The sequence below is a fragment of the Paramisgurnus dabryanus genome, chromosome 24 (assembly GCF_030506205.2).
Source record: "Paramisgurnus dabryanus chromosome 24, PD_genome_1.1, whole genome shotgun sequence".
Taxonomy (NCBI): Eukaryota; Metazoa; Chordata; class Actinopteri; order Cypriniformes; family Cobitidae; genus Paramisgurnus; species Paramisgurnus dabryanus.
Window position 1 is genome coordinate 17,203,466 of NC_133360.1, and position 72,089 is coordinate 17,275,554.

Sequence of the window (72,089 nt, forward strand, 5' to 3'; positions counted from 1 at the left end):
CCTCTTCCCGGTCTGGGCGGAAACATCCGGGCGGAACCAAACTTTCGGTTCCGCCCAAAAATATCGTCACCTTGTGACACACATTTGACAAAAATGTGTTTTAACTTAAATATTGAAATAAACTAGTAACCGTAAACTACACAGTACATAGTCATTATGAAGCTTTTAAAATAAAAATAAAACTATTTACATTGTGGACACCTCATGTTTTACAAACTAAAGCACTCACCAGTTGTTGTGAAGTGATAAAAGAAGCATTCATATGAATGGCGGTGACGTATCTCTATCGCGAGTAAATTGCGTAACCATTCATTCAGTGATGGGCGATAGAAAAGCACCCAGACAGCGATCTGTTACTAATAATAAGCTTTTGTCCTCACAATATACATTCAGAGTACTTGCATCATGTTAGGTACATCAACAATGTCTGCAAATAACGAATGTGCATCCGAATGACAAGCAGTCTAAGTTACTGCAGATAACAGGTGCACGAAAATAACACACAAAAACATCAGTAAAACACTAAACCTTTTAGCTGTATGTGAAATATTAATCATAATGTGTGTGTGGACTCATTTTAAACATAATACTCTGACTGACCTGATCGCGTATGCCTTTTCCATAGTAGAATCGCGCTGCGTGTGCAGTTGTTGAATAACAATATGGATTTAGGATTATTTGATGCAAAATCCCATGGAAACAACGAAGATATATCAATATTTCTCATATGTAATACGTTTGTGGACTAAAACTGCGAAAGGATGTTTTATTGTAAATGCTTAGCAATGAGATTTCAGCAGTGTGAATTAGTCTAAAGTTATGAGGAAGGCGCAGTTTCATAATAAGAGCGTGAAGTCATTTTATGAATGAACAAATTTAAATATGACCTCGTTGCATAAAATGTATTATTAATTTTGCTAGAGCATTTATTTCGTGGAACAGCACTTAAAATGAAATCTAAACCCTCCAACCTTTCTAATGATATATGGCATGAAAAGTTTAATAACCTTCTTCATCAGTATAATGTATTGTAAACTTAATAGTTTGTAAACAAAACGCGTCAGGACCACGCACGGGCCCGGTTCGCTTTAACAGGTTAAAATGGAGAGCAAAACCAGAGAGACGTGGAAGAAAATGGAAGACAACCATCAAAATGGATAGAAGAATAACCAGAATGGCAAAGGCTCAGCCAATGATCACCTCCAGGATGATCAAAGACAGTCTGGAGTTACCTGTAAGTACTGTGACAGTTAGAAGACGTCTGTGTGAAGCTAATCTATTTTCAAGAATCCCCGCAAAGTCCCTCTGTTAAAAAAAAGGCATGTGCAGAAGAGGTTACAATTTGCCAAAGAACACATCAAATGGCCTAAAGAGAAATGGAGGAACATTTTGTGGACTGATGTTCTTTTTGGGTCCAAGGGCCACAGGCAGTTTGTGAGACGACCCCCAAACTCTGAATTCAACCCACAGTACACAGTGAAGACAGTGAAGCATGGATGTGCAAGCATCATGATATGGGCATGTTTCTCCTACTATGGTGTTGGGCCTATTTATCGCATACCAGGGATCATGGATCAGTTTGCATATGTTAAAATACTTGAAGAGGTCATGTTGCCCTATGCTGAAGAGGACATGCCCTTGAAATGGTTGTTTCAACAAGACAATGACCCAAAACACACTAGTAAACGGGCAAAGTCTTGGTTCCAAACCAACAAAATTAATGTTATGGAGTGGCCAGCCCAATCTCCAGACCTTAATCCAATTGAGAACTTGTGGGGTTATATCAAAAATGCTGTTTCTGAAGCAAAACCAAGAAATGTGAATGAATTGTGGAATGTTGTTAAAGAATCATGGAGTGGAATAACAGCTGAGAGGTGCCACAAGTTGGTTGACTCCATGCCACACAGATGTCAAGCAGTTTTAAAAAAATGTGGTCATACAACTAAATATTAGTTTAGTGATTCACAGGATTGCTAAATCCCAGGAAAAAAAATGTTTGTACAAAATAGTTTTGAGTTTGTACAGTCAAAGGTAGACACTGCTATTTTTTTGAACACACCCCTTTCAACTAATTGCCCAATTGCACAGCCTTAAGAGCGTGCATATCATGAATGCTGGGTCTTGTTTGTTTTCTGAGAATCTACTGAACCTTCTGGTAACTTGTTTGCCACGTAGCAATAAAAAATATACTAAAAACCTTGATTATTCTGGTTAGTCACATTGTACTGCTGTTATTTTGAACAATACTGTATGTCTACATCTCTACCTGGTTAATTTCTCCAGAAGAAGAAAGGCTATTAACTGTTGGAACCTGGGTTGTAGACCATTTCAACAGAATACATTTTAAGCCAAAAATGAGAGGATTGTAAACAAAGGCCTAGTCTTAAAGAGCCACACAGATCCAAAATCGAAACTTACCTTTATTGCAGTGTGTCATGTAGCTGTCCATCAATCTAAACAACGTGTAAAGTAGTTAAACCAAAAAGTGCACGATTAATAAAGTTATTGGCTTCTAAAGTAGGGAGTCGACTCTGAATCGCTGAAACGAGTCGTTATAGGGAGTGAGTCTTCTTCCTGATATTATCCACGTCACACGAACTTATCCACGTCACATGAGATACTAATCTCCGCCTACAGCCTTGCCCGGGAGAAACGAAAACTATGACCCGCCCACAGCTAGTTTGTGTGTGAGTGTAAACATCAGCTCATGCTGTGTTTTCAGCTTCTGTTGTTTTCACTACCAAAGGAGACTTTTTCAAGGAGGAATATACTAAACGTGTCTGGCTGTGAAGAATCAGTGGTTTAAAGGGGACATATTATGAAAATCTGACTTTTTCCATGTTTAAGTGCTATAATTGTGTCCCCAGTGCTTCTATCAACCTAGAAAATGTTAAAAAGATCAACCCAATAACTTAGTTTTGGTAAACCATTTTCTGCAAGCATGTGAAAAATAGGTCATTGTAATTTGGCCCTTATTGTGATGTCAGAATAAGGTAATACCACCCCCTTTATCTGCACTATCCAACCAAAGCACAACCATTTAGTATGGAGAGAAAGAGAGAGATAAAATATTTCACAGCACAATTGAGTTTCAATTGCAACAAACCACCATCATTGTGATCACTGTTTGCACTTCATCCGCTCATTTGCATTTTAAATGACACACCCAAAACGGCACACTTTTGCTCAGACCTATTTTAGACTTAGTTTACATCTTAAAAAAAATCTCATAATATGTCCCCTTTAAATTAATTTTTATCGGAGGGATTTAGACGTTTGGCAATGAAAGATGGTTCAGTACCCACTTTATTTGGGACAACATGCGTCTCCTAACCACAAACTGTAAGTATGATTATAGCTACATACTTGCTTAAAAGAGTGTTAAATGTCTATATTCGTTTTTATTGCTTGGATTAATGATGAATGATATCGTTGTTTAAACTCTAACTTATATACTGTCAGAGTCACGATAGCAAGCGGTATTGCTATGACCCGGTTAGTTTACATAAATGCTTAAATGAGTGTAAAATTGTTAGTTTCAATCGTCGTTTGTATTGTTTGGATTAATGATGAATGATGTTGTGTGTTTAAACTGTTAATTTACTGTCAGAGAGTCACGTTAGCAAACGGCTAACGCATGCTCATTTACGGTTTTGTTATGACCCGGTTAGTTTACATAAATGCTTAAAAGAGTGTAAAATCTCTATATTCGTTTTTATTGCTTGGATTAATGATGAATGATAACGTTGTTTAAACTCTAACTTATATACTGTCAGAGTCACGATAGCAAGCGGTTTTGCTATGACCCGGTTAGTTTACATAAATGCTTAAATGAGTGTAAAATTGTTAGTTTCAATCGTCGTTTGTATTGTTTGAATTAATGATGAATGATGTTGTGTGTTTAAACTTCTAATTTACTGTCAGAGAGTCACGTTAGCAAACGGCTAACGCATGCTCATTTACGGTTTTGTTATGACCCGGTTAGTTTACATAAATGCTTAAATGAGTGTAAAATGTTAGTTTCAATCGTCGTTGTTATTGCTTGGATTAATAATGAATGATGTGTATTGATGTTGATAATGTCTTCTCAGTAAATCATGTTAGCACAAGGTCAATACATGTTGCACTGTTGTTGGTCTGTGAGACTGATCTGTGATCTGTGCAAAGACACTGTGTCAGTTGACCAATCAGAGCAGAGTAGGCTTACTGAAAGGTGGGGTTTAGGCAGACTGAGTCGTTGAACGGCTTCACAAGAATCGTTTGGGGATCTCTGAGAAATGGGGTAATTTTAAATTTATATTTTGAGAAAATTACAGTGTTTTTTGACCTTGCATGCATTTAAACCTGTTGTCCGGGACTTATAAATAGTGATAGGATGCTTAAAATTGTCTTCTTACTGGCTCTTTAATGTCCAATCTTTAGGAGTGACATTCAGCAAATAAAGTGAGGGAGATGAGATAATGTTTTCCTGTTATCTCCTGGATCACAGCATGAACCTCTCAGAATGGTTGAATGCAGACATCAAATTTTTTTTTAAGTTGAATTGAGAGATGCTGTTTCTACTACTCTACAGAAAAATGTAGTTAAGTGGCAAAAAAAAGTAGTTCAGTGGCACGTTATCATAGGGGAACCATTTTAAGTGCTGTATAGCAGCTGTACAGAATCTGTGTAGAACCATAAGTGGTGCTATAGTCTTGCTGTTTTGTTAAAGCGGAGTGTTATTTGCTTTAGGCCAAACTGAACAAGAATTTATTATTTTTTTATTAGACCAATGAAAAATGCACTTTAAATAAATGACACAGGCATTTGACTTGTGTGTATTTAGACTTGCAGAATGTTTACTATAGGTTGTGTAATGTTTGTTTGCACACACCCCTGAACAAAAAACGTTACAACATAATTTAAAGTTCAACTTTTTGCAGTAGCCAAAGAGATCTTTTCAGAGAGTCTGCATGAATACATTCCTTTGTAGAACTGGTAATTAACACTTTTTACCTATTTGTAATAAATAAAAAGAAATGCTAGTTTCTCTGTTTATATTCTCTATATATACAGTAAAACGATATTATGCTGAATATTTTAAATAAGCTGAATATTTTTATTTAGTATATAATTTGGATTAACTATGGATTACTATTACTGTAAAAAAACATAAGCTGGACCTTAGATTCTTTCTAAATAATTTTACAGCTTAGTTAAATGCTATAATAGTACACATTTAGCACCAACATTGTTTAAGGAGAGGCCAGAGGAAACCTGGTCCCTGGTTTAGTCTGCAGGTTTTCCAGGTCTTTATTCTCTAACTTTATAGCTCTTGAAGTTTTGTTTCTTTACAAAAGTCACTTATGTCTTGCTTGCATATGAACACAAATATTGTCTTACTATTATATGTAACGCTCCAGAATTCATGAACCAATTATGTTTTTAGTTTGGTCTGTAAAAGGTATATTGTTCATGTTATACATCAATCTTACATGTAAAAATTTCTGTAAAGTTGCTTTGTTACAATGTACATTGTGAAAGGTGCTATCCAAATAAAAATTTAACCCAAGGACTGTTACAATGTTCTTCTTACAGCTAAAAATGAAATCCTGCAAGGTATTTCTCTTTTTTCTTCTTTTGAAATTTAAGGACATCTCAACAAATGCTAAAGGTAAGACATTATTCAATGTTAAATAAGATGTGTTCAGCACCAAATAATATGTTAGTTTATAATAATTTTAATTCTCATTTTGAATAAACAATGTTTGTTTACAATGGCTGTATGATATGGTATTATCAAAGCCTATACAACCGTCTAATCTGTACCAGAAAAAATACATTTAAAAGATTTCTAAAGTTTTGACCTTAACATTTCAACTGGAACAGAATTACTGATTTTTTTCTTCTTTAATTTTTTTGTTCAAAGCAAGCTCGAGTTCAAAAATACTAGTTGTGGCAGCAACTGTGTTTAAACACAATGTAAAAAAAGTGCAACATGATATTAAAACAACTATGTTTTCCAAGTCAATTTAACCCAGGGGCGGATCTAGAAAATTATTTATGGGGTGGCAAGCGGGTGGCATGAGAACTAAAAGGGGTGGCAATGAATTAAGCATCCTTGCATGGTTGTCGTGGATACAAGAAATTACATACTATATATACTATATGCGGTGTATCCACTGGACCTCAAATTTTTATAACATAAAAAACACAACAACAAATGTTCCTATAGTTACCCAAGCAGCTACCTTTAGCATCTCTACTGTAGCACCCTTTGTCTTAATACTAAGTTAATACATACATCTTACCAATATATAAAAACACTGACTGTAACCATGATGGGCAAAGTTGAACATAATGGTATAAAGACTGTTATATAAATAAAATAGGTTTGCCTAGTTTATATTAATGTAAAACATATTTGAAGGGCACACATCTCTTTTTATCATAACCCTCTTCTTTAATCCTTTCACTCACTTCATGATAAATTTCTGTCTTTTCACTTCTTTTTAGCTATTTGCCATCCATTTCTATGTTTCTTTCTTTCATGACTTCATCTACTCCGCCTTCCACAACATATTTTTCTGTTTTATTTGTACCTTCCACTCACATAGTATTTAATTTTTCTATTCTTTTTGGCAGTGCTTTAAGTGGCCCCAAAGAGGTGCCGGTACTCTATTTTTTTTTTTTTTTTGTTTTTTTGCTGACTCGACTCCTATATTGAAGGGGTTTTATATTCAGCAGTCAACAGACGACCTTGTAAAAAATAATAAATCATTTTATAAATTTGTGGATTTGCTTGAGCTAGAAATAGCTACTGAACATAAATAAAATGTGCAAAAGGATTTTGAAAAAAATTAGAAAGAGCTACTGTAGAAAGAGCTTTTGAACATAAATAAAATGTGCAAAAGGTAGATATGTGAGTACAATTTTCAGCATGGTTAAATGCTAAAACTAGTTGTTCAGATAGAAAGAGCTTGAAAAAAAAACTTGAAAATGACACCAAGACCATGTCTATGGGGTAAGAATAACAAAATACTGGCCATTTGAAACTCTAAAGTCATTTATTTTGTCCCATTGTTTTCCATTTTGCGGGTGGTAAAACTACTGTGCACCTCGTTCAAATTCATTGAAATTTCGTTTACTTGTAGTTTAGCAATTAAACTAAATGTATATTACAATTTCAAGAATGTTTTCTGCACATCGCCTGAGGAAATCCGAAGTTGCTTCGAGGGGAACCAAACTGACAGCCCCGACAGCGGAGATTATCACGTAACTACAAGGCTTGCGTCTGACCTGCAGCTATCATTCTGGCTTGGTGGGATGTCAGCGAGTCCTCTGATTCTGACGGTGTTCTTTTACTACTCAGAGTCTTAAACAAGGAGGGAATATTACGTGTTCATTGTATTTTCATTTTAACCGAGCAGCTATGGTTGCGCGTTTCACACACAAACACACAACTCTCCAGAGCACGTTGACAGTGACTGACTGACGGACGCATGCGCTTTTAACTTGTAAACGCAAGGGTGTATGGGTAATGTAGTCTCTGCTCGCGGTGGGACGAATTAGGAAGCGTACATTAAGGGCGCTCTGAAAAGCGGCAGCGCAGCCAAATGATTAAATTGAACCTCTGATTTTTAAACAGATGTGCAAATGAGCGTTCCGGTACGCTAAAAGCACGTTCTGGGCGCACGGAGAGGTGGTGGTACGCTCAAGAGCTATTTTTAGAAGTGGCAGTACTGAGTACCGGGGCGTTCCGGCCCACTTAAAGCACTGCTTTTTGGTTAAAAAAATGGATATCAGCCTTTTTTTCATAGTATCATGGAAAATGCAGCATTAAGTTTTGTCTTTCAAGCTTTCTAAACATACACAACACTGAATAGTTTTGTCTCCTTAATGAAGACAAACAAAAACATTAGACTATATCATAACGAGCGATTTCATATGCACGTGTGGAATATTTTGATTGCTGCACACTAGCTAAAAAGACATGACGGGCTAACCCTAGAAAGAACTGCTTAAAAGATATTTACTGCTTACACAAACCTGCAGTTCAGTTGTTTTAACTACCAAGCAACTATCTCAGGCAATATTAAACAATCAACAGTTTAATTTTTGTATTTTTATCCTGATGCAACATTTATTTGTAAAATATGACCGTATTCAGTACTCTGATTTGCTGATGTGAAGCTCAACTTAATCACTTAAAGACACTAAAGAGAAAACACAATTTTTTTGCCAGCATGTGATGATGTGAGGTGCTTTATTAGATCAGAATTACTTGCTACAGACGTGAAGAGACTCTTTCTTCATGTGCATAAGTTGCACGTTCATAAACATTCTTGCCTTTCACCTCAACTATGGAAAAGTAATGTTAGTGCTTTTTATACTTTGTGCTTGCGTCCCCTATCTTTGTTTTGAGCTCGTTGTACTTTCCATCGCTCTGTTGTTGCGGGTTTGTGCGACTGCAGTGTGAGAACCGGGCTGCATGTGAGTACCTTTGGATGGGGCGATGCATGCTTTCACGGCAGTTTCCAAAAGTTTCCAACCACGCCAGAAAAGATCGCTATATTTGTCCTAGTCATTTTTTTTTAAAGTCGCTTAAAGGGGTCTAAAAAGTTTCTTAATATAGCGACAAAGTCACCAAGTTGACAAGACTGCGCAGACTTTTTTTTACACTGTAAAAGACTTTCTGAAAAGACTTTCTGCTCGGACTGACTGTGCGTGCTTGTCTTTGACCGGGTATGAACTTTGCTGCCTCTGGTTGGCTAACAATGGAAATTAAGCCAATCTATCAGATATGTGTCTCCCACCCCTAAACACATGCAGAGAAAAACTACATTGCCTTTCGGGTTAAAAGAGCCTACTCGGGTATACATTATATATATTAGGATACCAGCGCTGGGGTGGCATATGGGGTGGCAATGCTTTTATTTAGGGAGGCAACTGCCACCCCGTGCCACCCCGGTAGATCCACCCCTGATTTAACCTACTATTTTAGGTGTTTAGGTTGACATTTGAGAATCACTGCCTTATCAACCAGTCACCAACACTGCTCCCCTTTTGTTGCGGATGTACTGTATTGGTTACAGCATGTCATTTTAACCCTGTGAAATTGTAGTTTGCACCATAATAGTGCATTTATTTCCACCATCTACTAGCAGAGACTATAAACGCTACACCAACATGTTTATATAACCTATCCTGATAAATATCCTCATTTTTCAGCTACCTGCAGTATCTTCTGCCACATGGAAAAAGCTCTCACCTGGGGAGTCAGTTAGAACATTCAAAACAAACGTCTGAAAGGGTTACCTATCATACTTGGCTTCGAATCCTTTGTGGCAGAAAGAAGTTTAGCACAAAAGAGGTTATAACCGACACTCTGCTTTTGTTTTTGATTTTCTACAGAATTTTATTCTATATCCAGGCCTGGCGTCAAGGGGAGGCTTGGGTATGCTTCCCTGGCCTGCGATGATCTCAAGCTTCCCCATCCAGCCAAGCATTGGTTTCACTACGTCCGTCTTTAACCCCCCCAAATCATCTGCCCAGCCCCCCTAAAAATCTGTTCACGAAATTGTGATCATTTTGGTCCCCTTTAAATCTCATATGAAAACGGCATCAGGCTTCGGGTCCGCCCTTGTCTTTTAGTCTGCATTTTCAGCACATTTTTAAGTTCATGCTGATTCTGCAGCCATGGCACAGAGCAGAGCGAACGTGAAAGTACAATAAGTGTATATTCACTAATACTGTAGATTGAGCTTACATAATGTGATGCAGAAGCAATACAATACGCTTTACCATCCACTGCAAACAGTGTTCACCCCTTGATTATCTCCAGAGATCTTAACACCCATGAAGGCATACTTTAAAAACCATATAATATACATATAAAAATTTTTTTTTATTAAATTGGGGAAGTGATGAAAATGCAGTCAGTAAGTTAATGTAAAGGTTAAACACATATTTTTAATACAGTTGAATGCTGCATTAAATCTAAGGCCAAAACTATTAAAGAAATGTAGGGTTTTACAAAAATAAGGTTATTAAAGGAATAGCTCATAGAATAATGAAACCAACCCAATAATTTACTCACCCTCAAGCCATCCAAGATACATATAACCAACACAACTGAAATTATATTAGCAAATGTGCTTCTTCTTCCAAGCTTTATAATGGTTGTAAACAGGGCATGCAATTTTTAAGCCCCAAAAAAGTGCATCCATACTTTAATGTCCTTCACTATCATACTATACTGCTTTGGAGTGATTTGAAGGGGAATGAACATGGGGTATCTTCATTTTTATGGTGAATATCTCTTTAAGCTCTTATTTAGGGATACCAATGTTCCAAAGAGTAATTAAACATCTAGAATTATCTATTGTTTTATGTTTTCTGATAGGTTTTAATGATGCACTGTGATGTTGATGTGAATGATTCTACATCGATGCATAAAAATAACCAAATTAACTTTTTAAAACTATAAATAAAAGACTTATAATACATATTAATGCACAGTTTTATTGTTCTCTGTCTCCCCCGTGCGGCAAAGCCCCCCCCCCCATTCAAACGTTCTGTCACCGGGGCAGTCTATATCAGAGCCATATCACACTCCTACTCATATTGCTTTAATAGATATTCAGCAAGTCTGAGATCTTATTTAACATTTAAATTAGAAGCAAAATATTTAGATTTAGCTAACAAATCAGAATAATGAGGAATTAAAGATTGATTAAAAAGAATGCTGTTTCTTTTGTAGTTATTATGGATTAGTTATAAGTTATAGTAAGTTATATAGTATAGTAGTTATATAAGTTATTATTAGATTAACTTAATCCTCTCTGATTTGTCAGATTTCAGCAGGAAGGTTTGAATGTGAATGTTTATGAAATTGTCTTTCAATACAGGCGTGGATGAATGTGACGCTTTCCCCAGTATTCAACATGGACAGCTGAACAACCACACCGAACAATCTGCTGTAGTTAAATGTGATCCAGGGTTCAAACCATCACACACAGTGATCAGATGTGTCAACGGTACATGGCAGACATCCACTTGTGAATGTGAGCCTTTTTACTTTCATAACTGTTAGTAAAAAGGAATAGTGAAAAGTAACACATGTTAGCAGCTCAAAGGGTCATGGGTTTGATTCCTAGAAAACAATCATACTTGTATAGATTGTTGATAGAATGTATAGATTGAATGCACGTTGAATAAAAACACCTGCCAGACACATAAGTAAGGAAATAGGTACGAGAGGCTGTGCTGTATCGTGAATAAGTAATTGCTGAAGGGCGTTGTTAGGCACGACACGAATGGAGTGCCTGCAACCCCTTCAGCTGTTACTTATTCACGATATAGCACTTGCCTCAAGTACCTTATTGCTTTTATAAAACGGTTACCACACAATATTAAAATAAAAAAAATTAGTGCAACTTTCATGAAGTAAAATCAATAAAAAGCATTCACTAGAAAAAATTTGTCCCTGACCATGCAGAAAAATGTGTTCCAATGTGTAATATGCATGAAAGCTTAAATAAAAACAACAAACCCACATGTGTGGTTGCTAAGGGTGTTGCTTAGGGCGCAGTGATAAACAGAACCTTTGGGTGAAGTGGTCATAGCCGTGTTTTATCGTGAATAAAGCACACCTATTGACCAATCAGAATCAAGGATTGGAACTAACCGTTTTATAAATGTAAATATAATTCAGATGTTTACCCCTTCAACTATTTTGCTGTTGTTACTGGTTTTGCAGTTCCTACTGCTGTCATTCTAACATAAAATCGTTTTTCTTTCTATAACTGAATATTATGGGAGAAAAATATTGAATATAAATTGCACAAGTGTATAATGCAAAATGCTAAAGCATGTTGTTTAAGCTATTCATAAAAATGAATGTCTCTGTAGAGTTGTATAGATTAGCATAGTTAAGTAAGTCCCACTAAAGTTGATAATGCACTCATCATGTCTAAACCTCAGACATGTATTCATCTTTACAGTCAAAATGTAGCCTCTGCTTATATTATTTAATATAAGCAACGTTTGTATTCTTTAATTGTAGTTATTATAGATTCACCTAATTCTCTCTGATTTCCCCTATTTTTTAGTAGCTTTCTGTTCAAAGCCGCTTCAGGAAGTAAACAATGCTACACTGATTGATCAAATTCAAGGTGAGAGGAAATATTCACATGGAGACACAGCACACTATGAGTGTGATGAGGATTATGAATCTAATGGACAGACCATTGCTAAGTGTGATGGACCGGCCTGGATTTACTCAGAATGCATTAGTGAGTCAAATTCATTTTGTATAATATATAAATATATAAATGAATTAAAACAGTTATTGTTATTTTAAATCAAAATATTTCAATCTTGTTTAACACAGAATTGTGACCCTGTCTGTGAAGTCTTTTTTGTAATTTAATGTTTTCTAGATAAAAGCGTCTAATGTAAAGAACATTCTGTGAAATAGATCCTTGATATCTAATATTGTAGTCTATAATATCTAGTCTAATACTGAGGAAGGTCATGTCAAAAATTGAAATCAACGATTGAAATCAAACTTTAATCCTCACAATCTCATGATTTGATTATGAGACTTCAGCCTGGATTTCACAAACAGGTTCACATATTTATATTAAACAAATTCTACATTTTCATTACAGAGATAGCTCAGTGTACCAAACCGACAATGAACTTGCAGTTTGTGACCCTGTTAGATGAGAAAAAAACATTTAACAACTTTGAAGTTTTGAGATACACGTGTAATAAACCGTATGATAAAATACCTAACGGAGCTTTGATTTGTAAAGATGGAAAATGGAATGGCACATTTGACTGCACAAGTGAGTTCCCACAAAATGTTTAAAGTAATAATTATTTATATAGCACAATTAATTACAACGTCTGTTGACCAATGTGTTTCCGGAAAATCATCAAATAAACACAAGACAAACAGTACAAAGAAAAACAAACAAAAAAACGGAATAAAAAATATGACCTTAAAATCATGCAAATCTCAACACTCGTATGTTTTTGATTGTAAAGGCACAATCACTCCTACACTCTTAAAAAAAATGGTTCTATATAGTACCAAATAAGGGTTCTTCAGCTTTTAACAATAGCAGCACCCTTTTTTAGATGGTTCTATATAGAACCTTGCCTTAAAAAGTTCTACATAGAACCACAATGGTGCTATAAAGAACCCTTTCATTTATCAGCAGTCAGGGGGATTATGTTTGTTTATATATATATTTTTTATTTATTTATATCACATTATAAGGTTTAACAGTTTAAAAACAGAACTTCAAGACATCAGAAAAATGCTTTTATTTTCACTTTTTCATGACATGAGGTGTCGTACAATAATAAATATGTGTATTAAAATCACAATCAAAATAAATATATGAATTATTATGCAAATATAACATCACTACTCAAATGAGATATGGATGTTAAATAACTGCTTGAATATTAAATAAATTAACAATAAAATTGGGCAAAGACAATAACTCAAAATAGACAACAATTACATGAAATCATTAATATTATGACATATGCCACATCAAAACATGCAAATGATAATAAATACTGAATATTAACATATTATGACATTACATGCAGATGTAAACACTTTAGCACAAACAGATAGATGGCATAGAATACAAATGAATGAGATGTTAATAATACATTACTAACTGTAAAAATTAAATTCTATAGGATTGTGTCAATGTTTGTGGAAGCTAACAAAAAAGTCCATATTTTGTTTGCTGGATCATTGTACAGTACATACTCCATCCAATGTTCTTTGTTTCGTGGCAATGAAGTTGTACATTTAGTCAGATAAGAGTAAGATAAGAGATGGTCTGCTATTATCATGTTGATCTTGAGATGCAGGCTGTGATTACCACAGATTCCCATTACTTTGCAGTGGTCATCATTTGGTGGACTGTACAAGGTTGAGCATCAGGCCGAACAAGATTTGGGTCTGTCGGTCATGGGTGAAAGGATAAAACATGGAGACAAAAAGTTAAAATTAGCCTAGAGTATGCTTACATACTGTATGTAAAACATGATTTGACAGAAGTTTTAATATGATTCTGCTCAAGCTACCTGTTTTGTTAGTAAATACGTGAATGGTTGGTGAAAGATTTATTCATAAACCACTGTTATCAAGCCAATGGCCAACCTGCAGCTATCCAACTTTTAAGAGCTATAATTCACCTACAACATAATAAAAATAATAGTAAGTAATTCTGCTATTGTAAATGTGCCACAAGAACACACACACAATTTCCAAAATGTTTAAACAGTAAATAACTTTTATTTTAATGTCAGGATTGAAAGAAACATGCATACATCACCTTTAAAAACAGGATGTGTCTCTCATATCAAGCGGTCATACACACTGCCTTTACTCCCAGCATAAACAAGATTACCTCACATACGAAAACTCTGAAATATCAATAAAAAAATCTAAACACATGTTGTACCACATTCTTCTGATAATTAGTTTAATAAACTTAATGTACAATATACATGTATTAGCTTTTTAACACAGGGTTCCCCAAATCTTACCCTGGAGGGCCGGAGCACTGCAGAGTTTAGCTCCAACCCTGATCAAACACACTTGAGCAAGCTAATCAAGGTCTTCATGATCACTAGACAATCACAGGTGGATATAAGTTTGATTAGGGTTGGACCTAAACTCTGTAGTGCTCTGGCCCTCCAGGGTAAGATTTGGGGAACCCTGCTTTAACAAATCATTATCCTAAGTCATTGTTAAAGCGGAGTCCACTAAATATATCATTTAAAACAATATGATGCTTACCTGTTATAAAGGGAATGAAGCTTACAGTGTAAAGTAAAATATTTACCTGTTATATTTACATGTTTTTTATTGTAAATAACTATTATTTTAATGTCAGCATTGAAAGAAACAGGGCCGGCCCTGGCCAATTTGCTGCCCTAGGCAAGATTTCACCTGTTGCCCCAAGAATCCCAAACAATTGTGTTCCGATCATTTTGTTCATAAACTTACACAGAAACAAACTGCACAGCTTTGTCTTGTTTTTCTTTATTTTGAAAATATTTTGAAGACACACACACACACACACACACACACACACACACACACACACACACACACACACACACACACACACACACACACACACACACACACACACACACACACACACACACACACACACACACACACACACACACACACGCACACACAACACACCCTGTCAGGCATTTGATCTTGACATTGTTAGAATCGTGTCTTTTTTTACATGATTTAACACTGTACATCTAATTAAATTTTTTTTATTTTGTACAAGAAAACAGCTCTTATTAATGAATTATTGGAGCATATTGTAGTGTCTCAGGAGATCGTGCTCATTGTTAAATAGCTCTGTGGCTATACTGCACTGAAGCGGCAGTTTAAAATATAAACCCAGAATTCAGCGAACATCAAGAACAAGAAAACGGAAACAACAATCAGACAGAGACGCGGGATTTATATAACATTACACAGACCATGTTTAAATGTCGTTGTTTCTGGCCAGAAATACCAACTTGTTCACTTTGTTTGGTATTAATAAGCGGCCCATTGGAGTGTTGGCTGCTCGCCGCGGTGCTGAAGACCAAGACCCGCTCGGAAAAGATGGAAAGCATGGATGAGTCATTAGTTGGGTTAGTAAAATAACGAAATGGCTTTTAAATCGAAGAATAAAGTATTTATGTAAAGAGATATTTAAAAAAAAAAGTGTTTAAAAGTGCACAACTCTTCTCAAGTGGAAGAAAGCTATACTTTTTCCCCTTACATCAACCTATTTGAAAGCGCAGATAAAGTTGTGTTAGTAAAATAACGAAATTATAGCTTTATGTACAAAACAGTATTTATATAAAGAAATTAGATTTATATAGAGAGTTTTTTTATTAAAATAAAAGCGCAGAACTCTTCTTAAGTGGAAGTAATATAGAAAATAACTAATAATTATATAATAACGAATAATTAAAATACCCCGTTACGTTAAACAGTCGTATATATATTAGGGTTGGGCGCTTTCCAATAGGTTGCACGTAAATATCTGAGCATATGTGCCACCAGTACTCAGTCAGAGCGGGTCTTCAGCCCCGCGGCGAGCAGCAGCACTCCAATACGCAGCTTAATAATACCAAACAAAGTGAACAAGTTGGTATTTCTGTCCATAAACATTGAAATTTAAGCATGGTCTGTGTAACGTTATGTAAATCCCGCGTCTCTGTCTGATTGTTGTTTCCGTTTTCTTGTTCTTGACATTCGCTGAATTCTGGGTTTATATTTTAAACTGCCGCTTCAGTGCAGTAGCCACAGAGCTATTCAACAAATGAGCAAACTCTCCCGAGACATCACAATAAATGATTCATTAATAAGGGCTGTTTTCTTGTACAAAATTAAATATTTTAACTCTATCCCCGCCATTGACGAGATATCTCGTCAATTAAGCGAAAACGCTTCCCCGCCAATGACGAGATTTTCCGTCTTTCCGCAATACCGCTATTATCCACCAGGTCCTTCCGCAACTTTTTAAAACCGGAAGTATTGCTCTATGGCAAGTTGCTGCATGTCCGTGTCTGTTTTAAAGATCGCTCCGAATGGGATCTCTATGAAAAGTCCGTCATAAAAATGGAATTATCTCTGCTTTTTGCTCAAAATATGGTGTTTTTGCAAAAACCTACCCATATTCAAAAGCTGATTGCAAAAGAACCACTAAAGGTAGGATGAAACGGGTTTTTTTGTTTGAAAGCAGAGGGTCTGTTCTTTCATTTGGTATATTGTATGTTTATATATTTAAAGGACATTTTCTGGAAGGCATTAAACTTTGGTGAAAATCATGAAAAACGCTGGCGCTGGCTGGCAACTTTTTTTAAAAACGCTGGCGGTGAAAGAGTTAAGTTAAACGTATATATACATAAATAATAATAAAAATAATAATTTGGACGCACAGGGCCGGCCCTGGAAAGAAACATGCATGCCTCACCTTTAAAAACAGGATGTGTCTCTCATATCAAGCGGTCATACGCACTGCCTTCACTCCCAGCATATGAAAACTCTGAAATATCAATAAAAAAAAAAACTAAACACATGCTGTACCACATTCTTTTCATAATTAGTTTAATAAACTTAATGTACAATATACATCTATTAGCTTTTTAACAATTTAACAAATCATAATCCTAAGTCATTGTAAAAGCAGAGTCCTCTAAATATATCATTTAAAACAGTTTGAAGCTTACCTGTTATAAAGGGAATGAAGCTTACAGTATAAAGTAAAATATTTACCTGTTATAAAAGAAATAAAGTACAATAAGAACACACAAAACTTTAATTTTCTAAATATTTTTAACAGTAAATGCTGATTATTTTTCTCTCTTACCTGTTTGTGTTGTTAGTCTGTAGGCGGTTCAGCAGGACTGATGATGATTCAGGGCTTTTACAGGTGAAAATAATCTAGATGCAGCTTGAAAATAACTGACTAAATTTAAAATCAAAAGGCGGGAATTAAAGAAACCTTTTGCGAAGACAAAGAACCATTTCAGAAAAAAAGGTTCTTCAGTGAGCTATGGTTCTATATAGAACCTTTACCATTGTTTCAGAACCTTTGACAAACCATTTTTCTTAAGAGTGTACTGTGGGATTTTTATGTTGTTTTGTTGGTCGGTATGTCATGTTGTAGTTGATGTGTGCCGTTGTGCTTTCTGTGCTGAGATATGTGAGTAAATGTCTGTGTGTAAAGTTGAGAGGCTGTGGTTTCGGTTGGGGGAGAGACCAGCAAACGCTGATAACAAAGCCCTGAAGAGAAAACACGCAGAACAGATGGTTTCAATAAACAAGTTGTTTGCTTTATAACTATGTTATATTTAGAGAAAGTGAAAATTAGTATGTTTAACTAATGAATGCATTTAACCAATTCATGAACAATGGAGTACTGTTGTGTTGTTGAATAATTATGTTTTACATATTTACTGCCTACATTTCATGCTGATTGCTAAAAGTGTTAAAGTTACAAAGATGTCCAAATAAGGACTGTGGAAATTGATTTTGTTCCATGTTATATTTCTTTAATTAATCATTTTATTCTATAAACATTGTGTGTTTTATATATGCACTGAGCTATTATGTAGAAATGAGGTGTTTATGTTTGAGAGTGGAGAGTTACCAGTTTTTGTGTGTGTGCTGCAAGGAGGAATTTAGGAATTTACGACTGGTATCGATCAAGATAAGAGAGAGGCCTGAGGGGGAAAGCAAACAGGCGACTATGTCATTAACTAATGCCTTAATGTTCACAGGATGAAATATGCAATGTATTTCTTACTTAATCAGTATTAATCATTGAATAATTGATGTAGTAAATATAAGATGTTGTCTTTGATAAATGTGTATTAACCAATGAAATGAAGGTTGCATACAGAATAACTTAATGGGGGCAGGGCAGCTCAACCTTGAAGAACAGAATCTCCTGTGTGTCTGTGTTTTCTTTGCTAACAGATGGTTTTTAATAATGATTAAAGTGTTTCCTTAGAAGTAGTATTGCAGTAAAAGATTTAATATGTGTTTATCTATCTAAAGAAGTTAATGTGTGCCTTATTCATATAACCAATTTTACAAATAATGAAATGATGTCATGATATTGAAATATGTTTTACATAATAATCACTTTCATCTTACAGCTTATGTTTTTTATAAATGAATGTTTTATTAATGATTTGTTTTTAAGAAAGCATTATAACATGCTATTCAAAGTGGAGGAGTACTGGAGAGGAACTGCAGGGCTCCCAGGGATGAGAGGAGAACAGTTTGTTTTTCTTTGTCTATGTGTGTCCATCTTTGCCTACAGGCAAAAATTGGGTGTGGTGATGGAGTCAGATGGACGAGGGGAACGGCCTTTGTGGGTGGAGATTTTCTGAAGAAAGATCGACGTCACATATCTTATAAATATGCATGTTACTTCCTGAGCTGTTTGTTCGCTACTTGAGAGGACCCAGCGCTGTTAAACTTTTTCAATCTGATCAATAAATATTTGAACTTAGATATTCGTATCTTGTGCCTTTCCTCTAAATTATGAACATGCAAATGGACGCCATAAAGTCCAACAATTGGTGACCACCGACGTTTTGTGGAGGGAAAGGAGAGAGTGAGAGGAAGGAGGGTTTCACATTGAAGAAACCAGAGTAAGGGAGGGCTCCATTTCAACACAAAGAGCGCTCTAATAGACAAGGTAAGCAGAAACCTGTTGTATCGAATTCTGCTATTTGGATATATCAAATTAATTGTGTTGATAAGGAGCTCCGAACTGAAATTGATTATTTAAACAATAAGAATTGATCAGAGTGAAAAACTTTTTGAAATTTTTGAATTTTTTTTTTTTTTTGTTAAATATAAGGTTGAGGATTCCTTTAACGCATTAGGCGTTATAGAATACCGACTCGGTTGTAGCCGTAAGGAGTGAGAGGCTCTTGGATGAAAGGTCCATAAATACTGTTAATGGCGGTGTAAGTTAACAGAATTAAATATAAGGTTGAGGATTCCTTTAATACATTAGGTGTTATAAAATACCGACTCGGTTGTAGCCGTAGGGGGTGTACAGCAGCCCGTGAGGTGTAAGGCCTACGAATACTGGAAAAGAAAATTGACGTCTTACTGTTATTGTTGTGGTTTTGTCTGAGAAATTGTATTGTAATAGTATTTGTACCGTGTATTGTACGTTGATATATATTATGGCTGAATTTCAGAAAGAGTGTGATGAATATGTGTGTTCACCGGTGTATGTGCCATGGCAAAAAATATTTCAATTCATGATGGCCCAAACTGATCCTAAAGATGTTAAGAAAAGACAGAAAGAGGTTGCATTAGTTAGGGGAAGTTGACAGTGGTGCAGCTGCAAAGCCAAAGGAAGTTAAACAAGGAAACAGTCAGCCAGACTCAAGTATGACACCTACGGCTCCTCCTGCAGCTCCACCCCCAGTGAAATTGATCTACCCCTCCTTGCACACACCTAATCCTTATGAGAAAGCCAAAGCCCAAATGAAACAGCCTGTTTTTCAAATCAATAGTGGTGAATTAAATGTAGATGCAGATTTTATTTGTGTGAAAATGTAGTGTGTCTGTGATATAATGTCTGTTAAAACCATAAATGGGATTAAGCAAAACCTAGCAGAACGACAGAAGCGAAGCTTTGAAAGAAAAAACAACAGATTAGAGAAAAAGAGTAGAGACCAAGTTATTAAATGTGGAAATAAAGATGAACAATTGAAAAAGGACAGAAAATTGTTAAAAGGTGAATGATACAGATAAATTATACAAAAAAAGATTTAACAAAATGAAGAGGAGTCTTCATCTGATGGTGGAAGGTGGTCACAAGATAAATTTTATTTTAAATTGAAAGGCAATATTTTGCAATGGGTTAAGTTAAACCTTGAAAGGCTGAAAGCTCTCATCCTTTGACATTCAAGAAAGTGAATAAAAGCTGGCAAGAAACAGACAATGAAAAACTGTGTGTGACATCAAAGTGTTGGAGTTGCAAAGAGAGGAGTAACTCATAAACTGGACTGAGAGCACATTCTATTTGAATGGGACTATACTTGAACTCAAGCAGTGAAGGGGGCACTGCATATGGTCAGAGACATTTACAAGGATGAAACACCAAAAAGACTGAGTGGAATCCAGAAAGAGACTCACAAAGACAATATTGTTCTTGGAGGCAAGAGAAACTGGACAATATTTCACTGGACACTGAACTTTTTCATCTTCATACGGGCCTTTGAGTGAAAAAGGGGAAAGAGTAAACAGCCGTTCAATGTTTATTAAAGACCTTGTTACTATAGGGACACAGACAATCTTTATGAGAAAATCAGCTAGACACATTTAAAGGCTGATCAAGAACTTTGTTGTTAGGTGTGACTACCTGTTCTGAAATCAAATCAGACTCCTATTAATCTGACAGGAAGAAATGCATAATTGAATTTGGTATCTACAGAGGAAGTCAGAATTCCACTGATGGTACTGAGCAAAAAAGCAAATATAGATGGCATAGAACAGCTATGGCAGAAAGGAAATTAAAATGGATAAAAGAAATAAATTGAAAAAGAAAAAAGAACACCATAGAACACTATAAAAGGTAAACAAGAAAAGCTGTGAGTATAGAAAATAACTGATTATTGTGACCAACTTTGTATTTAAGGAAATCGCCAGCCCAGACATCATATATGTGCATGAAGGTGTTCACATGGCAGATCTAATCACTGAGGGTGAGCCGCAGGATTGTATACCATTGACTGATATACAAATTATTCTTATTGTAATTAATTATAGTTGTTATACCATTGACTGAAAAAGCAAATAAATTGAGAGATGGTTTGTTCGCGGTACCACTGACAACTACCCCACCGTTAATCACACTGTTTACAGATGGTTGTTGTTTCAGAGCAGCAGATGACACATTGAAGGCAGGCTTTGCTGTGGTTGAACAAGTTGAGGGTGATTTTGTAACACGACTGAGTGGTAGATTGAAAGGTAAACGGTCAGCACAGAGAGCTGAAATGACAGCTGTTATCAAAGCCTTGCACTACACTGGTGAAGAGAGGGTGATTGTTTATAGTGAATCTGCATATGTGATTGGTGCAGTATATATGGAACTGCCATATGGCAGATAGGTGGGTTTGAAACCAGGAAAGGCCGGCCTATAGTAAATGCTAGCAAAGCCTGACACATACTACAGGCTGTGAAGGTACCTAATGACGTGGCTGTTGTCAACTGCCTAATAAACCACTTATATCCCCAACCATGGTTTCCCAAGACAAAGTTAGATCTGACAAAATTGACAAACACGCACTGGAATTGACATATAGTTTCGGGGCTGCTTATCACCCCAATGTTAGAGCAAAGATGAAATAATGAACCTGACTTTGACATTAAAACTTGACTTGACAAACTATGTGCACAGACAAAAATAACACGGCTTGACGCATTACCAATTGAATTAATGTCTATTCGATATTCTGTTAACAGGATTTCTGGTTTCACAACCTTTGAATTGCTTACAGGTCGTCAGTTTCCAGGCCCACGGAACGCCTTGGTGCAGGATCCAATCCTGCCACTAACTAATGCTGTTTATTTCTAGAAACTAACTGCTATGATTGAACATTTTTCCTGCCAGGCTACCAAACAACGAAATTGTGAGAACGACCCAGATGTTAAAAATGATGATTGGGTTTCTAACAGACACAGGTGTGGACCTGAGGACTCAGGTCCAAGAGAGGGAGAGTGTTGAAAGTGAAAGTGAATCAGCTGGAATACAGAGAGAACAAACAGGAAGGGAAACATCAGTGGTAACACATCAGTGGTAACACTCACACAACACCAACAACAAAGTCAACAAACACTCTGTAAAATTGTGCATAAAAAAGGTGACATTTTTTCCAGCCCAGTAACAGAACCCCTAGCACACTATGTGAGCACAGATTGTGCCTACGGAGCAGGTATAGCCGTACAATTCAAAGCGAAGTACGGTACACAAAAGGTTGTAAGACAGAACAAACACACAGGTGAATGTGCAGTTACCAACGAGGATGACGGCAGATTGATTTTTCATTTAATAATAAAACAAAATTGTACTGATTTACCAACATATGAGAATTTTACCCACAGCCTCAGACGTATGAGAGAGTGGTGTGAGAAAGAAAACATAACAAGTGTATCCACTCCCCGGCTGGGGTGTGGCTTAGATAAATTGGATTTCCACAAAGTGCTGGAAATCCTGACAGAAGGGTTTAGAGACCTGAATATCACAATTACCATATATTCATTATAACCTACATACCATATTGACCTTTGAATTTTGATCTTTGAATTTCTTAAGTTTCTTATACAATTCTACAGTATTAATTTCATATTTAATTTTTCTTTTCCTTTCTGAATTTACGATTGTTATTTGAGTATTAGCCAATAGGCATAAGTGTATTTTTTCCACAGAGATGAAGCTATATGGAAATTGGAAGGTTCTGTGGCCCTAGGAGGTATAACTGCAATTATAGTCACCATAATATTTGGCATAAACAATGGAGATCACTGTGTAATAGACTGATAGTGTCTGCAATAGAGAAAAGAGAATAGTCCACCCCCATATAGCATGCCCCTATTAGGCCTACAGAACCTGGACGAGGAGGAAGAAGAAAATGTGTGACCTCTTTCAGAGGTCAAGAGAGGGAATTGTGGGATTTTTATGTTGTTTTGTTGGTCGGTATGTCATGTTGTAGTTGATGTGTGCCGTTGTGCTTTCTGTGCTGAGATATGTGAGTAAATGTCTGTGTGTAAAGTTGAGAGGCTGTGGTTTCGGTTGGGGGAGAGACCAGCAAACGCTGATAACAAAGCCCTGAAGAGAAAACACGCAGAACAGATGGTTTCAATAAACAAGTTGTTTGCTTTATAACTATGTTATATTTAGAGAAAGTGAAAATTAGTATGTTTAACTAATGAATGCATTTAACCAATTCATGAACAATGGAGTACTGTTGTGTTGTTGAATAATTATGTTTTACATATTTACTGCCTACATTTCATGCTGATTGCTAAAAGTGTTAAAGTTACAAAGATGTCCAAATAAGGACTGTGGAAATTGATTTTGTTCCATGTTATATTTCTTTAATTAATCATTTTATTCTATAAACATTGTGTGTTTTATATATGCACTGAGCTATTATGTAGAAATGAGGTGTTTATGTTTGAGAGTGGAGAGTTACCAGTTTTTGTGTGTGTGCTGCAAGGAGGAATTTAGGAATTTACGACTGGCATCGATCAAGATAAGAGAGAGGCCTGAGGGGGAAAGCAAACAGGCGACTATGTCATTAACTAATGCCTTAATGTTCACAGGATGAAATATGCAATGTATTTCTTACTTAATCAGTATTAATCATTGAATAATTGATGTAGTAAATATAAGATGTTGTCTTTGATAAATGTGTATTAACCAATGAAATGAAGGTTGCATACAGAATAACTTAATGGGGGCAGGGCAGCTCAACCTTGAAGAACAGAATCTCCTGTGTGTCTGTGTTTTCTTTGCTAACAGATGGTTTTTAATAATGATTAAAGTGTTTCCTTAGAAGTAGTATTGCAGTAAAAGATTTAATATGTGTTTATCTATCTAAAGAAGTTAATGTGTGCCTTATTCATATAACCAATTTTACAAATAATGAAATGATGTCATGATATTGAAATATGTTTTACATAATAATCACTTTCATCTTACAGCTTATGTTTTTTATAAATGAATGTTTTATTAATGATTTGTTTTTAAGAAAGCATTATAACATGCTATTCAAAGTGGAGGAGTACTGGAGAGGAACTGCAGGGCTCCCAGGGATGAGAGGAGAACAGTTTGTTTTTCTTTGTCTATGTGTGTCCATCTTTGCCTACAGGCAAAAATTGGGTGTGGTGATGGAGTCAGATGGACGAGGGGAACGGCCTTTGTGGGTGGAGATTTTCTGAAGAAAGATCGACGTCACATATCTTATAAATATGCATGTTACTTCCTGAGCTGTTTGTTCGCTACTTGAGAGGACCCAGCGCTGTTAAACTTTTTCAATCTGATCAATAAATATTTGAACTTAGATATTCGTATCTTGTGCCTTTCCTCTAAATTATGAACATGCAAATGGACGCCATAAAGTCCAACAGTACATGCAATAGGGCCTAGTTGCAAATCTGGATCTGATGGGTTGATACACAGTCAGAAATTCAGAGACATAAGTTGGGTTGATTTATAGTCAGTAATTCAGAGAAATAAGTTGAGGCTAAAGATTTGTAGACAAGTAACATCATTTTAAAATCCACCCTAAAGCGCATCAGCAACCAATCAATGTAGTGAGCATAGAATAGGAGCAGTGGGGAACCTTCAGGGCCTTCTACGCCTTCAGAGAAGGCCTAAAAAAATTAATAAAAAGATTTTTTATTATAATAATACAAATAAATAATAATCAATAAAAATATGTTTTTACATTTTTTAATTTCTATTTAATTCAATTTAATACAATACATGTAATATATTTTCTCTCATCTATGTTCAAACGTTAAGCTTACTGTCAGGTTCATGTCATGAAAACATCTAATCCATCAGAATCGTCCGTCTCTATTAAGGCCCGGTTAGCTGGCTCATTCATTGGTTAGGACTTCATGAATCCCAGGGAAGGCCAAGCTATGTGTTTTGGTGTGGAGAGTGACGGGCAAATTGACCAATCACGTTTTGATTTCAAGTGGGCGGGCAAAAACAAAACATTGTAAGCCTTCATGAAGTCCTAAATCATGCAACAAACTGGATGCGAGCTGCCGTAAAACACCAAAGACGAAGATCATAGACCGTTAATATTAATACAGTCTAATGGCCCGAATCTCTGCGGTGAGAGTGGTTGAGGTAAATGGCGGAAAACGTGATTGACGTTGTGGCTAGCTTGATAGGGCTGAGGTAAAAACGAAATTACTTATGCGCGTACTCGTGAAGAGCACAGCTGTGAGAAGTGCGTGCAGAGGAGCCTGTGCATATGACGTGAACACGAGAAAACTAATAGGTTTAATTATACTTTTACTTCCTGACAGTTTCACTTGTCACGTGAGGATAGTAATGACTGACAGACGACGCCGAATTACATACAATATAATTTCCTAACTAAATCTGAGAGAATGCGAAAACATTCAAATATTTTTTACCTCGCTATACCCGATGGGCAGGGCGGAGACACATTTTGGTAGCCCGACAAGAATTCGCAATAGCCCCGGGACCTGGGGGCTCGGGCTAGCGATTTTGCGAGCCCTGGATATATTATAACAATAGTTATAAGCCACAAGGAGGTGCACTGAGAACATATAAATTAAAGAACATAATTTAAGCTTGTTAAATGCAAATTTACAGAGCCCCTGTCATTACAGAGCAGCAGAATCTGTATTTGTGTTTATCAGTTAGATTAAAGTAATTTTAAACTTTAAAACTGCATTTAAAGGCAGACAATGCCCATTCTGTAATTTAACTTTGCGTGCTCAGAATTTTTACACGTTCACTGTATGATTTAACGAAAATACGAATAGCCTAGTATTATGGATGGAGAGGCATTTGCACTTCATTGCATATTTTGAAGGCCCAGCTGAAGTACCCACGGTTCGCCACTGAATAGGAGTTATATGCTCCGTCTTTTAAAAATAACATTTACATATGATATATGCTGTATATATGATACACAATGATTCTGAGATCTTATTTAACATTTATATTAAAAGTAAAGCATTTTAAAAGTATATATTATTTCATAAAATGTGTTTGTGTTTAGGCAGCATTTGTCCTCCACCACCTATGATTGAAAATGGAGACTTTAACGTTGAACGTACGAAAGATGAAGTTATCATATCGGTATCGTACTCTTGCCAGTCTAATTTTGTGCCGAACAAACAACAGAGTTATCACAGGTGTCTTAATGGGGTATGGGACACCCCTCCAAAATGTCTGAGTAAGTCATCTGTTTACAGATTATTCTGAATGTCATTTTGAAAGTTTACACTCCGTGTCTTTGTCTCTCTCATAGAGCCTTGCAAAATTACACCGGACATTTACAAGGAGCACAATTTAAAACTCATCCAAAATGACTACTTAAGGCACAGTGCTAGATTTGTCAAACTTCCTTGTAACTCTAAATGGAATGTTGGAGGTTTTTCTAGACAACTTTTTTCAATAGCATTTTGTACTGATGGGGAGTTAAGATTTGAAGTTACATGTAAGTACAGTATAATCTCCTCACAAGTTTAAACCAGTTAATAATTTATTCATCTGATCAAATTTAACTATTTTACTGTTTTAAACACTTGTTTTAACGTAATGAGTTTACTATTACCACAATAAATAGTTCCCTTTCGAGAGCGGTCACTCGACATTGCGTCCGCTGACCCTATGGGAAACTCCTCCCTCTTCCGGTTCTCTGAAGCTTTTATTGATCAACGCCAGTGTACTGGCCAATGCCGCCCATGACAGCCTTATAGGGGCGGTACTTCCGCTACTATATAGCCTGTTTAGGCAGCAAACTACTCAGATTCTTTCTCTTCATCGTGACTGAAGCGTCTCGCCGTAGATCGTCGCACTTGTGAGGGACGCAAGGATCGCGTCCCTTACACGCGTTCCGGTAGAATTTTACAAGGATTTAGAGCTTCGAAGAAGCGTGTATCTTATTGACTCCAGATATATCGAATAACTGCGTTCTCGGCAGCGAACCACCGCCGTGCCTTCCACGGTAACATTACGCCCACCCTATTAGCCTCATACCCCGGGGTATTCCGAGGTTACGGACGCGGGAAAGCCACAAGGCTTCCCTTCCCCACCAGTGCGGAATATGCCACAGTGTGCACAATACATTCACCGTTGCAAATACCCTCTCATATGTGTTTATCCTGTACTTATAGCGCGATTCGGCCACTCCCCTTACATGAACAGACCCCCACCCTGGCATCTGCCTTGTAATTTAACGCACTTCGGCCACTGCTAGCATGAACAGACCTCCTTCGGGACCGGTCGCGTGCGACCACAGCGCCCAGACGGCTCCTTTCATAAGACCTTCACCTATACTACTGCGACATGGCCATCTGTCACACTTGTATGGATGTAACGTTAAGGTTATTTCCTTGGCGTCTACTTTGTGTGATACAGTGCGCTCTAGCTGATTTTCACGTTTCGGCCACTAGCACAGCGGCTGGCCTAGCATAACTTAAGTGCTCGACTCAGGCTCTAGCGTGACATTCCCCGCCGTGGGCGCGGATACGCGCACATTTCGGCCACGTCACTACGCGAGCTGTCTTGCGTAGCGTCCAGGGTTCTTGCAGGTTTCAGCAAGTTAAATTTAAGACCTTTTTAAGACCTCTTAAGACCATTATGAGTTAAATTTAAGACCAACACGAAACATTACTAGAAGCATTCAAATGATCTCAGAAATTCTTAAAACGTTCTATTTTTATTGATTCAGTTATAGAAAAATATAAAATGAACGCAGTTTTAAAACAGATAATCAAAATACATGGAAATACATTTTGCTTAACTCTATTAGACCGCGAGTGTTGGCGCCGACAAATTTTACCCATAGCCCTTTAGGAAGAGACTTCTGACAATGGAAGCCCAAAAATGGCTCATAGTGAGCCATTGAAATACATTGAGTTAGAGGCAAAGAGCGGTGATTTTCTTAATTAATAGTCAAGAAATGCATTGATTTACAATATTTATACATCACACTAATATGTGTAAGTAGTATTTTTATAAAATTCTATCAACAATGTTTTTTGACAAATAAAATTCACTAATATTAGATCAGTTAGTATGGTCAGCTGCTGGTTTGTGGCTAGTTTTACACTGCCTCATACAACTTTAAAGCTTTAAAATGCATCGCACTCTGTAGTACGTAAGCTTATAGGGGAGGTTTCCCAGACAGGGATAAGAGCTTTCCAAACTTGAAAACAATTTGCACTGACATATCTTAAAATACATCAAAATGCACACAAATAATGGTTTTAGTAAGGCATGTTTCTTAAAACTAGTTATATGTCATAATTAAACTAAGGCCTAGTCCTGGTTTAAGCTAATCCCTGCCCGGGAAACCACCCCATAATGTTTAATGTACAACTGAAAAACATGTGACAGGTTTGACTGGTCGGCCATCAGTGAATGTCTGAACACACAACCCCTGTGGCACTACCGCAGAGTCTCAGGCACATATGGCTTGCTCGGCGCTATTATGGTTTGTCATGGGTTTGTAACATCTCCATATGATCGGTGGCGCACACACCTATGTTTGGCAGGAGGCTTGTTCCACAGCTGACAACATATACTGTAATAGGCACCCACATGTGTGATCGGAACCATTGCAAACATGTCAATATGGAGCTACAACATCCCGAACACACGGCAATGTTAGCCCATTATCTTACCCTGTGCAGCACTCAATTCCTCCCTTGGCTAACGCCGCGGTGATACTGAAGGGAGAGAGTTATGATCACCTGCTTTATAGGGTATTTGTATATACTATTACCCAGAGCGGCTGCCAATCTGATTCGACACAGACCACCCCAGCTGTGCAGCCCTGTTGCATAATAGGCGCAGCGCCCCTGTACTGAGTCTGGAGTTTACGAACGGGTAATATAGTTTGTGCCTGACGAGGGGTAGAACAGCTTGTGCAGCTGCTATCCTCTCATCCTAGATGACGACTCCTGTTGCGATAGGAGACTAGGTGCGCCGGTGGTGCTTATAGCGGGGTTTGTGTAGACCCACACACATTCACAGGGTGTAACGCTGTTCCCTCTTAGCTGAGCAAAATGCGCATACTGCTATCTTTTTGCCCGGTAGGGAATGTACCAACCAGCCACAGACACACTCCTTTGATTAGAGTGATTTCTGCATGCGAGCGGTGAGCATATGAGCACGGTCTGCAAGCCAGCCTTACCTTTATGTGCTTGGTTGGGGATTCGGACACAGGCTTCATGCGAGCCCGTCCCTCTCAGGAGCACTCTGGATATGAGTCTGGTCTGAGATATTCCACCCGAGACACTGCTGTGCTGGTGACGAACGCCTCTGTAGTTGACCGACTGGCTTACAAGTTCACAGCGCACCACCTACTGTACCAGACAGCAATTTGCGCCTGCTCTTCATTAAGCAGCTCTTGTCCTGGCTGCAGCAAATGCGACACAGACTTAAGAGCTGTTAAGGACTTTAGACTGTTTGAGATTGGTTTGGACATATGAATCGGTACATGATGGTGGAAAGTGTAAGCTTTGTCCTTATCCCAGTTGCGCTTTGTATGAAACACGTTGTGCTCGGCCAAGTGCCAGCGGTTACGTGTTGCCCCAATTTGGTTTTGCTGCTTTTACACGCAAAATCAGTAAGGACAGCGAGCCCTTTCTACAAAATGCCCTCTTAAAACAGCGCCTGTAACGGTGTGAAACAATGACTACGACCCGGTGCACTGTCACGTGTCAAATGTTCTACCTTTGCAGCAGTGAGCAGATGAAGGAGAAGTGGGCTGTCTACCCCAAGGGTTTTCATGCAGCTATTGCTCCATTTCATGCTAGTGCCTTGGGCGCGCAGTGGCCAAGCACAATTAATTCTCTTAAGTGAGGGAAGTGGCCAATCATTTGCCTATTTTAGTGCCGTCATGGGCTGTATATGCCCTTAAAGCAGACATATCATGCTTTTAAATCTGTCCTTTTTACATATAAATCATCTATTTGTGGTCTATATAAAGTGGAACTGCAATGTTTGGGTCTGAATTCCTCATTATTATAGCCCCACAGGCCCCCTTTTTACCCCTTTTCTGATGTGCATCTGAGAGCAACTCATTTTGGGGCTGTCTTTTTAAATGCACGTCATACCCTGCCCCCTCTCCAGGTTGCAGAGGTGACACTCGGTTAAACTCCACCCCGTTCGGCCATTTTTGTAGTTTTATTACAGAGATACGATTATCTAGCGGCACAGAAACTTTTTATTCACTCGTTATTCACAAAATGTCCGGAAACGGAGCGAGATGAAAATGAAGACAACGAACCTGCTGAACAACGTCTTGATATGGAGGTATCGCAATGGTGTGTTTCTGCCGTTTGTCAAACCGAAGGCTGCAGCCTCCGGAGGTCGCATTTCTAGAGTGCATACGTCATCAAGACGGTCTTATTTCAGAATATTAACTATTATAAAGTTGACAATTATTCTTAGTTTATCGTAAGTTGTTGTAATATGCTCATGACTTGCAAATATAATGCTCAGTTAACTTAAATAAACCAGGCTTGATGATCAAAAGCGATTGAGAAACAGCACTGCTAAACCATGACCACCGTGTACTTTACTTTTTTAAAAGTTATTTACAGCTTACCGAAGTGCTCTGCTCGTCGTCTCCAAAGATAGAATTAATTGACCCCTCAATCAGACGAAGTCTATCGGCAAATCCTTCTTTATACTGTTGGAGGTTGCTGAAGTAGTTATCCTTGAAGTGCTTCGGGCACACAAAAATGACTTTACCCACAGATGTAGGTACATTTCTTACTCTATCGTAACTTCTGCATCCTTGAGCTTGGACTACAATATCGCAGCGAGAAATAAAAAATGGCAGATTGCTTGAAGTGTTGGGCTGGGAGTCGATATCCTTATTTGGCAGTTCCGCTGCAAATACTGTGACGTAATTGTTCAAAAAACGTAATAGATAATAGAAAAATCAGAACAGGTTGGAAAATATGACCAAAACAGAATATAAAGATATCAACAAAGCACCTGAAGAGCCTGATTTCAACTTTTATGTACTTCTAAACACTACAAATATACAACAAAATGCATTTAAGAGCTAAGAAAGTGGTTTAGCATGATATGTCTACTTTAAGGGACTATTTGCCAATACCACCCTCAGCGCAGTTAGAGCATAGACGGTTGCATTCTTCCTTCCCATCTAGCTGATGTGAGCTGTGCCCGGTAGGGGTGTTATACATTTATCTAAGCACTCCGCTCTGACATCACTGTAGGTTCACACCAGCCGCGGAAGAGGCGGCAAAAACGCGTGAACCGCGTCCAGAACATTTTGAGTTTACTCGCTTAATCCGCGCGTGAAATTCTAGTCATTCGAGAAATTCACGCGGAAATCTGCGTCATGGGAGGGGCTTCTGCGACTCCGCGGAGACTACACCACTCCGCTCGCTTCCTGTAATCACGTCACTACTACAGCAAGCTCCTGATTGGTTAACGCGGCGCGGAATTCCGCCAAAGTTCAGATTTTTGAACTCGCGCGTTTCCCGCGGCAACGCTCAATTCGCGCGGAACGCGCGCGCCGCGGCTACCGCGTGTACCGCGCCGCAGGATGCCTAATCGCGTGTTTGCATTGACTTAACATGTAAATCATCCGCGCTTGCCGCCTCTTCCGCGGCTGGTGTGAATCCACAGTTACTGTTAGAGCAACTCTTTATGCTTCAGAGATGGGATGTGGCATTCATTAACGATTGCTGTGACCTGCCCAGCTCATTCTAAGAAATTTCCCTGCTCCACCTAAGCAGTCAGCTGCTGGGATCCAGCTCAGGGTTCCTACAGGTTTCTTCAAGTTAAATTCAAGTCTTTTTAAGACCTTTTTAAGACCATTTATATAAAAAATTAATACCCATTTCACGTCCCTACCAGCAAAGAAAAACTAAAATCCTTGAACTTGTGTTCATTTATTTTTCCGATGTGAAATGGGTAAAAGATGATAAGCCAAGCAGGTGTGAAAAAAAATTTCAGTAGGCCACAAGAAAGTTTGCCAAACAATGTTAAGTTGTTAAGGAATTTCTGAGATTTTATTTGATTTTTCCCGCTTCTCCTTTGCCTGTTGCTGTGTTGTGTTGCAGTCTATGGTTGTGGTGATCTTCATTTACTGAAGGCATCACGTGTTCGCAGTATTTTGTACTGTGACCCGGGACTGTGTTGCGTTCTCAATTATTGGATCCGCCACTCTTTATTTATACTACGTTATTAAACAAACAGAGATGCAAACACATGTATGTTCAAAAAAGAGAAAGGTAATCTAAGCCCTCGCACCCAGGCAAATATCCAGATACTTATGCTACATTGCCACCGACCCCTGCCATCCCTACCAACCTATGTATATAGAGTAAAATGAAATTCGAAAATCAAAAGATGCCGACATTAATTTGGAATATTCAACTTCATTTTTTATGTTAAACCAAAACTCTTATTGAACTATCTAGCACTTCTTCTTGCTTTACTCCTTCCTCTTCTTCCTGGCCACCTCCTGCAACGTAACCAGGGCCTTCCATCTGGCTGCATTAATTTATATTAATTTCACATTATATTTAATAAATCCAACCATAAATGAACAAAGCTGACAACGTTTGTCAAAGCATCACAAAACACTTTACTGTTTTTGCACTGACATATGAAGCAATACTTGTGTAAATGACCCATTTTTATCAAACTCTTTTGAATACAATAATATGTATAGTATATTAATGATAGAAAGTGCAGGTCTAATTATAAATGTAATTGGTGTGTTATGGTTTATGTAGTTTTCTTTCCTTTTTAGATAGAGCAGAAGCAGTAAAAGTGCCTCTTTTAATTCCTCTCTTGCGGATTCAAAGAGCTTTATCCACTTATTATTTTAGATTCAAAAGTCTACTTGCTGTCCCAGTGAGTTTTTATATTATGTGAGTGAGTTTTATTATTGACGAACCTGGCACAGAGTTCAGTCAGGTTCTTTTCAAGGATGTGGAATCATTGGCGTTTTAGTTTATATGTACATGAGTAAGTGTAACTGTATGTGTCTATGTGTGTATATCTGTTGTTTGTTGTTTTATGGACCAAGACAGAGTGTCCTTAATAAAAAAAAAAAAAATTATTATATAGAGTCAGCTTGAGCTTTGCTCGTGCAATGGGCTTGACATTCACAATTCTTTTTTGCTACCATCTCTGTGATCTTTGAGCAAACTTTTTATATATATATATATATATATAAACTTTTTAGATATTCATTAATAATAATATTATTAAACAAAGGGACGGAGAAAGAAACTGCAGCGCGTGGTCGTGACTTTCAAACCAAGCCAGTTGTTATCGCAATAGAAACGGAGGCACGCAGCTTGAAACTGCACGTGAACATTAGCGCTGACTGACTCTGATCACGGCCGTTTTCCAATCGCCTCGGGTTTTACACATAATGTTAATCGGACCCGGTCCTCCGTGAAACCCTCTATGCATACAACTCTGCTCAAGTTCAGAAACATGTGACGCTGAACTCGCTTCATGTCGCACCCAATTCATCGAGAAACAGCGAGCACGTGAACGTACAGCAGACTCCTCGGGAGAGACACGATGTGCTCGCAACCAAAATGCCATTAATAATAAAAAGCCGCAGGCGCCGAAAAGCGATGTGTTTGCATCCCTGATTTAATCAAAATGTGGTTGACAAAGAAACTTTTAAGGAAAAATATGGAGAAGTTACATACAGCACAATTTTTAAGACCCAGACATCAAAATTTAAGACTTTTTTAAGTCTTTTTAAGGTATTATTTCCAAATTCATAAATTCAATGCTTTTAAGGCTTTTTAAGACCCCGCGGGAACCCTGCAGCTGGGTTCACTGGATCATTAGGTGCTAATGAGGGCAGCACATTACTGCCACACTGGCATAGCGATGTTATTCTAATTCGGCAGTCGCACTATCCGACGCCTATTCATAGTTTGTACTGGATTGCCAGTACAGTATTACTGCTGATGTAATAATATGGAGCCGCGTTTTCGCTTTTTCCCTGTACTTTCACACTAGCTATCTTAGCCATCGTGCATCATATGTTGCCGCCTAAAGAGGCTATGTAGTAGCGGAAGTCCCGCCCCTATAAGGCTGTCATGGGCGGCATTGGCCAGTACACTGGAGTTGTTCAATAAAAGCTTCAGAGAAACGGAAGAGGGAGGAGTTTCCCATAGCGTCAGCGGACGCAATGTCTCGTTCCCGTCTCTCAGGGAACAGAGGTTACGATAGTAACCAAGACGTTTTCATTCTTTTATTTAGGTAAGGAACAAGAATTGACTAAATAAACCCAAGAGGAAACACTAAGGTAATGCATCTATGAAAGTTCACAATGAATTTTAGCAAATTTTATAATGTTTCATTTAATGTAATGAAAGGGCCGCTTTGATCAGATTTTATTTGAAATAAAAACTAAAAGCGCAATGAAATGATCTCTTAAAGTTAGCAATGTTATAATATACTTTATACTAGCTGCATTCCATAACTTTTTCAACTTTGGTTTAAAACTAAAAAATCAGTTATTGAGGAAGTATATAATAACAGCTGTGTTCAGAACTGTCTCCCTTCACAACAGTGAGCTTATAATAATAATTAACAGAAATGTTGAGATGTTAGGTACGATTAGTTTCACATTATTTGACTTTGACTATGTACTTTACGTAGGGTAAAGTAACCTGCAATATGATGTTTCAAACAGAGATGACGATATAGAGGCAAAAGTTACGGACCGCAAATTAATTTAAAGTTAAATATTTTACTCAGTGTCACTATTTATCTCTATTATGATATATTTATGATGTAAGATTATCTCCTGTGTTAAAACCTAAAGATCTTTGATGTATTCAGAGCATGAAGATGGATAGACGCACAAACACGTCTGTGACCACTGTTGCTTCAGTCTACAAGCTTATGAGACAGTAAAATTAATTGATATCATACTTTTGAAATTCATGCTTATATTTCATCATTTCAGAATAAAGCTTTAAATTCAAACAATTACAATGATTTTGCTTTTTATCATTCAACTGCTTTCTCATATTTTATTTACACCATGAAAGCTTTAAACGAACTGTTTTCAGAGCTATAAGAATCATTTTTATAACTGCATTATGATTATTTTAACTATGACACACATTATATATTAACTCTTTTACCGCCATTAGGAGAAAACGCTTCCCCGCCAATGACGAGATTTTCCGTCTTTCCGCAATACCGCTATTATCCACCAGTTGCCCTTCCGCAACTTTTTAAACCCGGAAGTATTGCCCTACGGCAAGCGGCTGCATGTCCGTGTCTGTTTTAAAGATCGCTCTGAATGGGATCTCTATGAAAAGTCCGTCACAAAAATGGAATTATCTCTGCTTTTTGCTCAAAATGTGGTGTTTTTGCAGAAACCTACCCATATTCAAAAGCCGATTACAAAAGAACCACTGAAGGTAGGATGAAACGTTTTTTTTTTTTTTAAAGCAGAGGGTCTGTACTTTCATTTGGTATATTGTATGTTTATATATTTAAAGAAGAACATTTCCTGGAAGGCATAAACTTTGGTGAAAATCATGAAAAACGCTGGCTGGCAACTTTTTTTAAAAATCGCTGGTGGTGAAAGAGTTAAATATTAAAGAGGTACAAAGATATTTTATCTGTTCTGAATGCGACAGCAGTAAAGCAAAAAGCAACATGTTTTGAGAAATTACAGCAAAATAATAGATACAAAGGGATTCACAGATAACACACCAACACAGAGGAAGTTGGGGTGAGAAATTTAACGGTTTGATACTTACTATTGTCTGAAATAAGTCATGGGACATTCAGAGGATGGACAATGACATTAGACAGGACTATTGGACAAAATGTAAGTGCAGTAAATACATGTTTTGGTCTGTATTCCTGGAAGACAGTGAACTGGGCTAAAAGTATATTTTGGGAATGTTTAGCAGTACAATATACTTAAAGCTAAAAACACAGACTTTAGTTTACATAGTCTAACCCCATGTTGTCCAATGTGATGAAATGTTCCCCACGTGATTTGACTCCTATTTACATTTTCTCCCACTCATTTTCCTTTTATCTGAAAGTCAGTGGTATGTCATCAGATATTTGCAGACAAAAAGTTTCTTTCAGACAGAGTTTATTGCTGATCACAGGACGACTCCCAGTGCTGCAAAATGGAAGTTTATCCAATAATCTACTGTCTGTTTCTAGGTTTAAATACATTTGGATCTTCAAATGCAGAAGGTAATAAAATGTTTAGTTAAATGAGACAAAAACTGTTGTAAAAAATTAGCCTTTTAAAACTCTACCAGGCTACAGCTCAGTTAATCAAAGGGTTGATATTATGTTGTGATTATTATTTAATTTATAAAGGCTCATATAATACACAAGACAATTACTCATACTACAGTTTGTATAGTTTATTTACACACACACACACACAAACATAAATTGGTTGGTTAAATTAATTTGTGTAATTTTCAACTAAACATTTTTTTACCATATGAAAAAACATAGACAAAACTAAACAAACATATATAAATAGAGCAAGTAAGAAACCTGGTAAGTTGTTGTACTGTAGAAGTAAAAAGGTTCCTTGAGGTTCTATATAGAACCATGGGGTTCTATACTTGGCCAATAGAACCTTTTACCAAAAAAAGGGTTCCATATAGAGCCCTTGGAGGGCAAAGAACCATTTTTATTAAAATGGTTCTATAATTCACGTTTGTGACTGAAGTGTAAACTTAAGATTACACAATAATTACAGACCTCATTTACAAACCTACACAACTCATTCACAAACCTTTTTGTGTCAATAGGCTGTGGTCAAATAAAGAGAGAGTCAACAAATAGGCTATTCATATTTATTGTATGATTTATTTCCTGTGAGCTTTTTTATGCAAGTTTGTACATTAGCATGAAACTTACAGTGCAGTTTGCGTTTTTGGTGAATAACCAGAACCCTGAGGTAAGTAAACTTTCTACATTTTTTAAACGATATTACTGAAATATTTAGTATAATTAGTTCATATTTATTTTGTTAAAGGTCTTGTGCTTAAATAGTGATACTAGAAGCTACATTTATAACATTTACCTCAGTTAAAAAATACTGCTGGTAACGTTAAAGCACTGACGGGCTTCCTCAACCGTCAGTTATAAAAGCTCTGTTAAATTCATTTTGTTCCGGGTTTTAATGAATTACGTTACATTCCTGCTTTATTTCTTTGTCATTTTAAATTTAATTTCCAATCACAATAAGACAGCTGTGTTGTAAGGAGACGAAAATTGAGACAAGAGTGTAATTTCAATGAAGCGCGTGGTCAAGGGAACCGGGTGGAAGACGGTGGAAGGGAAATGATATGTAAATGTTTGTCGCAGTTTTACACATATTCCGTGAGTATTTTTCGCTTGTTCACGAGTGTTTTATCAGGGTTAGAGCTAAACTCTGAAGGAAAGTAGAACCTGCTGACCAGTGGCCACAGTTGAGAACTTTACGCCGGTCTGTATTATAAATGCACGATTGCAGTGCAGCGTTCGTATGATATGAAGACAAGTCTAGATATGCATGTTTTCTGTGATGCACACAATGAATTAATGTGAACAAATCGCTCCAAACATAATATGTCAGATTACAAGTTGCCCATAGACGGCTGCACGGTGGTGCCATCTTCCACGGTTAAGAATTTAGGCGTAATGTTTGACAGCAATCTATCTTTCGATAGTCATATCTCCAACGTCTGCCGCACAGCATTCTTCCATCTTAGAAATATCTCAAAAATACGCCATATGCTGTCTGCATCAGATGCAGAAAAGCTTATCCATGCTTTTATGACCTCTAGAATAGACTATTGTAACTCGTTACTCGGGGGATGCCATGCAAATCAGGTAAACAGGCTACATCTGGTTCAAAACGCCGCCGCAAGAGTGCTTACTCGATCTAAAAAGTATGACCACATTAGTCCAATTCTGGCATCTTTACACTGGCTACCAGTTAACTATCGCATACAATTTAAAATATTACTAATCACCTACAAAGCCTTAAATGGCCTAGCGCCCTCGTGTATTAAAGAACTACTATCAGAATACAACCCACCACGTAAACTGCGATCACAAAATTCGGGTTACTTAATTATCCCTAGAATATCAAAAGTGTCTAAAGGTGGTAGATCCTTTTCCTACTTAGCCCCTAAGCTTTGGAATGATTTACCAAATAATGTTCGAGTATCAGACACAGTCGAACAATTTAAATCTAAACTTAAGACATTCTTCTTTAACAAAGCATTCACATAGAATGTCCAGTAAATGTACTTTTCCCGCAGTAGTTATTTTGTCTAGAACAAAGCACTCACATACCTCATATGGGTAATTTACTCTTGCCGCAACAGTTAGCCTGTCTGGAACCGAGCTGAATTAAACCACTATAATGTATGACACTTGCATTACATGCGAACGGCCCCTACGCTAATAGAATTCTGTTTTTGTCTCCCTGTCTCGTCCTCGACCCTGAGGACAATGAGACAAACAGACCCAGTTCCTGTTGCTGTGAAGGTCATCGCACCACTGATCTACTGGCTGTCCTTCAACGTGACGCCCAACCGATGCGCGACCAACGGCCGAACCAGTTTAATCCGCTTACACGCTTCCTATCCCTACCGTGTCTATATATTATAAATATAAATATTAATTTCTCCCTAGGGTTTTTTGTCCTTCTAGGAGTTTTTCCCACCGGGTTTTCTCCTAGGGGGTTTTTTAGTCCCAGGGAGAGTCAGCCAACTTTGGCTTAACTTAGCACTTTACTGTATACGTTACATTATTAATATGCTCGCTTACACGGTTTTTTATCCTTAGCCGCTATATTCTACTTCTTATACTATGTATTGATTTTCAATGTTCTCCTCTACATCTACTCATGTAAAGCTGCTTTGCAACAATTAACAATTAAAGCGCTATATAAATAAAATTGAATTGAATTGAATTGATGGTAGCTGTTAAGACACTTACATTTAACATTCATATGTTTTAAAAACCAAACGTGTTCAGGTTTTTATGCGTATTTGGTTTGTGAAGTGTAATTTATGCTTTTCCTTCCCCTCACAGATAACCATGGTTAATAAATGGTCAGTAGATGACACGTCACTGGCTTTAAAATATAAACCCCATTGATGCAAAAAGGTAAGGTGCTTAAAGGGACCTCGTAAACCTGACTTCTGTCACTAATGTTCATCAAAGAGCCAAATAAAAGAAATCTGTGTTTTGTAGCTTTAATGATAATTCTTATGTATTTCATTTAGAATTTAGCATTAAAGACTGTAAAGTGTTTGATGACTTAATTTAAATTCTGTATATTTCACACTATTTTTTTATTGAACATTGTGTTTTGAAAAATACATCACTAGTCAATTGCAACCTCAAGTTAATGTAGACTTAAAGGAACTTGTTTGTCTGAAAGTGGATATATAAAGATTTTGTGTTTTAAGATGCTGCATGGAATGACAATGAGGTTTGGAACAGACTTGGTGAAGAACATGGAAACATCTCTAAATAAAATGGCACCAAACATCATCAGGAGTGCAAAAGAAAAAACATCTCTACGCCAATCTCATTGGAACAGCAGCGGAAAGCACAGAAGGTAACTACTAGTGGTGGGCGATACTGCAAAATTTGGTATCGATCCGATACCAAATACATATAGGGTCAGTATTGCCGATTCCGATACCAATCCGATACTTTTTACTTAAAAAAATACGGCAGTATGTCATTATTTCTGAGGTGAATGAATGATCAATTCTTTAGGCTTTTTTATTAAAGTAATGAAGTCCACAAAATTATTAGTTATAAGGAACTGTAGAATTAATTTGTTACAACCTTTTTAAAAAAAATAAAGAATAACAAAAATCTCTCCCTTTTTTCTGGTTTTAAAAGCAAATGAAATAAAGTGCACACAATTATTACTTTTTAGACGTATCAAGTTACAGTATTATTATTTAGAGCCGTAAAATAGCTCCACACAACGCTTCTCTTCCTCTCGGCCATCCTGATCTCTCACTCAGTTCGCTGCTCCACGGCGCGTTGTGTCAGTGAGTCACGTGACGACACAACAACGAATCACAGCAGAGCAGCAGGAGGGGAAGGAGTTGCAAAGTGGGCCAGGATGTAAAAGCAGCGTTTGCTCAGGATTGTAGAGGTAGAAGACACGAGCAAAGTATAATGAACGTAGAGGAGAGATATTTAAATTGAAGTATCGATTCAATTACAATTGTATCGATCTGATACCAATACCAGTGTTGGCATCGATACTATCGATATTTAGATCAATCCGCCCACCCCTAGTAACTACATCATATGCTTGTTCTTTGCCCAGTGTAAAGTAGCCTTATTTGCATTGTCAATGTAAAGGTTCTAGCACCTATAAATTGAATAAGTGAAAATATGAAAATAATGTTAGTATAAACTTTTTCCTTGCCATTGAAGAGTTAACTTGTTAATTAAGAGACGCGGGCTGAGAAAGAGTTAAAGTTTACCCACAAATGAAAATTGTCGTCACTTTCTTCAGCAGAACACATTGACCTGCATTGGTTTTGTGTCCATTAAATTGCTACCAGCGTTGTTCGGTTACAGACATTCTTCAAAATCTTTTTTGTGTTTGTGTTCTGCTAAAGAAAGAAAGCCGTGAACGTTTGAAATAACGAGTGAGTGTATGAGTTTTCTTTTTTGAGTAAAATGTCCCTGTAATTGATTTCTGTACCTAATGTACAATCATTTTTGTCTTTGTAGGTCTGGAGAGGAATGCTGCACTTATGTTATTGCAAGCATTATTTCAAGAAATCCCCAGCTTCCTTTACTGTGTAAATAGTGTAAGTATAGTCTTCTGTAATTTCATTAGCATTTGAGGCACTTCATTTAAAGTAACATTCAATGCAAATATAAAAATATTACTCTGTTTACCCTTAAATAGCATACAGCTCCACATCAATTATTATGAGTCTTGTTGGTTCTTGAGTGTCACTTGCCTAGTTGTCATACTTTATTTGTGTTATTATGGGGTAATTTTAAGTGTATTTGATGGCTTCTGTTAATTGGTAAAAAGCACTTAAAAAGGTGAAATGTTTGTTTTACAGGAACCCAAAGCTCCCACACCAACCATAGTGTTCAACGGCTCTCCTGGTCCTCTCAAAGCTGAAAGTATCAACTTTATAATGGACAATGTGAACATAATATGTGGAAGACACTGACATCACAGGCTGTGGAATGACTGTTTGCGTTTTTTTTTTTCTCTTCAATGTTCAATACACTTTTGCCATTAAGCACACAGTGACTTTAATTTATAAAATATAGCCTATGCTTAAATTTAAATACCTGTACAAAACAAATGTACAATCAACTTGTGTAAATTGTCATTCTATTTAATAGATTGTTCATGAATTGTCTTTAAATGCATTGTGATTTCTTTTCATCATTTCAGACACATGTAAAAGTTACTAAAAATTAGTACTGCATATGCTGTACAGTATCTTTGTTTATAAAAACAGAAAATGCGTAAGGGAAATAACTTGAACAACATTTTTGAATGTATAGTGTAATTAAGAGTTTAGCTGTTTAATACAGAGATGCAATTTTAATATATATATATAAATATACGTATGTATGTTTATATATAATATATAAACGTATGTATGTTTATTAAAAAGTGAAAATGCTTAATGGAAATTATTAAATAACTAAATGGTTGAATGTAATGGGACATTTTAAATTTAAACTAAAGTTTTGCTGTCTAATACAGAATAAAGAGATGTGATTTTAAGTAACTTTTATAGATTTATATTTCTGTTTAATACAATTAATAAATAGTAAACTTTTATAATTTTCTGGATCGGTTATAATTTCTTATCAATAATAAATTACTCATAATAATAAAGAACCTTTAATGGTTCTAAATAGAACCATCTAACTTTTATTCAAAGAATCATTTGGGGTTCTTTTTAATGAACCCATTAAAGTGGTTCTATATTGAACCATTTGGGGGTTCCATATATGAAGCGGGTGATAGAACCATTTCTGGTTCCATATAGAACCATTTTTTTAAGAGTGTAGCATCACGTGAATTCTCTTCTTGAGTTGAACTTTTCAACTTGCTCTGAAGACATGTTTGAGGCAAAAAGCGTGCGTTTGCTGCAATAACAAAGCCCAATTTGCATCATTCGCATTGCCCCACGCAATAATTTATAATTAATAAATAATTAATCCACACCACAGTTTTAAAAGACAGTGGCGCTGCCACTCTTTGGTATCTTCTCTGCTCACCAAGTTGTGTGTGCGTACGAATGAAATCTGACATCAGCATTGCAAGCAGAGTTAAATGCTAGCAGCTAGTGCTTAGTGATTTAATTTCAACTTGCTGGAAGGCGTTTATATATCACAGCGCGCAGATCATGCGGGCACGCACACAGTAACCAAAGTTCAGTGAATATAAAACTGACAAATTTGGATGGATAACCAAACAACTGCAATTCACATTCAGTTCAATATTATATTACAGTTTTTCTCAGTCGCTTTGGTGCATTTCTCACATCACTATTTACATTTGCACAACAGTTAGTTCAACCTCCACAACATTTAGTCATTTGTGCACATCATATTAGGGTAACACTTTAGAATACTGATCCATTGTTAATGAATAACTACACAGGAACAAATAAGTAATGCAATATTAACAATCTAGAAACTACTGTTAACTAACACGAAACTCTGATTAATTAACTAGTAACTAATAGCACATAGATTAGCGTGGTAGTTCACTATTAACTAATCAATAACTACTATTTTTTCATACTTCCCAGAAAATTACTGAGAAGTTTCACAATTCATGCAAAACTAAACAATAACTAATATAGGATAAATGACTATATTAACATGTTTACTACTGTAAACAAATAGACAAGACTCTTTACATTTTCAATAGATAATAGCATACTTGTTCTCATTGAATCAGAGTAATTAAGAGACTACTGGAACATATAGATTCATCAACCATCAAAATGCCATACTGTGATTTTATTATTTAACCTAACTTACCTGTCAAAACATTTTATTAATACTGACTAAATATGAAAGAATGCATTTCTTGAATATGCTTAATATTATGTCTTTAAAATTGTCTCTGACAATTGATATTCCTTGCTCAGACTTGAATGATAAATCGAGTGTTTGATTGCTTTTCCTGGGGAAGTGTTTACCCGCGGGGGAGGGGCGACGCGGACGCACGCTGCTCAGTAGTGATGGTCAACCCGGATCTTTTTAAGGATTCGGGTTATTCTGAGTCACTCACTAATATGATCCGGGTTGTGCGAGTCACTCGAGTCACTTGAGTCACTTGGTCAAAATCTCCCAATTCCAATCGCTAAGTCATACTAATGCCAACCAAGCAACTCGGATCACGCGTGCAGCTACGAGTTTATGACTCCTCTGCTCACAAAAAAGGGCTTATGTGACCTGAGGAACTCGTAAAAAACATGCATGCCCGTGGTAACATTATCAATAACATAATTGTAAAAGTTTGGTGTGTTTAGTTTCATTTCATAACGACAAATATATCAACACCACATTTAGAAGATGTCAGGCTTGGTTGACTTGGACGTGAGAGGAACGTGTCCTGTTTCAGATTGACTTAAAAGATCCACGATAGGCTTCGGTTAATCTTGTGAGTGAGTCCCAGACAGAGCCGCTCGCCCGCTCCTGCACGGGTCCTGTGAGTGAACCACTCACGTCACTCTGAGTGACTCAGTCAACAAGAGGAGCCGTGTACGTCCGTCGGTGGCGGATCTTTCCAGCAGCACTGCTGCAGCAGTCCTCGTATTTAAAAATGTTAAACATTTGCAGCTTCTACCCAAAACATTGTGCCAGTCAAATATTTCAACAGATTAGCCTACATGAGTCAGTGGGTTAACAACACGAGCAAGGTTTCTCCTAGCCCAGGATTCAAGCTCCATGAGTTGAGTCACTCTCTGTGTGAATCCCCGAGCCGCCGACCAACTCGTTGTCGCGCGCACGCATCCCTTTGTACTCGGACTCGGAGCTGCAAGAAATAATGATCCGGAATAGCAGCTTTTGGTTCACTCGGTACCCCCAGTCGACATTTGGTGATGTAAATTAACTCGTTGTTGCAAGTTATAGAACCTATGTCAGCTTATGTAGAGTTATTTGTTGTAATTCTGTTGTAAACATTTGAAGAGCTTTGTGTTTGATACAATTTCTCATTTTTAATGCAAAATCTGAGAGGACTCAACTGACTCGGGTTAATGGTCACTAAGGACTCATGGTTCTCGAGTCATTTTAGGGATCGGGTTAAATGATCCGAGTTTCGGGTGACTCGCTCATCACTACTGCTCAGAGAATACAGAGAATCTGATGATGAAGCAGCCGCAGTATCTCGTGTCTTCATTAATTAATATCTCCCCTCATCAGGTACAAAATGCGTGTTATTTTATTACGTATTCATTGGTTATTTGTTATACTTCTGAAAGATATAAATGTCATCATTAAATGTGTTCAAAAAGCTCTTGTTATCATATATTAAAAACTTTGCTCCCAGTTCAATCCATAGCGCATGCGTTTTCCATGCTGATCATAGGTACCACGCGGTGGGAGAAATTGTGTAAAATGCAGTGAATCTACCAATATCATTTGTATTTTGATAGGTTATGCAATAATTACGAGTTATAAGTTGCAGTTGACTGTTTTGAAAGATGATGCATTGTTTTTACGAGTTCAATAATTGTAAAAATTAGTAAAAATAGGACATTCACTTTTGATATGTCCACATTTTCTGAGTCTTTTCACTGCAAATGACAATGAGAGTATGCTAATGAGCATTTTAATTGTTTATACCGTCTAGCATATAAAATATGTATGTAAAAACTCATGATAAATGTGATATGTTTAACTTGGACAGTGTAAAGCTGTATGTAACGTTAAGTACATTTTTATCATTTGTGTTTTGGTTTTATTTAAAGTGGTTTTCTGTCATTCAAGTTTAATGGCACACAAAATCAGAACATCATGTGATTAAACAATTTAAATAATTTTCAGACAATACAGAGCTTTTGATGGTGAAGCAGCCGCTCCGTGTCTTGTGTCTTTATTAATTCATATCTCCCCTTATTAGGAAATTACTAGTGGGTTACCATGATCTTCACTTTAGAATACTGATCCAAAAAATGAGTAATTACTTTAGAAGGATGAAGTAACACTTGAATCATTACTAGTGGGTTATCATGATATTCACTTTAGAATACTGATCCCAAAAATTTGTAATTACTTTAGAAGGATGTAGTAACACTTGAGTCATTACTAGTGGGTTATCATGATCTTCACTTTAGAATACTGATCCAAAAAATTTGTAATTACTTTAGAAGGATGTATTAACACTTGAGTCATTACTAGTGGGTTACCATGCTCCTCACTTTAGAATACTGATCCAAAAAATTAGTAATTACTTTAGAAGGATGTAGTAACACTTGAGTCATTACTAGTGGGTTACCGTTATTCAGATAGTAGTTATTTTTTGACAGGTAAGTTAGGATAAATAATAAAATCACTGTATGTGTGGCATTTAGATGGTTAATGAATCTATATGTTCCAGTAGTCTCTTAATGACTCTCTAGTGTGCAATTATCTATTGATAATGCAAAAAGTCTTGTGTACCTGTATTTACAGTAGGAAACTTGTTAATATAGTGCTAGTCATTTATCCTATATTAGTTATTGTTTAATTTTGCATGAATTATGAAACTTTTCAGTAATTCTCTGGGAAGTATGAAAAAATAGTAGTTATTGATTAGTTAATAGTGAACTACCATGCTCATCTGTGTGCTATTACTTACTAGTTAATTAATCAGAGTTTTGTGTTAGTTAACAGTAGTTACTAGATTGTTAATATTGCATTACCCATTTGTTCCTGTGTAGTTATTTATTAACCATGGATCAGTATTCTAAAGTGTTACCCATATTAGCAGTTTCTCATTCCTTCGAACAAATTGCAAATGCTTTTGGACATGCATCAATTGCTTTCATACAATTCTCTGATGTTTAATAACTTTCATTTGCTTATGTCATGTCAGTCAAAATAAACTATACTTGTGAATGCTGAATAGTCATTCCATATAAACCTAATAGTCCTCATTTCATTGCTTGAGCCATTACATACAAAAATGTTGAACTAGTTGTCAAAATAATTTTTTAAAATCTTTTTCCCCTGAAAATGTCTCCTAAATTGAACAATTTCTGAATTTATGTGGCCAGACAGAGAGGAAAGTCTGAATGTGCATGAATGATTATACTATGTGTGTTGTATGTTCAGTTTCAATATGTACTGCAATATTGTTTACATTTGTGCACAGCTCTACCCAAAGGGAGTTTATGTTTGTTGTAAATAAGGGTGTAATTTTTTTCTTTTGCACAATGCTGTGAACAAATTAGAATTGCAAGGAGCATATGCTGTAAAAATGTGAAACATACATATTCAGTGTCTACTGAATGATATTCAGTGTTGACTGTCTTATCCATACACAATGACACAAGGACTTGTCAAATCTGACTTTTTTGCATTGGAAAACATTTATAGAGTAAACTGTCATAATGAAAAAATGACTAAGCCATTTGACTATCTTGTTCATAAACAATGGTGTCAGGACTTTTCATTTTGATGACACTGACACATTCATTGACATGAAAACTTGTTTTGGGGAATGACCTATCTATTTTGAGCAAGTTGTAACGGTGGTCGCCATGCTCAGCAAATTACAAAAAAAAACAAAAAAAAAAACACTTTCGCCGGGATACGAACCCGGGTCCTCAGATCACGCGCCTTGTGGCTTAACCGCTAACCCACAAGGGTCACGTGATAAAGACTGTCTCTTGTTGTCCCATGTAGCGATGAAGAAAACTTTCAGATAAAAAAAATATTACCAATAACAGAGTTTCGGGCGCCAGACAGGTTTGAATCCTGTCAAAGTTTGAGCATGGTTTTAAACCCGGTATAGCTCAAACGAACCATCCGTTACACAAATCACAAACCCACAAAAAACAAAACAAAAAAACACGATCCCAATACTGTTTGTAGTTGAAGTTCAAATGACGGTTTATTACCGCGGTCAAGCCAGCCGTGGTTTGAAAAAACACGGTCAAGCCAGCCGCGATTTAGATTCTGATGCGCGCCTACTGTGTTGTTTACGGTAATTTCGTTTGAAGATGTCGTCATACATTGCTCCGGGCGTCTCGCTCGCTCGCTCTTTCTCTCTCTCTCTTTCTGTGCGTGCGTGCTCGCTCTCCCTCTCTCTCTCTCTCTCTCTCTCTCTCTCTCTCTCGCTCTGTGTGTGTGCGTGCAATGTATGTATGTGTTTACTACCCACTGGGTTAAATGTCACAAAATCATGTTTCACTAATCACTACTTAATTTGTTTTTTTTTTATATACTATTATTAAATGAAATAGTTTTCCTGTAGATCACCTATGGTACGTATCCTTTATATTACCCTACATTAAAACTTGTAAAAATAATTATATTTTAATTTACTAAAATATAATGAAATAGCAGCAAGTTTGTTATTTAACATTCCTTTTTTTGTGCTAAAGTGTACATGTTGTACATTACAAATATACTAATTAAAAGTATTTAACAAATTGCACAGTTGAGTATGTTAATAAGGTTATTTTAAGATTTAAAGACAAATTTATCAATGAATGAAAAGTAGTGATGTTACCAGTGACACCGAAGCTCCGAAGCCTGTGTCAAAAAAACGAACCGATTTTCATTGAAGCTTTGTATCGAAGCTTGATTCGTTCTGGCAAAATCACGTGACCAATGACGTCCGAAGCTTCGTTTCACACACACCCACGTGACTGCTTCGTTATCTGATTTAAAGGTTTAGAATTGTGCGATGTGCGGCGCGCCCTCATGGGTTGTATTGGAGTATTGCATTACACGGAATCGATTACTGTAGTGAGTTTATGAGATATTATATATATATATATATATATATAGTAGTGAAAAGTCTTTTCTGCTCCACTTAATACCATGATATATTTTTTATTGGTTCACACTTTATACTTTTGAGTCAGTCTATCCTTAATTTGTTATTTTTGTTTGGAGTACCATTCGCATGAAATGGAACACGCTTTGGTCATGTATTTAATATGTTGTTACATTTATTTATGAATCTATCCTTAATTTGTCAATCCATTAAGTTTTGCTTTTATAATTAATACGTTGTTTAGTTGTGGAACATGTTGTGAAACAGCACTTTCACCAGCAGAGGTCCTCATTGAGCTCTGATTTGAAAAGCTTCGAGTAATGAACCTTTTTCCGATACAATTGGGTTGAAAGCTTCACTGCTTCAAGAAAGCTTCACTTCGCCATCACTAATGAAAAGAGTACATTTACAAAGTGTAAATTCCCTCTGCTAAAACAAACATAAGTGACATATCTTACAGTTTCTCTGAATTGCTAAAACCCTTAACCTCTATCTCTGAATCAAATTCATAGTGGCCTAAACCCATTAGTCAAATCATGCACTCTTTTTGCAAAACTCTAAACACAAACTTTTCACTAAAACAGACATTTTACACTGCAATGCACTTGTTTTATGAATGCTAAACACAGGTAGGCAAAAGTTGAACACTACTACAACACAGTTAACATCGGGTAAACACAACAACTCAAAATGGTACACACTTTTTTTAATGGTATTTTTTTACCAATTGTGTGGATTGGAAACAGTCTGAGAGGCAGATGAAGAGTATGATAAAGAGCAGGACATCAGAGATGATGCAAAATGGCAAAATTTGCAGTTGAATTGCTGACTTTTTACAAAATACAAGTGCTGCTTACAGTAATATTGAACACTTACTATTACTTGCAATACTTACAGTAAAATATTCACGATATTCACCGAACCTAAGTTATGATTACAGTAATGGAGATTTTTAACAGTATTTCTCAAGGGTGTTGTTATATATACAGCATAACTGAAAAATAAGCAATTTTTTTTTACTTTTAATGCCTTTAGAAAAAATGGACGGTCATATCTTGTAGGGGACGTCCTATACTACATACACAGTTAAAATTGACCAAAATTACTGCATAGTTTTGGAGAAACAGTTGATTTTCTTCTTTAAATAGCTATAGAAATGACATTTCTTACATGTAGAAAAAATGGACGATCATATCCTGTAGGGGACGTCTCATACTACATACACAGTTAAAATGGACATATATTACAGCATAGTTTCGAAGAAACAGTTTATTCTCTTTTTAAAATGACTATAGAATATAAATGACATTTCTTACAAGTAGAAAAAATGGACGGTCATATCTTGTAGGGGACGTCCTATACTACATACACAGTTAAAATTGACCAAAATTACTGCATAGTTTTGGAGAAACAGTTGATTTTCTTCTTTAAATGACCATAGAAATGACATTTCTTACAAGTAGAAAAAATGGACGGTCATATCCTGTAGGGGACGTCCCATACTACATACACAGTTAAAATTGACATATATTACTGCATAGTTTTGGAGAAACAGTTGATTTTCTTCTTTAAATTACCATTGAAATGACATTTCTTACAAGTAGAAAAAACGGACGGTCGTATCCTGTAGGGGGCGTCCCATACTACATACACAGTTAAAATGGACATATATTACTGCATAGTTTCAAAGAAACAGTTTATTCTCTTTTTAAAATGACTATAGAAATGACATTTCTTACAAGTAGAAAAAATGGACGGTCATATCCTGTAGGGGACGTCCCATACTACATACACAGTTAAAATTGACCAAAATTACTGCATAGTTTTGGAGAAACAGTTGATTTTCTTCTTTAAATGACTATAGAAATGACATTTCTTACAAGTAGAAAAAATGGACGGTCATATCCTGTAGGGGACGTCTCATACTACATACACAGTTAAAATTGACATATATTACTGCATAGTTTTGGAGAAACAGTTGATTTTCTTCTTTAAATGACCATAGAAATGACATTTCTTACAAGTAGAAAAAACGGACGGCCGTATCCTGTAGGGGGCGTCCCATACTACATACACAGTTAAAATGGACATATATTACAGCATAGTTTCGAAGAAACAGTTTATTCTCTTTTTAAAATGACTATAGAAATGACATTTCTTACAAGTAGAAAAAATGGACAGTCATATCCTGTAGGGGGCGTCCCATACTACATACACATTTAAAATAGACGTATATTACTGCAGAATTATGACGAAATAAGTAATTTTCTTCTTTAAATGGCTATAGAAATGGCATTTCTTACAAGTAGAAAAAACGCCCCCATAGTAAATAATGTCCATTTTTCTACTTGTAAGAAATGTATTTCTATATCTATTAAAAGAAGAATATTGACTGTTTCTCCCTAATTATACAGTAATATTAGTTCTCATATAGCTGTGTATGTAGTGTGGGACGCCCCCTACAGGATATGACCATTCATTTTTTCTACTTTTAAAAATGTAATTTCTGTAGCCATATAAATTAGAAATTGCTTATTTCTTAGTAATGCTGCTGTAATATTGGTCCATTTTAACTGTGTATGTACTGTGAGATGCCTCCTACCGGATATAATCATCCATTTTTTCTACTTGTAGAAAAATGTATTTCTATACCCATTTACATTAGAAAATTGCTTATTTCTAACTAATGCTGCTGTAATTTTGGTCCATATTAACAGTGTATGTAGTGTGATAAGCCCCCTACAGGATATGACCGTCTATTTTTTCTACTTGTAAAAAATGTAATTTCTATAGGCATTAAAAGTAAAAAAATGGCTTATTTCTCAGTTATGCTGCTGTAATATTGGTCCATTTTAACTGTGTGTGTACTGTGAGATGCCTCCTACCGGATATAATCCTCCATTTTTTCTACTTGTAGAAAAATGTATTTCTATACCCATTTACATTAGAAAATTGCTTATTTCTAACTAATGCTGCTGTAATTTTGGTCCATATTAACAGTGTATGTAGTGTGATAAGCCCCCTACAGGATATGACCGTCTATTTTTTCTACTTGTAAAAAATGTAATTTCTATAGGCATTAAAAGTAAAAAAATGGCTTATTTCTCAGTTATGCTGCTGTAATATTGGTCCATTTTAACTGTGTGTGTACTGTGAGATGCCTCCTACCGGATATAATCCTCCATTTTTTCTACTTGTAGAAAAATGTATTTCTATACCCATTTACATTAGAAAATTGCTTATTTCTAACTAATGCTGCTGTAATTTTGGTCCATATTAACAGTGTATGTAGTGTGATAAGCCCCCTACAGGATATGACCGTCTATTTTTTATACTTGTAAAAAATGTAATTTCTATAGGCATTAAAAGTTAAAAAAATGGCTTATTTATCAGTTATGCTGCTGTAATATTGGTCCATTTTAAATGTGTATGTAGTATGGGACGCCCCCTAAATGATATGACCGTCCGTTTTTTCTACTTGTAAGAAATGTCATTTCTATAGTCATTTAAAAAAGAGAATCAACTGTTTCTCCAAAACTATGCAGTAATATATGTCCATTTTAACTGTGTATGTAGTATGGGACGCCCCCTACAGGATATGACCGTCCGTTTTTTCTACTTGTAAGAAATGTCATTTCTATGGTCATTTAAAGAAGAAAATCAACTGTTTCTCCAAAACTATGCAGTAATATATGTCCATTTTAACTGTGTATGTAGTATGGGACGTCCCCTACAGGATATGACTGTCCATTTTTTCTACTTGTAAGAAATGTCATTTCTATTCTATAGTCATTTTAAAAAGAGAATAAACTGTTTCTTCGAAACTATGCTGTAATATTTGCCAATTTTAACTGTGTATGTAGTATGGGACGCCCCCTACAGGATACGACCGTCCGTTTTTTCTACTTGTAAGAAATGTCATTTCTATGGTCATTTAAAGAAGAAAATCAACTGTTTCTCCAAAACTATGCAGTAATATATGTCCATTTTAACTGTGTATGTAGTATGGGACGCCCCCTACAGGATATGACCGTCCGTTTTTTCTACTTGTAAGAAATGTCATTTCTATAGTCATTTAAAAAAAGAGAATCAACTGTTTTTCCAAAACTATTTTGTAATATATGTCAATTTAAACTGTTTATGTAGTATGGGACGCCCCCTACAGGATACAACCGTCCGTTTTTTCTACTTGTAAGAAATGTCATTTCTATGGTCATTTAAAAAAGAAAATGTACTGTTTCTCCAAAACTATGCAGTAATTTTGGTCAATTTTAACTGTGTATGTAGTATAGGACGTCCCCTACAGGATATGACCGTCCATTTTTTCTACTTGTAAGAAATGTCATTTCTATGGTCATTTAAAGAAGAAAATCAACTGTTTCTCCAAAACTATGCAGTAATTTTGGTCAATTTTAACTGTGTATGTAGTATAGGACGTCCCCTACAGGATATGATCGTCCGTTTTTTCTACTTGTAAGAAATGTCATTTCTATGGTTATTTAAAAAAGAAAATCAACTGTTTCTTCAAAACTATGCAGTAATTTTGGTCAATTTTAACGGTGTATGTAGTATGGGACGTTCCCTACAGGATATGACCGTCCATTTTTTCTACTTGTAAGAAATGTCATTTCTATTCTATAGTCATTTTAAAAAGAGAATAAACTGTTTCTTCGAAACTATGCTGTAATATATGTCCATTTTAACTGTGTATGTAGTATGGGACGCCCCCTACAGGATACAACCGTCCGTTTTTTCTACTTGTAAGAAATGTCATTTCTGTGGTCATTTAAAGAAGAAAATCAACTGTTTCTCCAAAACTATGCAGTCATATTTGCCAATTTTAACTGTGTATGTAGTATGGGACGCCCCCTACAGGATACGACCGTCCGTTTTTTCTACTTGTAAGAAATGTCATTTCTATGGTCATTTAAAGAAGAAAATCAACTGTTTCTCCAAAACTATGCAGTAATTTTGGTCAATTTTAACTGTGTATGTAGTATGGGACGCCCCCTACAGGATATGACCGTACGTTTTTTCTACTTGTAAGAAATGTCATTTCTATTCTATAGTCATTTTAAAAAGAGAATAAACTGTTTCTTCGAAACTATGCTGTAATATATGTCCATTTTAACTGTGTATGTAGTATGGGACGCCCCCTACAGGATATGACTGTCCATTTTTTCTACTTGTAAGAAATGTCATTTTTATAGTCATTTAAAGAAGAAAATCAACTGTTTCTCCAAAACTATGCAGTAATATAGATCCATTTTAACTGTGTATTTAGTTTAGGATGCCCCCTACAGGATATGACCATCCATTTTTTCTACTTGTAAAAAATGCAATTTCTATAGGCATTAAAAGTACAAAAATAATTGATTATTTCTCTGTAATGCTGCTGTAATATATGTCCATTTTAACTTTGTATATAGGAGGTGCCCTACAGGATATGACCGTTCATTTTTTCTAATATTAAAATTTGTCACTTATGTTTGTTTGCAGAGGGAATTTGCCCTTAATTTAAGTACACTTTGTAAATGTACTCTTTTATATTTATAGTGTACAACATGTACACTTTAGCACAGAAATAGGAATGTTAAATACTTGCTGGTATTTCATTATATATTAGTAAAAATAATTATTTTTTATTTAAGTTTACATGTAGGGTAATGTAAAGGAGACGTATCATAGGTGATCTACAGGAAAAATATTTTCTATAATAATAGTGTTAAAACAAATAAAAAACAGACAATTTAACAAACAATTAGTAAAAGTGTGACATGATTTTGTCACATTTAACCCATCCAAGTAAGTAGTGAACACACGCACAAGAGAGAGAGAAAGAGAGAGAGAGAGAGAGCAAAAGAGAGAGCAAAAGAGAGAGCGAGAGAGAGAGAGGGAGAGAGAGAGAGAACGGACGGGCGAGCGATAGAGAGACACCCAGAGCAGTTGGCAGAAATACACAGCAACACTTGTCATTCATTCACAAAGACGGACACATTCTTGGATATTACAGGCGCAAGAGATAATAAACAACATAAATGACAGCGCTTATAGGTTTAGTAGGTACAACAAATCTTCAAACACTACGTGTGTAGAAATTACCGTAAACAAGACAGTAGGCGCGCATCAGAATCTGAATCGCGGCTGGCTTGACCGTGTTTTTTCAAACCACGGCTGGCTTGACCGCGGTAGTTTATTCCAGGTGTAGAACAAAGACGCCAAGGCACGTTCAGTTCTCCCAGACACTGCATATAGACTGCATACAGACTGTGTACCGACTACGTACAGGCTGCGCCATATAACCTGAAGATCCACATTCACAATACACATAAAAATAAAAAAAAGAATACACACTCGTAAATACATTACATATATACACTAAACTTCAAACAACATACAACAAACACTTACTATTTTCAAGTTGGACATAAAGATGCGATTGTCTGTGTAAACATGTGTGTGTGTGTGTGTGTGTGTGTGTGTGTGTGTGTGTGTGTGTGTGTGTGTGTGTGTGTGTGTGTGTGTGTGTGTGTGTGTGTGTCAAGAATCACCAGGCAACTAACCCGAATCCGTAGATAGGCATGCGTAGGGCCACCAAGCCAAGGGAAACATTCCCTAAGATCCTCCTTCACGAATACTGCGGGTTTTAGATCCTTTGCAAACACATCTGAAACTAAGCTTCGTGTCGCTATGATCTTCGAACTCCACACTCGGCATGTACACAGGACCAAACACTCCGTCTCACGGCAAGCAGACCACACAGGTGACACACAGGCAATACCAGACCTGCAAACTCCTCAGAGTAAAAAAGGTGACAGTGTCGCACGCACGGGGGGGGGGGGGTGTTAGGGTTACCCCAGCTCTATATTTTTGTGATTTTAATATGATTCTGAGCGTGACTTAACAAAAATCAGCATACTTTAATCAAAAAAACAATGCTAAAACATCCTTGAAGCTTAAAGAGAATGACACATTTAATACTTTACAAATGTTTTTATTTACAACTCATGGAAACGCCTGGAGGTGTTGTGAAGCATGACACTGAAATAAAAAACAACAAGAGACAGACAGAAATGAAAAAAATATATTTTGCTGATGTTCGTGAAAGCTTCGTGCGACAGAGCCACTTTGTCCTCAGCCGGCGTCTGCGCAAGGTTGACGATGACGGGCCATTGTGAATGGCAGTGAGTGCTCCACCAAAGTGCCCAGAACCATTGCCTGAAAGTAAATTAAAATCATTAAAATATAACCTTGCAAACTATCATACACTCATATAAAACAACGTGTCTCCATACTGTATGACTGATATGCAGTCAGTGAATATCAAAATACATTTCTGTTCAATAATTATAATGATAATGCATTTTATATGTAGGGCTCCTTACATTGAATAAACAATCTCAAAGTGCTAGTGTTCATAATGTAAATTCAACTAACAATACAATGTAAAGATTTCATTGACAGACTTTGATGCAAAATGTAGCCCTTTATTATACAGAAATTGGCTGTTTGTGTATTAGCCTAGGACAACACGCTCGCCAGATTGTTTTATCTAAACAGCCCTATGTTGTTAAAAATTACTGTTTACCAGGTATACAGCCACCAGGAATGTATGGGGCTAGGCTAAATCCTAAAACATTCACAACGCGATGTAGAAAGATTAAGTGCATGCATTGAAAAAAGATAGGTATGTATTAATTAGTCTAAGTTGAGGTAAAAACATAGGAAAATATTGAAAAAGGGTGGGTTTTCCTTTAACATTACTCTCGCATCAGCTGTTGTGTAAACAGTCACATTTACACACATCACGATGACTGCCTGCGCAAGCGCGCACCACAGCCACCATAATGAATAAGTTACTCAGGGTAACGTTAGCTCAGAATTCGATTAGTAGCCGTATATCTCGGAACTCCGGGCAGAACACCCGGGTAACGATAAGCCTAGCTAACAATCGTCCTGCTAAGTTAGCTAACATTAGTCATTTTGCTCGAAGCATAGGCAAACTTTATGCAAGGTCTACGTTTGTGCATTACTCAGCGTTGACTCGTTCCTAAAAATACAATATAAGCGGTAGCTAACGCTAATTAAATCAAGCAAACAAATAGTTGTCGGGTTTGGTCCAAAAAAGTTGACTTACCTCAAATAAGATGGTTCCTTCACGTTAAAAGTGTCCATCAGACTCGCGCGGTAGCCAGGTGTGTGTGTCTCATCCAAAGGACCGCGCTGTCTTCAAGATTCTGAAGGAAGTGCTAAGATTCCGATTGGCCCAGAGGAAAGCATGCTAAGATTCCGATTGGCCCAGAGAAATGTCAAGTATAAGAATTATCCAATAATGTTTGGCCATTCTAGCCCGCATGGCATTCAGATAAAGGGCAGCCTTCCGACCCCCCCCCCCCCCACCTAAAAAAAAAAAAAAAACTCCGGTTCTATGCGATTCACGTGAATGACCCAATTGACCAAGAAAACGGCGATTGTCGCCGAAAAGCGACAAGTTTGCAGATCTGCAATACATGAGACTATGGCGCAGCACTTCCGGATGGGTGAGTCTCCCTTTTGTACCCTATCGTCCTTTACTTCTGGTTCATGGAGTAGTTTCCGGGTTAGAAAAAGCAAATCATTTTTTTTTCTTTTTTTCCTTTAGTGCTACAGTGTGAAAAAAATAAATAAATTGTGGCAAATTTGCTGTACTGCCACAAAGTGACATGCTTTTGCAGGTTATCAACTAGGTTTTGCAGTTTGAACTAATTGTTTTGAGAACTGCATTAACTGTTGTGCAAATTTAAATAGTGATGTGAGAAATGCACCAAAGTGACTGAGAAAAACTGTAAGAATTATGACATCCCTATGTACGTTAAATCAACATAGCCATACAAGTTATTTCAAACTTATTATTTAAGTTGTGTCTCATGATCGGTGATGGGTTAACATGTCTGTTTGTAAGGGTAAGCATAGACAAACTTTTTTGAACTACCATATTTTTACCATATGCTTACCATATTTTATCAAAATATCTTCGTCATCATTTATCACAATACTTCCATATTATTTGTTTTTCCTACAATGGAAGACAATAGCATCTAGTGGTGAAACTGTGAATTGCAACCAACAGCTCAGTCCAAAGGTCACCCGTCCTAAATGCATAGTAAAGCTGTGGTAGCCGCCACAGGACAAACACGTCATCGTCTGAGATAACATAGTAACAAAACATGCTCTATAAAGCTGTTTTAGTCCATTTAGGGCTTATGTAAAAACATTACGGCAACTCAAGTGTAAGGGGACCGGCGGTGTATTTAGACAAAAACACCTCATTCTAAGGTAATAAAAACATATCTGTTAACTATGTAAGTTCTTTACAAACCACTGAAAATATGGTTTGTATGGTTTATATTATATTGCATTTCTGTCAAGAGATTCTGCCAATTTTTATACATTGCACCTTTAAATATTTTATAAACATATAAGAATCTTCTTTCAGAGATTACATGTGAAGTTCCACGTGACCAACATCTTTATTATGGGTCTTATTATTTTTTATGGAAATTTGAGATTGAATGAAAGACCTTACAAATGTTTGCCTGATTATCATCAAATGGCAAGTGAGGCCACATGTACAAAAGATGGGTGGAAACCTGATCCACTGTGTGGTGGTAAAGTATGAATTTATACCAACTGTCACAATTTGTGCTATAAAAACATTTCAATTATTTACTAAGATGTTTGATTGCCATAAACTATGTGTTAAGTACAACATTCCAAAAACAAACATTGCAGAAATTCTGAAACAGATCTAAAAATGAATTATTTGAATGACAGCAGCACATATACATTACTCACTATAGATGTTGATTTTATTTACTGTATCTTTGATTTTTTTTAACCAATGCTGTTCATAATGCACTTTTTGTTTAATGTAGAAATAATATGCACACCACCTCACATACAACATGGGACTGTTAGGTTGATGACAGAGTATAAGAAAAATGCTACATAACAATATGAATGTGAACCCGGGATACAAACCCAGGCAGGAACCCAGATAGCAGACGGACTCGGCCCGAATGTGGCCTCATGATGGCACTGCTGGCGTGCTGCTGGCAACGGCATGCAACATGTCAGACAAGTATGGGCCAGGTGTGGCAATGATGGCACTGGATCCATGATGGCAGATAATATTTGGGCCAGTTGTGATTGGGAGGTATGTGGCCCAGATCAGTGTAGTGATTCTGGCCCAGATCAGTCTAGTGATTGTAAGCCACACTTAAAGCAACACTATGTAGTTTTTTTACCTTTAAATAATGTCTCTAAAATTATTTCAGTGAAAGAACAACTTTTAACTGGACAAATTGTACTGTTGCTGCAACCTGAGCAGCCTCCTAGGCGCTACAAGCACACTCTGAAAGTGGCGGTGGAGGGTAGGAAACACAGCCCCGCCCCTCCCCCTGCCTGCAGAAGAGTGTCTGATACCAGGCACTGTTGCACTTTTCAACCACATGGGGGAGCTGTAAGTCATTTTTACATGGAATCTACATAGTGTTGCTTTAAAATACTGATTTATAATAAATAATTAGAAGAATTGAAGGATTTTCAGGCTATCTTAATCTTAATGTTAATTTAACCTTTATTAAGTAAAATGATAGTTTTGTATTAAAAGAAACTAATATATTTGGACAATAATGTTTGTCTACATTTCAATCACATAAACTTGCCTTCAGATCATGGGTCAAGATTATTTTGTTCAAATGACCCTGAACTTCCAAAAGTTTTTCTTTCTGAATTTAAAAGTTTCTATAACGTTGCTTTGAGAAGCACCATGGATCGTTTCTATTTAAACTTGCTTTTGCGCGATTTTCATTGTAGCAGGAGTTTATTCCTGCTGAAGATTTCTGACTTCAATGACTAAACTATCATTGTGTACAATCAGATGTTAGATACTGCAGAAATAAACATTACTGTGCTGAAGATTTCTGACTTCAATGACTAAGTAAAACTATCATTGTGTACAATCAAATGTTAGATACTGCAGAAATAAACAAAATGTATTGTTAACCTTCGCGTTACGTTAAGGATGCGCAGTTTATTTATGAAGTGCAACAAGAACCTACACGCGGATGACATCAAAGTACTGCGAGAGCGACTCGAAAGATCATGGACAGCATTCTGATTTCAAATCACTCTCGTGGTATTTTAACGTCATCTTTTTCTAAGTTCCTGCAACTCAGCATTACGTTGAACACCTTGTCAAAAATGATTGAGATGGCCAATCAAATCAAAAAAGGCGAGTGCCACTGGCCAATCACAAAACAGAAGACGAGCTTTCCTGTTAACGGAAGCCGAGCGGCGGCCAATCAAATTAACCAATAGGCGGGGTTACCGTCGGAGTAGCAGTAACACCGCGTCAATCAATCATAACGGACACACAGATTTCAAAGGCAGCAGGATGAAAGATAGTAAGTACCTGAACTTAAATATTTAAACTTTTACAATCATAAAAATGTTTTTGTTTAAATGTCTTACAAACGTATAAAGGGATGCAAACGTTTACGTGATTCGTGTGTAACGTAATGTGTGACAATTAACGTTATATTGATATTAAATTAGCTGTTTTCTATCAGGTTAAGAATTACTGTGATCATATTATAATGAAGTAATTGAATTTGGTTATCTGGTCTTCCTGATGTTAGAACATTTATATAAAAAACATATTTAAAAATGTATTTCTGTAACGTTTAATTTCCTTTTTTGATGAAAGTGTGTCTGTGTTCCTCAAGACATGAATACTCTGGAGTGGGACAAGAGAAGGATGATGGGGTGTATATTCCAATAGACACATTAAGGTAAATTAAAGAGCACCTATTATGGGATACACGTTTTTAAACATCCTTTTGTGTGTAAGTGTGTATTAGTACAGTGGTTTTCAAACTGGGGGCCGGGGCCCCCAGGGGGGCCGTGAGATGGTGCCAGGGGGCCACAGTTTTATGACATTTTATGAAATACTCTAATTTATCATGAATTCTGGGTAATTAAACCTAAAAAAAATAAGGCTACTAACCAAAAGCACTAGTTTTTTTGTATAATTTAATGTTTCTTTTATTAAAATGTTGAGTTTTAGAACAATTTTTTGTCACAAATTTTATTTTGGGGGCCGCAAAGGAATGCACCGTATACAAGGGGGGCCGCACGCTAAAAAAGTTTGGGAGCCACTGTATTAGTACATGCTAATGATATTCAAAAAGTACATACCTCAAAGAAAACGATGACGCGAGTTATCGTCTCTAACGTTCGAGGACTACAAAAACACTCGGATTGTAGGCAACAGTTTACTTCCTGGGATTAGTGACGTAGATAAGACCAACATTATCATAGTTCAGCCCTCTCTGCTTTGCTTGGGTACGCCCTCAAAGACGGGGGTGGGGAGCGCCGAGTCAGAAGAGAGCTAAAATGGCGGAGGTTGTGAGTCCCTGCTTTGACTCTGTTTGCAAACTCTTGTTTCATCGTTTAAGCGATTAAATCTCTCGAGTAGATGCTGTCTTTTTAGATGCGAGGGCAAAATAGCACTTTATGGACTTCCACAGAGGACATCATGTTTAATACGGTTCCGGAAAAATCCAGTCAGAAGTTGTTCACGGAGTTTTCACAATTACTGCTTCTCATGAACCGAAGCTGGATTTGCACGACGTCTCCTCCTGAAAGTTGGATTACTGTGCACTTCTGGATCACAGGCTGTAAGTATTCACGTTTATTATTTGCCTTTTACTGTACATTACGTAACCGGTAACCGGAGATTAACATAATGTGCGTGTAGAGCTAAGCTTGCAAGCTAATTGTTTTGTGTTGTAATACTGTATTTCATAAACAACGTACCATATTTACACACGTGTATGTTGAATTATGCAGACTATCGTTTTTTTATCGATGTTGGTTTAGACATGTTTACAAACTTGCTAAGCTAAATACAAATACAAATACCAGCTAAACTGTTACCAGTAAAATTTGTTCTCATGATCAAACTCAAGAAACTCTAAGTAGCCTACAGATGATTTGTTTAAAGTTATATGTATTTTACTGTTGTATTTACTTGAAGCTTTCTTAGATTTTGAAACGAAGTAAACACGTAATGTGTGTTGCTAATGTTGGGCCATGTAATATGTAATACATTTACGTTTTAATGAATAGTCTAACGATTTATAGTCGTTGTACTCTATTGTTATATGTCTTTTTGACTGAATACATGTTTGTTTTATTTGTCTATATCCTAGATTCGCAGCTGGACACATCCTTCTACACTGTATGCAAACATGCAACATCATTACACATAGTACAAGGAGTCAGACTGGCATATGAGGAGCAAAGGTGTGTAACACATATGATGTTTTTAGCTAGTGAAACCACTACCAGTCTTAAATGTATAACTGATGATGACAAAGTTTTTTTTCTCTGCATAATAATAGGAACCCAGGCAGTAGCATCGTTTCACAATGTTTCCATCATCATCATCAGTGGATGCCTTTGCCGTCCGTAGCCTGAGATTTCAGATTTGCAGCAAAAAAATTTGATTTTCTCATTTATTGGAATGCTGTGCAGGTATTTAAGTATTTTAGTAACTGTGTTAAATAAAGTAGTATTTACTTTTACAATAAATTAATTGCTTGTTTATATTTTTACAGGTTGTACCTGCAGCCATCCATTACAATGTCACCAAGCCGTAACAAAAGCAGGAGAGGGAAAGTACAAGGCTATGTTCCCAAAACACACAAGTGACATACCGTAAGCAGTAATGTTTTATTTCAAATACATTCATAATTAAAAACTTAATGTATGAAGCAGGGAATGAAATGATCAAAACAAAAGATTTATTGACCGCAATATTTCTACAGTTATGTGGAGGATGTGATCAGGCTTGTGTTTGATGAGGTATTTGAAGATAAGCTGAAGGAAACCCCGATTCCAATGGACCTGTCATCACAGTTTGAGAGACCTTCAAAGGAGGACGTGATTGCATGCCATCTTCAGTGCAGGGGTCGTCGAAAGCCAAAATTGTGACCGATCTGATCAGGAAGCTCCAAGCATATCTGGAGAACAACACACGACAGGATGATAACCTTATAGTGTCATCTTAAATAGCACCAGCTGACAAAGCTTTGATATGCCATTTATCTGAATAGATGGCTGTAAGAAATGAATTGAACAATTTTGGAAACAAGAGCACAATATGGTTACTAAAGTATGTTTATTTGTATATTGTTTAACATTTAAATATATATTTGTAATAAATAAAAAAAACTTTTGACTGACTATTATATTTTCTAAAGTTACATCTTTTGTTCTTTTGGGTACTTTGTTACTATAATGATACTTTAGTGTTATTGGTTTAAAAATGTAATAAAACTTACTCTAGGGGCCCTATTTTAACGATCTGAAACGCAAGTGCGAAGCGCAATGCGCAAGTGAGTTTGTGGGCGGATCTTGGGCGCTATTGCTATTGCAAATCAATAAGGGGTTGGTCTGAAGCAGGTTCATTATTCATAGGTGTGGTTTGGGCGTAACGTCAAATAAACCAATCAGAACGCTATCCAACATTCCCTTTAAACGCAAGGGCGCAAATTCCATGGCGGGTTGCTATTATTATGACGGATTTACCAGGCGCACGCCAGGAGCGGTTCACAGCCGAGGAGACCGACGTTCTTGTAAGAGCAGTCAAAGACAGAGAAGTTATTTTGTATGGGGATACGAGAAACCCGCCCAAATCAGCGTAGGTTAAACAGGCGTGAGAGGAAATAGCCACAGTCTCATCAGCTGGCATATCCTTGCGCCAAGCGCTACAATGATGTCAGGAGATGGGGGAATCCCAAGCTTGCCATCATAAATTTAGAGCACGCCGTGTAACGGAGGGGGATCTGCCTCAGGACCTGACGCCAGCAGAGGACATTGCTGCGTCCACCCACACCGCTGAAAGGGTTTGGGGGCTTTGAAATCGGACCCAAGAAACGCAAGCAAGGTCCAACCCCAAATTACTCTTACAAATCAAGTTCATATACATTAAGGTTTCTTATGAAAACATTTTAATTATTATTTACATAAAATAAACGTAATACAGCCACACAACAAACTTATTATTATTAACTTATGAAAATATTTTAATCGTTATTTGCATGATTATTTTTTAACGCAGCCACACAATAAATAAAAACTATCACCACAATGCTCACCACTATGATTCCCCTTATCTCGTGTATTAATATTTTTTTGTGTAACAATTTATGATTTGCAAAAATAACTGTTGCATCTGTGTAGATTAGATGCAAAGTGTATGCGCGTTGTGCACGCTATACATTATGGTCAAACATGCGCCCTTAAAATAGCATAATGAACCACGCGCAACGCGCCACTGACTTTAAACTTTTTTTTTCTGGTCAGTGGCGCAATTGTTTTTTGAAACTGCAAAATAGCATCAGGGATGGTTTGCGCCGGAACACGGCCCTTTTTTGCGCTGAACCGCCCAGGGAGCGCAAGTTCATTCCCTAGTTTGCCGACGTGCCTCTGTGGAGGGAAAAACCCGCTGTGCGCCGGAGCAAAATACGAATGATACATGCGTCACTGACAAAGTCAATTGCGCTGGGTGCAAGATAGGGCCCTAGTCCTGCACCTCAAAGGCTTATAGTCGGTACAATAAATGTTCTGTGTGTAGAGATTTAGACAATTTGTGCAAAACCTGGATGATGAATCACGCAGGTAAGAGGGCCTGGAACCTGTTGCATTCTCCTTAAAACCTAATAAGTAAAAACATAGCACTTATAAGTAAGCAGTCTTTCATAATAAAGTTTACCATAGTGAAATAATGTAGAACATTTTTCCAGACATGCAGAAATCGGTGAGGTATGTAAGCAATTTAGAAGACTCACAGTGCATTAGTTCAAGTTTTAATAACATGTATGTACTATGGGATATTACAATAATGTGCTAACGTGCTAATTTATTAGCATAATTGGTGCTCTTTAAACATAAACTATATAGACATAACTATTGCGACGCCTCCTTCTAATAAACAGGTTTAAATACTTTACTTATTTCCATGAGCACAAATCTTAATGCTACAGCATATGATATTCTAGAAAAAACTTTGATGCTAAATTTATAGCAAGAGTTTTGGCAGGGCCCTTTTCAATACCAACTTAAGAATGACCCTACAAACAAAGTAAGGTTCAAACAGAAAATTAGTGATTCAGTCTGGTGTGGAAGAACTTTGACTGGTCTGAATAAACCCCAGACCTTAACTTAGCTAACACCTTTGATATGACTCAAAGGTTTTTAGCCAAAAACTCATCACCTAAACCTATCAATGACTTGTACAAGAAGCTGTAGTCATTTCGGAACAGAAAAAGGCACTTACAAAACTGTTGCAACAAAAATCAAAACAAAACTCTTTGTAGTGGTATTATATGGTATAGCATTTATATTTGTTTTGATTGGACATACTGGAATAAATAAACATGTTTATTAGAATGAGGCCTCCCAATACTTTTGTCTAGTGTATTTGCCACAGACAAGGTAACGCAATCCTTAGAGTGTGCTTCTTTGTAAATGTGACAAATGAAAATGACCTGATCCATAATTTCCAGCTCCAGTGGGCATCCTTTATCCAGACCCTCATACAGATGGTTGAAGTTTTGATTCACCTAAAGTACCATGCAAGGTAAGAGAGCATTTATTGACATAATTAGGAAGAAAACATAAACGCATTGTTCATGGCATTTGTGGGATTTTTATGTTGTTTTATTAATCAGTATGTTATGTTATAATCCATATGTGCCATTATGCTTTTTGTGCTGAGATATGTGAGTAAATGTCTGTGTGTAAAGTTGAAAGGCTGTTCCAGTTGGGGGTAGGAACAAAGCCCTGAAGAGAAAACACGCAGAACAGATGGTTTCAATAAACAAGTTGTTTGCTTTATAACTATGTTATATTTAGAGAAAGTGAAAATTAGTATGTTTAACTAATGAATGCATTTAACCAATTCATGAACAATGGAGTACTGTTGTGTTGTTGAATAATTATGTTTTACATATTTACTGCCTACATTTCATGCTGATTGCTAAAAGTGTTAAAGTTACAAAGATGTCCAAATAAGGACTGTGGAAATTGATTTTGTTCCATGTTATATTTCTTTAATTAATCATTTTATTCTATAAACATTGTGTGTTTTATATATGCACTGAGCTATTATGTAGAAATGAGGTGTTTATGTTTGAGAGTGGAGAGTTACCAGTTTTTGTGTGTGTGCTGTAAGGAGGATTAGCGAGGAATTTACATCTGGAAATTGATCAAGATAAGAGAGAGGCCTGAGGGGGAAAAGTATTTAACCATGTTATGAACCAATGCTTTAATATTCACAGGATAAAATATGCAATGTATTTCTTACTTAATCAGTATTAATCATTGAATAATTGATGTAATAAATATAAGATGTTGTCTTTGATAAATTTGTATTAACCAATGAAATAAAGGTTGCATACAGAATAACCTAATGGGGGCAGGGCAGCTCAACCTTGAAGAACAGAATCTCCTGTGTGTCTGTGTGTGTGTGTGTATGTGTGTTTTCTTTCCTAACAGATGGTTTTTAATAATGATTAAAGAGTTTGCTTAGAAGTAGTATTGCAGTAAAAGATTTAATATCTGTTTATCTATCTAAAGAAGTTAATGTGTGCCTTATTCATATAACCAATTTTACAAATAATGAAATGATGTCATGATATTGAAATATGTTTTACATAATAATCACTTTCATCTTACAGCTTATGTTTTTTATAAATGAATGTTTTATTAATGATTTGTTTTTAAGAAAGCATTATAACATGCTATTCAAAGTGGAGGAGTACTGGAGAGGAACTGCAGGGCTCCCAGGGATGAGAGGAGAACAGTTTGTTTTTCTTTGTCTATGTGTGTCCATCTTTGCCTACAGGCTAAAATTGGGTGTGGTGATGGAGTCAGATGGACGAGGGGAACGGCCTTTGTGGGTGGAGATTTTCTGAAGAAAGATCGACGTCACATATTTTATAAATAAGCATGTTACTTCCTGAGCTGGTTGTTCGCTACTTGAGAGGACCCAGCGCTGTTAACCTTTTTCATATCTGATCAATAAATATTTGAACTTAGATATTTGTATCTTTTGCCTTTCCTCTAAATTATGAACACGCAATGGACGCCTTAAAGTCCAACAATTGGTGACCGCCGACGTTTTGTGGAGGGAAAGGAGAGAGTGAGAGGAAGGAGGGTTTCACATTGAAGAAACCAGAGTAAGGGAGGGCTCCATTTCAACACAAAAGACCGGTCTTCTAAAATAAAGGTAAGCAGAAACCTGTTGTATCGAATTCTGCTATTTGGATATACCAAATTAATTGTGTTGATAAGGAGCTCCGAACTGAAATTAATTATTTAAACAATAAGAATTGATCAGAGTGAAAAACTTTTTGAAATCTTTGAATTTTTTTTGTTGAATAAAAGGTTGAGGATTCCTTTAACGCATTAGGCGTTATAAAATACCAACTCGGGTTGAAGCCCGTAGGGGGTTGGGAAACCAATGGGTGGAGGGCCCAGGAACCATCTAATTGAGTACAGTATTAAATTTAAGGGTTGAGAAACCTTTAGGTGAAAGTCCTAGGAATAATCTAATTGAGTACAGTATTAAATTTATGGGTTGAGAAACCTTTAGGTGAAAGGCCTAGGAATTATCTAATTGAGTACAGTATTAAATTTATGGGTTGAGAGACCTTTAGGTGAAAGTCCTAGAAATTATCTAATTGAGTACAGTATTAAATTTATGGGTTGAGAGACCTTTAGGTGAAAGTCCTAGAAATCATCTAATTGAGTACAGTATTAAATTAAGGGTGTGGAAACCTTTGGGTTACAGGCCCAGGAAATTCCATTGTGCACTTGATTCTGCAGTTGTATTTGGGTATATTTTATTTTGACGTTGTATATATATAGAGGAATTGTATTTACAGTTGTATAAAGAATGGTTGAATTTTAGAAAGAGTGTGATGAATATGTGTGTTCACCGGTGTATGTGCCATGGAAAAAATGATAATAGTTTGGAAAGGGACCAACTGTAAAAGACTAAGAGAAAGAGTTGAGAATTTGGACAAGATTGGCTCTGGTTGCTGCTGCCATGATTGAATCAAATAGAAAAGGGGAAGTTTACAGTGGTGCAGCTGCAAAGCAACAGGAAGTTAAACAAGGAAACAGTCAGCCAGACTCAAGTGTGACACCTACGGCTCCTCCTCCAGCTCCACCCCCAGTGAAATCGATCTACCCCTCCTTGCACACACCTCCTCCTTATGAGAAAGCCAAAGCCCCAATGAAACAGCCTGTTTTTCAAATCAATAGCGGTGAATTGAATGTAGATGTAGATTTTATTTGTGTGAAAATGTAGTGTGTCTGTGATATATTGAGTCTGTTAAAACCATAAATGGGATTAAGCAAAATCTAGCAGAAAGACAGAGGCGAAGCTTTGAAAGAAAAACAACAAATTACAGAAAAGAGTAGAGACCAAGTTATTAAATGTGGAAATGAAGATGAACAATTGAAAAAGGACAGAAAATTGTTAAAAGGTGAATGACACAGATAAATTGTATAAAGGACAAAAAGATTTAACAAAATGAAGAGGAGTCTTCATCTGATGGTGGAAGGTGGTCACAAGATAAATTTTATTTTAAATTGAAAGGCAATATTTTGCAATGGGTTAAGTTAAACCTTGAAAGGCTGAAAGCTCTCATCCTTTGACATTCAAGAAAGTGACTAAAAAAGCTGGCAAGAAACAGACAATGACACACTGTGTGTGACATCAAAGTGCTGGAGTTGCAAAGAGAGGAGTAACTCATAAACTGGACTGAAAGCACATTCTATTTGAATGGGACTATACTTGAACTCAAGCGGTGAAGGGGGCACTGCATATGGTCAGAGACATTTACAAGGATGAAACACCAAAAAGACTGAGTGGAATCCAGAAAGACTAACAAAGACAATAATGTTCTTGGAGGCAAGAGAAACTGGACAATATTTCACTGGACACTGAACTTTTTCATCTTCATACGGGCCTTTGAGTGAAAAAGGGGAAAGAGTAAACAGCCGTTCAATGTTTAGTAAAGACCTTGTTACTATAGGGACACAGACAATCTTTATGAGAAAATCAGCTAGACACATTTAAAGGCTGATCAAGAACTTTGTTGTTAGGTGTGACTACCTGTTCTGAAATCAAATCAGACTCCTATTAATCTGACAGGAAGAAATGCATAATTGAATTTGGTATCTACAGAGGAAGTCAGAATTCCACTGATGGTACTGAGCTAAAAAGCAAATATATATGGCATAGAACAGCTATGGCAGAAAGGAAATTAAAATAGATAAAAGAAATAAATTGAAAAAGAAAAAAGAACACCATAGAACACTATAAAAGGTAAACAAGAAAAGCTGTGACAATAGAAAAATAACTGATTATTGTAACAAACTTTGTATTTAACCCTCTGGGGTCTAAGGGGTTTTTAGGGCCCTGGAGAAGTTTTGACCTGCACTGACATTTGTGCTTTTTTCAGTTGCTTAAAAACATAATAATGGCAAAAGTCTTATAACACTGCATTCAGCACAAACTGGGCTACTATATTATATGATTAACATGTATGTACATGTTTGTATTTTTGAGAGAAAAATGTTTATGCGTGGTTTTTGAAAAAGAAAAAAATTTAAGTGACTGATATAAGTCCACAAAACTCATTCTAAACATGTTTTCCTAAAACTTTTCAAAACAGGATCTAGTAGTCTAGAGTTTTTTCTTTAAAATGATGTGAAAATCATTCTGCTTACTCCTTCACATAACACAATATATTGATTTACAATTTCAAAGTCACTTTTTGGTTAGGAAGGCAATATGCAAGGAGGCTGGAAGCTCTTGAATAATCTGTGATTGACAGCTGAAGAACAATACACTTGCATAATGAGCTGTGTGATGAGCCTTTAGGCAGGAATGTGAAGATGCCATTATTGTTAAGTGTTTGTTTGTGAAAGCAACACAAAAGAAATGCCTTCACATGCATGATCCTGCGTTAAATAAACGTACTGTGCAGAGATATACGCGAATAAACTGGGTTTTAGATGTGTTTAGATGCGTCTTAATACAAAGTGCGTCAAATATGAGGCATTGTGTGTTTGTGTATGCGTTTGGCCGTTGATCGCGTCTGACGGAAGCACAGAAAACATAAGCGCATGAAAACATAAGCGCATGGAGATAACTTTTATTTACTAGGCGATAGTAACCAAGTAGATGTGATGTTTGCAATCGTCTTTTATACGAATACCAAAAAGCGCGTCAAATGAGGCATTGTGTCTTTGTGTGTGCATTTGGACATCGCGTCACACAGACGAAGCACACACACTTGCATCTTTTATAAGAACACCACAAAGCGTGTCAAATATGAGGCATCGTGTGTTTGTGTGTGCATTTGGACATCGCGTCACACAGACGAAGCACACACACACTTGCATCTTTTATAAGAATACCACAAAGCGCGTCAAATATGAGGCATCGTGTGTTTGTGTGTGAGTTTGGACATCGATCCCATCACACTGACGAACACGAATCACACACACTCGCGTCTGTCTGGAGATTTAGGCGCGAGTAAACAGTTATGTGATGTGTGCAATCGCATCTTTTATAATGATACCACAAAGCGCTTCAAATATGAGACATTGTGTGTTTGTGTGTGCGTTTGGACGTCGATCGAGTCACACTCGCGTCTGGAGATAACTTTAGCTACAGTCACGAGTAAACAAGTAGATGTCATGTTTCCAGCACTCGGATTAAAACTCAAAACAGCAGTGAATGGCTGCAGAGACGGAATGGAATGTCCATTGACTGTGGGGTTGACTAATGAATATGGATGATCTTTGCTCTTTTCTTCAATGGAGCGGGGCGTGGCTCATTATAGATAATGAAGCAACAGAAGAAAGACGGTACATCTCTCTCTTCTAATACAGTTAACAACGAATTACAATATTTGTTTTCGATTTCACTTACATCTTCCAAAAGCAGACATTCCAAGCATTATGTAGACATTTATCTTTTGTTTATATGACAAATATTCGTTAAGTTACAGTTAATTTTTCTGACGTGTTTCTGAAAGGACTTTACTGAGGGAGAGAGAACAAACCGCGCATCATGTTTATTTTCTTAATTTTGCGAAAAGCACAACATTCTGTTTTTATTGGGAGTGGACAGAAAAAAACTAGTCACTTTAACGTTTTAAATGATGTATAAATCATATCTGTATGTCCAAAATCAGCAGAGTTATCTAAGTCTCTTTGTGGAGGGATTGAAAAATAAAGAGTTTGCGGCGCCCGCGCCGCAGCCGACCCCAGAGTGTTAAGGAAATTGCCAGCCCAGACATCATATATGTGCATGAAGGTGTTCACATGGCAGATCTAATCACTGAGGGTGAGCCAAATGATTGGATACCATTGACTGATATACAAATTATTAGGGCCCGAGCACACCGGGGTGTGAGGACCCTATTGTTCTTCAAGGAGTTATTATTATTTTTCTTTTTCTCCGACTTCAGCGGGACTTTAGAGGGCCTAAACATACTCGAAAACTCATGAAATTTTGCACAGATGTCAAGAGTGATGAAAATTTACATGTGGTGTATGCTTTAGAATTAGGCGTGAGAAAATGGCTCTATAGCGCCACCTACAAATTTTCAACGAAGCAGCCCTCGGACTGTGTTTGACGTACAATTACGAAATTCGGTACGCGTCTGTAGCATGACAAGACCTACAAAAAAGTCTCTTGGAGCGAAGCCGTAAACCAAACAGGAAGTCAGCTATTCTGAGTTATTTTTGTGATTTGGGCGCAGTTTTTGTCATTTCCAGGCGTCATACTTTAACTAACTCCTCCTACAGTTTTCGTCGGATCATCTTCATATTTGGTGAGTGTCATCTTAAGGCCTTTGTGATGCTAAATTGCGAAGGATTTGACTCTACGTAAAAATTTGTGTCGGTTCTGGCCCGACAAAGTTTGATGTTTTCCAATGAAACAGGAAGTTGCTGGAACTCATGCATACAGTGTCCGATCTGTCCCAAATTTCACATGATTGCTAAGAGTCCTGACCTGAACACATCTACATAACAATTTTCATTTATAGCCATAGCGCCACCAGCTGGCAACCTGAAGGAACATGTTTTAGCGCCACTTTCAAATATTGAATGAAGCAGCCCTTGGACTGTGTTTAACTTACATGTACGAATTTCGGTATGCTCATGTATTATTACAAGCCCTACAAAAAAGTCTCTTGGAGCAACGCCCTAAACCAAACAGGAAGTCAGCTATTTTGAATTATTTCTCAGATTTTGGCTCAGTTTTTCTCATTTCCAGCAGTCATACTTTAACTAACTCCTCCTACAGTTTTCGTCGGATCATCATCATATTTGGCGAGTGTCATCTTAAGGCCTTTGTGATGCTAAATTGCGAAGGATTTGATTCTATATTAAAATTTGTGTCTGTTTCGGCCAGCCAAAGTTTGATGTTTCGCTATGAAACAGGTTGCTGGAACTCAGGCATACAGTGTCCGATCTGTCCCAAACTTCACATGATTGCTAAGAGTCATGACCTGAACACATCTACATGTCAATAGTCACTTATGGTTATAGCGCCACCAGCTGGCAACAGGAAGTGACATGTTTACAATGATTATCCAATGTCTGATCTG

At 36.7% G+C, this 72,089-nt stretch overlaps 1 protein-coding gene and 1 long non-coding RNA gene across 4 annotated transcripts; both read left to right on the forward strand.

Annotated features, from left to right (window-relative positions):
• Nucleotides 1-4,887: 4,887 nt before the first annotated feature.
• On the forward strand, nt 4,888-35,318 carry LOC135729588 (complement factor H-related protein 1-like). Of its 3 annotated transcripts, none has more exons than XM_065247359.2 (9): nt 4,888-4,977; nt 5,578-5,653; nt 10,890-11,045; nt 12,096-12,275; nt 12,654-12,833; nt 26,353-26,529; nt 26,605-26,793; nt 34,584-34,629; nt 35,152-35,318. In XM_065247359.2, the coding sequence occupies exons 2-8, from the start codon at nt 5,584-5,586 to the stop codon at nt 34,607-34,609; spliced, it is 978 nt and encodes a 325-aa protein (XP_065103431.1). In that variant the 5' UTR covers nt 4,888-4,977; nt 5,578-5,583; the 3' UTR covers nt 34,610-34,629; nt 35,152-35,318. The 3 variants fall into 3 exon arrangements, with proteins under 3 accessions (XP_065103431.1, XP_065103441.1, XP_065103421.1); XM_065247349.2 differs by having other exon boundaries at nt 4,890-4,977; nt 12,093-12,275; XM_065247369.2 differs by lacking the exon at nt 12,654-12,833 and having other exon boundaries at nt 12,093-12,275.
• Nucleotides 35,319-37,273: 1,955 nt separating this feature from the next.
• LOC141281621 (uncharacterized) lies at nt 37,274-42,094 on the forward strand. The gene is made up of 4 exons (XR_012335983.1): nt 37,274-39,485; nt 39,791-39,942; nt 41,088-41,167; nt 41,432-42,094. It is a non-coding gene; the product is annotated as an uncharacterized lncRNA (long non-coding RNA).
• Nucleotides 42,095-72,089: the final 29,995 nt, after the last annotated feature.

Excerpts from the sequence above, each read along its gene's own strand:
- LOC135729588 (XM_065247349.2), top strand. The coding sequence starts at position 5,584 with ATGAAATCCTGCAAGGTATTTCTCTTTTTTCTTCTTTTGAAATTTAAG. Across the intron at positions 5,654-10,889 it reads CATCTCAACAAATGCTAAAG|GCGTGGATGAATGTGACGCT; the intron begins GTAAGACATTAT and ends CTTTCAATACAG. Across the intron at positions 11,046-12,092 it reads GCAGACATCCACTTGTGAAT|TAGCTTTCTGTTCAAAGCCG; the intron begins GTGAGCCTTTTT and ends CCTATTTTTTAG.